Source organism: Hyaena hyaena, unplaced genomic scaffold, assembly GCF_003009895.1.
Source record: "Hyaena hyaena isolate Hyena2069 unplaced genomic scaffold, ASM300989v1 scaffold_2064, whole genome shotgun sequence".
Classification (NCBI taxonomy): domain Eukaryota; kingdom Metazoa; phylum Chordata; class Mammalia; order Carnivora; family Hyaenidae; genus Hyaena; species Hyaena hyaena.
In genome coordinates, this window is record NW_024082696.1 from 47,471 (window position 1) to 117,320 (window position 69,850).

At 35.8% G+C, this 69,850-nt stretch overlaps 1 protein-coding gene and 1 pseudogene across 1 annotated transcript; one reads left to right on the forward strand and one right to left on the reverse strand.

The window, feature by feature from the left end:
- Positions 1–19,925: 19,925 nt before the first annotated feature.
- Positions 19,926–20,517, reverse strand: LOC120227188 (annotated as a pseudogene).
- A 14,557-nt stretch (positions 20,518–35,074) lies between these two features.
- Positions 35,075–58,386, forward strand: CRISP1 (cysteine rich secretory protein 1). The gene is given in 7 exon segments (XM_039225348.1): positions 35,075–35,140; positions 41,376–41,504; positions 46,136–46,226; positions 46,853–47,001; positions 49,926–50,023; positions 52,776–52,864; positions 58,259–58,386. Coding segments are annotated over 7 exon segments (750 nt in total).
- Positions 58,387–69,850: the final 11,464 nt, after the last annotated feature.

The following is a 69,850-nucleotide window of genomic DNA, read 5'->3' on the forward strand; positions in this document are numbered from 1 at the left end:
CTGTGCCTACAGCTAGCTCAGAGCCTGGAGCCTATTTCAGATTCTGTATCTCCCTCTCTCTCTGACCCTCCTCTGTTCATGCTCTCTCTCTCTCAGAAATAAATAAAATATTTTTAAAAATTTAAAAAAAATTAAAGAATAAAGTAAAGAATATGACTTATTCTGTTTCATCTGTTTTTCTTTGTCAACATCCTGTTCCCTTAAAAATAAAAAATAAAGGCTTAAAATGATAATTTCTTTCGAATAAAGAGTTTTCTCTACCTGCATCAGCATTCAAAATATGCCCTGTACAAACTCTATATTTCAGAAAAACTGAAGCTTCTCTCTCTCTAAAATGTCCTGAGGTTTACAAACTGTGTTATATTATCAATGTTTTCACTGATCTAGAAACACCCTTTCTCCAAATTTTCCACGTGTTGCAGTTCTGCTATTCCTTTAAACCTACATCATGAAACAGATTCTGATTCTCCTCTGTTCTTGACCATTGCTCAGTAACACCATTTCGACTTGCCCTGAAACTCCGAGAATTTACTTTACATTTTAAATCAGATTTTAGTTGTTTCTATGTGTGTCTTCACTTCCTTCTAACAATCCTTTTTTTTTTTTTTCACCCAGAGGGAGAGAGAGAGAGAGAGAGAGAGAGTGGTGGAGGGGCAGAGAGACAAATTCTTAAGCAGGCTCCACTCTCAGCATGGAGCCCAAGGTGGGGCTTGTTCCCAAGACCCTGGGATCATGACCTGAGCTGAAATCAAGATTCAGATGTTCAATCAACTGAGCCACCCAGGTGCCCCAAATAGTTTTTAACTTAGAAGCTTATACCCTGTCAAGACTTACCACAACACCTCATAAAGAGTGGATACTTAAAAGCTGTAGAATAATCATATCCCTGTGTTCCATGATTTAACTGAGATTAATCTTACTGCAAAGAATGATTCAGCTATTCTTATAGGTACTATGATGTACCTGTTGATTGCAGAAAGAAATGGAGTACAATAGAATTTCGAGATTAAGGTCATAGAATCATGGATTTCAGGATGAGAAAGTTGTTTCTTTTACAATGACATCGTTTTGTAAATGGAAAACGAGGCTCAAAGAAAAATGAAAGATTACACAGAAGGTAAATGGCAAGCCCAGGGCTTAAGTCTTTATGTTTAATTCAGAAGCCTTTGACCATTCTCAAATTAAAAACAATTATATATTACTTTAAGAAGTGACAGGTTCTGGAGACAAAACATACGAACAAAAGTCATGGAATTCTGAAATTCAATGGGCATGTTCATGACAAAGTGTTATGCACCCACACACATTCACACACAGACTCATACAGACTTGACACACTTCCTGCACAGATGTGTCAAAACTGCTAGAACTTAGTATGAAAGACAGGTTTCTATCTGAATGAAGTGGGAAGAATTGCCAGTTGCTGCTTATAGTTTAAATGGGAATTTGCATTGTAATTTTTTTTTCCATATAAACTCTAAGAAACTTGCTAACTGCATTTTCTCCCCCATCCCTATTTGCTAAGGTCAGGGTAAACTATAATCTGTCATTTTTCGCTTGTTATTCAATATCCTCCTGGAATGAATCTCTTCTCTTTAGGGTCTGTTACGTCAACACGAGATACAGGTATCAAGCTCCCAGTTCCTCAGCCAGGTTTGTCTAAAGATAAGTAAGAGTAAATACAAGTTTTCAGACAGTTTAATAAACCATTTCTTCCCCATTTCATTCATTCTGCTATGCTTTAGTCATTTACATACCAAATTCATTGATGAGCTCTAGAAAAATAATGATTTTTGAGACTTACTATTCCAGTATATCATAAAAATTGATAACATCTGGACTCTCAGTGCTTTAAACAGCATCTCCATCACCTAAATATATAGGAAGATATATATAAAACCTTTTCACCCTAATATGTCCAGAAATACAGAAACAAAAAATGTTTCTAAGCTCACTTTTCCCTTATATTGGAAGAAACAATTATCTCAACAATCTAAGTTTTGAGCATCTAAATAGGCTAAAATTTTGCATCAGGCAATGCTAATGCTATGGGTAAATGGGCACCTTTTGAGCAGCAATGTTATAGGACTTGAGACCAGTGATTATATATGACAATGGTATATGCGAGCATTCCTCCAAAATCAGCCTTTCTTCCTCTGCAGGCCTTCATGTGACTTTTAGGGCACTCTCCTGACACTTGTCAGCACATTATACTTCTTTCTTTCTTTACTTTGAATGTTTCTCCTCTTTTTTTTTTTAATGTTTATTTATTTATTTTGAAAAAGAGAGAGGGGGAGAGAGAGCATGAGTAGGGGAGAGACAGAGAGAGAATTCCAAGCATGCTCTGCTCACTCAGCCCAGAGCCCAACATAGGGCTCCATCTCATGAACCCTGAGATCATGACCCTAGCTGAAATCAAGAGTTAGACACTCAACAGACTGAGTCAGTTACACTTTTATTCTTTTATAGATACTTAGATACTATAGGGAAGTAATTAATTTAGCTGTGTAGAGATGAATATGATGGGTATTTGTCATGATATTGTCTTTATTCATGTACTCAAAAAGACTTGTAAAGCTAAAGTCAAATAGAAAAAAAAAATCAAATGGTTGAAAATGGTTTTCACTGGGATCCACTCTATATAAAATTTCTTGCCTCATTGGAAGCCAGTCATTCTTCTTGGTCTAAGTTGTATACCACTGTGAGTAGTCTAGCTTCTTGATATTAGAATCTACTATCTAACACTTCTCATATAGGTGTATTTTTTTCTTAATTCCTTAGTGTATATATATTTGGGTGGGAATTTAATTGCTAACTGCTGCAATGATAATTGGCCTTTTGAGTCCTAATGTTGCATTTATGCCTCACATCTATTGAAAAAGTCAATCTCAATGTCCAGCTACATCTTAAAAATTTAATATTTTATAGAAAATTGATATATGAACCAAAAATATTCACTTAGTAGTAAAATATGTTATTAAATAAATTAATTTGTCTTGGTAACTTTATATCATTATCAGAACACTTTAGTTATATGTAGAATATATATGAATTAGACATACAAAAATATATATATATCAAATATTTGAGTATTTACATGTGTCAGAAACTGTCCTAAACATTTTTTTTTTGAGACAGAGACAGAGACAGAGACAGAGCGTGAGCAGAGGAGGGGCAGAGAGAGAGGAAGACACAGATCTGAAGCAGGGGCCAGGCTCTGAGCTGTCAGCACAGAGCCCCTGTGTGGGGCTCGAACTCATGAACCACGAGATCATGACCTTGACTGAAATTGGATACTTAACCAATTGAGCACTCAGGTGCCCCTGTCCTAAACTTTTTATATGTGTTTTCTTGCCAAGTATCACAGCCATCTATGAGTTAGGCAATTATATCCCAGTTTACAGATGGGAAAACTGAAGAGAGGCTAAAGACCTTGCCAGTAATCAAGCTAGTAGTGCTGTGGGTAAAACCAGGATTAGAATCCTAACAGCTTAATCCCAAATCCCATGTTCTACATTCCATAATATATCTCCAATCCCTTGGTTGTAACTTGACAAACTCAGGTGAATGCCAAATGCATTTTTGCCATCAGATATAGATCCTAAAGTTTCAGAATATGTTCAAGCCTGCATTATTAGAAATGAAGCCCTGACTAAAACAAATGCAGATTTTTAAAGATCCAATGGGACACAGAGATAGGACATAAGAATATGTATAAATAATACAAGACCGAATTGTCTATGTGTCCAGTGAGTAAATATGTAGATAATGATACAAAGAATTGTCTGAAAAAAATTATCAAAAGCTTTACTTAAATTCTTTATGTCAGGAATGAGTATACTGGAACTTTGGACAGACAGTCCAAACATGTTACGGGTGGCAGAGGGCAAGGTGAGAGTGTTGAGAAACATAAATCCCAAGAGTGAAATAGTAAGTCATGAGCAATTACAGTGTGTTTCCATGAAAGAAAAAAAAAAAAAGTTCTGCTGGTCAACTGGACTGTACAATTCTTAACAATGAAGATATTTGCTCTGTATTCTTCAAACTACCTCCAGAACACAGTAAGTTTTCAATAAATCATTATTAGTATGTGATTAACCTCATTGGGATGGCAAAGGGTTAAAAATATTCCCTCCAGACAATTCTTTATTTTTTAATACTCCTTACAATAAAAAAAAAAGAAAACAAATTGTACTGTGGTCATACTATATTGCCAGTTATTACTCAGTGTGCCAAATACTCCCCACAACAACCCAGAGGGCTGGTGCCTACATGAATTTATACTTCCACAGGTGATAAATAGAGCTGCTATTTTGTGCATATGTATATATACATGTATATTTTCATCTGCCTGGGACATATTAGCAGGTCACACAGTTACTGTAATAACACAGAAATTGCTTTGATGTTTAAAAAAAAATTTTCAGATCCTTATTAATTTCATGATTTGTGTTCTTTGTGATAGATTTTGTTGTTAACCCATAAGAAAATAAATGATATTTAATCTACACTCTTAATAAGGAAAACAAATTATGAAACATATCCTTATAATGCTACACAAACTATATCATAACAAATAAAGAATATCAATTATATTCAGTAATAATTTTTATAATTGATTGATTAGTGAATAATTATTTATAGTGTTTTTATTGATGAATGCCTACCTTGACAGAATATCGTCAATTCTAATAGAATGGGTCAGATTTGGTTGGCGCCTTAATTATCCTTGGAATTTTTTTTTCTCATCCATTGACAATAAACACTGAATACTTGCTTAAATCCCAAAGTTATCTGACCTTATACTTGTCCTGGGTATCTATGGGCATAATTTAATGGTAGAATTGGAAATATAATTTGGGAAACTAAGTACAAAGGTGAGTCTCTTCTCAAATCCCCATTAATCTCTTTTTCTATCAGAAAGAAATTTAGCTGCAGAAGATAAAGCATTGTATCTACCATGCTTTAGTCTGCCTCTGATCTTCCTCTGCCTCACACAAACTAAGAATGTTTCATATTTGGTTCCTAGAAGATGCTGAAAGGCTGTTTCGAATAGACCTACTTGTGATTTCTTGTTCTGACAAGGACCAGAACAACAGCAGTGATGTCCTTCCCATCATCGGTATCACTGTCAGGGAAAGAAGAGTGCCAGCACCGAGCAGTCTGCTCAGGCCTCTCTTGGCATCAGCAACCGTGGTGCTGACAGCTTCTTGGCTCACTGAACATTTCCAACATACCATGCAATCCAGACCCCGAGGGCCTAAATGGGCTGTACATAACATTTTTCTTATTTAGCATTAAGTAGAGTCATGTATGCATAAAATGATTTAACAAATGTTCTGTAACCATTTAAGCTATTGCAATAAATACATTCTTTAATGAGAAATAGTAATCCAATGGTCATCCTGTCAGCTGACTTTTTCTTCCTAGAAATATTTTCTAGATGAAATAGTAGTGGTCCAGTTAGCATGGAGGACCCTGCAAGTAATAATGGGTAGAATCAGGCAGAAGGCTAAGATTCATGGCTATTTCAAGTAGGTAACTGCTGGGATTTTAATTACTAGAAAAACAAAGTACATGGCTGTACTTGACTTTGAAATAAATGCATGAGATATATGCTGCTCTTCTTCCCTCCTAGCTCTGGTCTTCACAAAGCAGCTCATACCAATGCAGGCTTTCAAAGCATTGATACATTAAGGGCTATTAGCCTGGACCAGGTGGAGTTGCTTCACAGACTCAGGAAATCTTGACATCGAGTATTATTGCTTTATAATAATATAAACTTGCAGATTCTTGCAGAGTTGCAGATTCAAGTCTTTACTGGGTGTGATTCGAAACGAGGGCTGTTTAGTGTTTCATAATACTGTGAAGTTCCAGGGTCTTTCATAACAAAATCAATTCCATGCATTCAATCGCTAGTGAGCTGGTGATTCTCAAGCAAGTAAGGGATAATGCATTTGAGTGACTGTATTTTCTTAATTTTGAGATTACTAATGTGTTCTTTTTTAAATTTCTAACAGTTCTTGATACATATCCAACTGTTTTTGTTTCATAGCCTTCTGTTTATTTTTAGAATGGTAGTCATATTTTTTGAGAAGCTTATTTATTTTTATTTTAATCCTTTTTTATATTACTCTTTTATTTATGTTACCTCAGGAGTAATCTCTCATTGGGATCCTTTCCATTAAATTAATTTTTCTCATGACAGCCATATTTTGGGAAGGGATTTCTTGGCTGTCTGGCTGTTTTCTCTCCACACTTCCCCCTCCATGTTTGTTTGCTCTGCACTTGTTTTCCCAGGACCCCAGAGTTCTTATATGAAAATCAGCTTTTATATTTCTGATTGTGTGTTGTCTTATGGAGATACAACCAACCCATTTCCAGTGTTAATACGTCATTTGGCCCAGTTTTTGATTGAGGGATTGTCACTGCCCTTCCGTGACACTTCAGAAATGTCACTTCTCTGGGCGCCCGGGTGGCTCAGTCGGTTAAGCGTCCGACTTCGGCTCAGGTCATGATCTCGTGGTTTGTGGGTTCGGGTCCTGCATCGGGCTCTGTGCTAACGGCTCAGAGCCTGGAGCCTGCTTCAGATTCTGTGTCTCCCTCTCTGACCCTCCCTTGCTCACGCTGTCTCTCTCTCTCTCTCTCTGAAATAAATAAAACATAAAAAAAAAAATGTCGTTTGTCATAGGCTACCCATCCTAACCAGAGTCAAAGCTATTTCCGGTCTCCATTTGCAAACCCCTGCTCTGTTCCTTCACAATGGGTGGAACACTGTTCGAGTTGCTTCTTGTGGGAGTTGAACACAAAGATGCTACAAATTATTTATGATGTCCTGTAAGCTTGCCACTTTGAGTTGCTATTTTTTTTTCATTCCATTTCTTCCACTCAAATACAGATAACCTGCTTTTGAGCACAAGCAGGTCTTTTAAAATATGTACTGATCATGTTTCATTTTTATTCATTTTTGTGTGTGTTTTTAGTAAGGGGTTTCAGTGCATACTATCTCTAACGTATTTATCAGAAGACCTCCCCAAAGTATTTTTTAAATCTATTTTTGAGGTACCTGGGTGGCTCAGTTGGGTAAACGTACTACTCTTGATTCAGCTCAGGTCATGATCTTACGCATGAGTTTGAGCCCTGCAAATTAAGCCTGCTTGAGATTTTCTCTCCACCTCTCTCTCTGTCCTTCTCATACTCTCACTCTCATTCTCTCAAAATAAATAAATAAACTCTCTCATCTATATCTATATCTATATCTATATATATATATCTCTATCCATCCATCTGTAACCTTAGACACTTTTATAATAAATTATGTAGTGACAAAATCCAAATATCAGAAGAAATACAGAATATATTAGGTCTCAAATAAAAGTAGGATACTTATTTGAGCATGAGGTTCTAGATCCAAGTGTGCAGAGACCTAGAAGATCATTTTAAGATTGGTATAAAGAATGTTTTACAGTTTTGATATATTTATCCCATGGACACAAAATTTAAAATGTCAAAGCATACCAATTTGGATCTATCAATTGATCGACTGATAAATCAATAGATGATTTAAGAGAGTCTGAGACTTGAATATGTAATCCTGGCATATATAAGTCTTCAACAAAAGGCATGCTCAGAAGGCTATCAATAAAGTACAACTGGCTTTATCTTGTAAATATCTTACTCTTTAAAATATCTTATCCCATTAAATATCTTAAAGTATCATCAATTAGTATTAGTATTTGACACAAAAGGTTGTTTTAAAAATCTAATATCATATTAAATCACTTTATTGCTTCAGTACAAAAAGACTTAAATTGGTAATATGAATATTTAGAATAAACATAACATAAATCAAATTTCTTACTGGTTTATTTAAAATTTAAAATTGCAGAAGCCAGGGGCACCTGGGTGGCTCAGTCAGTTAAGCATCTGACTTCGGCTCAGGTCATGATTTTGTGGTCTGTGAGTTTGAGCCCCACGTCAGGCTCTGTGCTGACAGCTCAGAGCCTTGAGCCTGCTTCAGATTCTGTTTCTCCCTCTCTCTCTGCTCCTCCCCCACTCATGCTCTGTCTCTGTCTCTCTCAAAAATAAATAAACATTAAAAAAATTTTTTGATTGCAGAAGCCAAATGAAGAAATATAAATGCTCTTTAGAAATAGGCAGAATAAGGGGCCCCTGAGTGGCTCAGTTGGTTGAGCACCTAACTCTTGATTTAGGCTCAGATCATAGTCTCATACTTTCATGGGTTCAAGCCTTGCATGAAGCTCTGTGCTGATAGTGTGGAGCCTGCTTGGGATTTTCTCTCATTCTCTCTCTCTCTGCCCCTTTTCTGCTCATGTTATCTCTGTCTCTCTCAAAAAAAGTAAAAAAAAAAAAGAAACAGGTAGAATAAAGTTTTCCTCCATTGGAAAGAATTGACTTCTTACAAGTATTTACATACTAATCTTATCAATGCTGGTAATATTAACTCAAATCAAATTTCATTGTGCCCAAAATCAAAGTTTTCCATGCTAGTTTTTCAATAAAAATGTACCAATATGTAAAAGTAATAAATTTGAACCATCCATTTACTCAGCCAAAAGCTATTTGGAGGCATCTATCCTGTAAAGCACATAGCTAAGTTCTATGTGGAAACACAAAATAAGTCACACTTTTTACTATAGTAATCACAATTGTTATTTTTATTTACACAGCATCTTCTTCTTTGAGGGTTAGATATTCTATCCTAGAGAACCTGAACCTGGTATATCAACTTTCAGTGAGTAGAACTCTATCAAGATTTATGAAATTAAATAACGAAGATTCATTCTTACAGTATGATTTAAATGCGATGACAAATGTAAAGAACAAAGAATTTAAAACAGTAAAGAATAAATATATAGCTTTAAGTAAATAAGAAAGCCACAAAAATAACTACATTATATCTGATACTTAAAAAATAATTTCCTGGGGTGTCTAAGTGGCTCAGTTGGCTGAGCATCTAACTTTTGATTTTGGCTCATGGCCATGATCATCTACGTCGTGCTCACTGCTGAGCATAGAGCTTGCTTGAGATTCTCTCTCTCTCTCTCTCTCTCTCTCTCCTCCCCCACCCCATCCTCTGTCCCTCTCCCCAACTCATGCTGCCTCTTCCTCTCTCTCTAAAATAAAATAAAAAATAGTAATAACAATTTTCTTACTCAAAGTGAACGTAAGAAACAGGTTGTTTATAGGATTATGATTCTGCAATATTCCATTGTTGGGACTCACAGCATTCTATTTAGTACAATTCACCTGATCCTCACTTCTCCCACTTTTTCTCTCTTTAAATTTCTGTGCTCTGTCCTTAATAATGCCGTTGAAATAGGTATATAACTTAAAGAAATACACCTTTTAAAATCTGATCACATAGTATGCATCTGCCATCACTCCACATTTGTGTAAGGCAGTGTCCTCCCAAGATTGATTCTGGTAGAGACTTTTTTTTCAGGTAAGCTCTAGGCTCAACATGGGGCTTGAACTCAAAACCCTAAGATCAAGAGTAGCTTACTCTACCGACTGAGCCAGCTAGGCTCCCCCTGACAGGGATTTTTTATGTCAATATTTCTCCTAGTTGCTCCAAATTTTATCTTTTTATTATCTGTTTATTTGAAAATGAAATACATTTTGTACCGGGGGTTGTGTTGAGATTTCTAACCATATCTTTCTTAAAGGTTTATTTTCTTTAAAATACCAAGGTTTATACATCACCATTCAGTTAAACTCCTTGCTTTCATCATTCCAAATTTTACATATCAGGAAGGCTGGTTTTCATCCTAAGATGAAAGGTAAAGGTAGATGGGAAGAAATAAAAGAGACCATTGAGTTGCTCATAATATTTTATTGGCTACTGAAGGTATACTACTTTGTAGAGATGTTTTAAGGGAGTGGGGAGGACTCAGAGATTGAATTTATTTCCAATGAATTGCAAGGATATATCTTTTTATAAACATTTATCTTTCTAAAGCAGCACTTATAAATACTTTGTATTCCCAAACTGCTATTAATCCATTATCCTGCCATTTCTTTCTCTTTTAGTTACTATGCCAAAGAGTTAAAAATCACATTCCAATGTGTCACTGAGGTTACCAAATTTCAATAACTGTGTTGGGAAATAATGTGATTTGATGAATATACTAACAGTATAACCAAAATAAAAAAATAATGGAAGCTTTATGTGAAATGTGATGCACAAAATGATGTGCAAAATTGATGCTCACATAGTCAGTCTGTGCACTGAGAATAACCAATCTCACTACTTAGAGATTAAATATTTTAAGTATTAAGGTGCTTTATAAACTTTCTTTAAAATAAGTGAATAAATTTGACAATAAACTATTTGTAAAGAAAAAAAATTACCATAAGAAAAATATAAAAAAAATAAATAAAATAAAATAAGAGAATAAATCTCATTAGATGAAAGAAATTCAACATGTTTGCAATGAACAAAATTAATCATGCATTTCTAATATTACATATTTTGATTCTATGTCAATCCTTATTAACTGAAAACATAGCTCTTTGACTTTAATCAAAATATTGGTATATAGACTAAAAAACCTAATATTGAGAAAAATGTCCATAAGATAAGACCAATGTCATGCCCCAGAAAGATCATGAGCAGAGAAATACAAATTCTGGATTAGAATCCTACCTCATGAATCTAATACACCTATATGTCTTTGGGTAAGTACATAATCTCTTTGCCTTTTGTAAAGTGAACTCATTCCAGGGGTGTTGTTAGAGTTAGTGATAAAGAGGCTAGCTGAACATTTGGCAGTAAAGATACAAAATGATAGACTATATCAAATTCATTATCATTATCTGAAAAAATTACCCTGACAGTATATGTTTTTTCTTTATCCCTTCATTCAAAGTTCAGACACTGAGATACTCTGAATATATATCTATAGAATATACTCTATATCTGAACATGAATGTGTATATATATATATATAGCTTATATATATGAGATATATAGCTTATATATCTCATATATGATATGAGATATGAGATACTCTGAATATATATCTATAGAATATACTCTATATCTGAATATATATATATATATACAGCTTACAAAACATTTTGCAAAGCTATTACATGTTCAAGACTGGAGAGTAAAGCCTTTACATTGTAGGTATACTCATAAAAACAGGTTCTTAACACTAAATATAAAATAGTGAGTCTTCATCTTCCCACCTAAGTTCAGACATGGTAAACATATTTTTTGAGTTACCTATAATGAAGAAAAAATAACTAAGGAAATCCTTCTGAATAGATAGGAAAAGTTTATTTGATTACTACAAGAACAAATGTCACATAATTTTTTTCTTAGGACTTTCTTAAAAATAAATCAGCAATGTCATTTTTGGACCATCTACTCATTTATATGAGTATATTAGTTTCAATTCTTTTACTTTATTAAAAAACAAGTATCTATGGCAAATTAATAGATGTTTTTACATGGTGAATTGAGTCTATTTTGTTAACATAGAAAAATCTCATATTTTAGGAAAATGTCTTAGAATTAGTTCCCCTAAAATAAGTGAGCTTCTTATAACCATGCCCATATGTCTGTAAGTGGAAAATAAGTAGAAATAAGATCTAGGTTAACTCATTATGATAATGGCACAAATCCACTAGATGTAAAGGGAACAAGTAAAATTAAAAGTCTAATATTCTCCTATTTAGGATAAGCTTCACCGGGGCACCTGGGTGACTCAGTCGGTTGAGCATCCAACTTCACTCACGTCATGATCTCACATTTTGTGGGTTCTGTGCTGACAGCTCAGAGCCTGGAGCCTGTTTCAGTTTCTGTGTCTCTCCCTCTCTCTCTGCCCCTCCTCCACTCATGCCCTGTCTCTCTCTGTCTCAAAAATAAATAAAACAAAAAAATTTTAGTAAAAAAAAAAAAAAAGAATAAACTTCACCTTAATCGAGTCAGATGATTCTTCCTTGTCTATATATCCTCTGTATTTAACCAGTGTTAAGTACAGACTACCCCTATGGTTATTTATGTTTAGGATTAGATATATTCATTGGCCTAAGAAGACTTGACTCCTTATGGTTTAGTGAAGAAAAGAAATTCTAAGGGAATATTTTAGCCTAAGTCAAGGTTAACATGCCTTCGCTTCTATTTCTCAAAGGACTGGCAAGCCTAGTTGGGAATATGACCTGCCATTGTGTCATCATCACCTCACATCTGCTAGATGCTGACAATAACCCATTTTGAGGCTAATATCCTGACAAACGGCACTCTCTTATGATTTATTTTTGGCATATCTGCAAGTATTCATGAACACTGCCAGAAAAATAAGTTATTCCTGTAGGAATTCTCAGGGTGAAAATTAATTATTTTCTTAGTTATGGTGATCATCTACTGATAGAAAGTTACGAAGCAAGAAAATTTGTGGGCAAAATAAGCTCTTAATGAAATTCATTACGTTTGTAAAATGTTAACCATACTTTACTTTCATAACGTGCTCTTGAAATCATAAGAGCTCAGAATTATAAACACAAGGCAAGGAAAACATTCTCATGAATGACTGTGTATTATGTAGAGTGTTTATAATTAATATTACAAATAAAAAGTGATTCTTTGATATTCTTCCTTTAGACCCTGCATGAGAAAAGGTGAATTCTGTTAGCATTTTGCCAACTATGAGTCATGATATGACTAAAACCTGGTTCTTATAATCTAAGGAGGCAGACATCTCCCCCACCTAACTTGAATGGTTCAACTGTTCATATTTTAAAACAAAGAATATAAAATCTCACTATGTTATGTGAAAAACAGTAATTTACAGTTGTCTATAAAAATAAAGATATATAAATTCTTTTAAAAATTTGTGATTGGGAGACCATTTAGAAAGTGAGAATTCTTAAAAAAACTGAAATAGATCATAAAGGCTGGAATTATATAGTGTAAAGTGTCAGAAGATTAGGCCAAAATTTTGACTTCCATTTAAATACTCCCTGCAACGGTATGACAGTTGAAGTAGATTTAAGATGCATATCATGACAATCCTTTCTTGAAATCAAAACATGATTTTGTTGGCTGCATTTCATTGACAGTGGTGCTCACCAAATAGTCCATCTCCTTTCCCATACTTCTCAGCCTTCATACCTCTCCAGCCATTAAATTGTGAGCAAAGGTGAAATGAGTTACTTCTTTTTTTCTTAAGTTAACTTATTTATTTTGAGAGAGAGAGTGAGAGAGCAAAAGAGCATGAGGGGGGAGGGGCAGAGAGAGAGGGAGACAGAATGGCATGTAGGCTCTGCACTGTCAGCACAGAGCCTGACGCTGAACTCGAACTCTCCACCTGTGAGATCACTTCCTAAGCAGACAACCACCCAGGTACCCTTGAGTTACTTCTTATCCTAAATATATAAACATACTTGTAAGCAATGCTCCAACTGTTTTTCCAAAGCCACAGTGATTCAAGAGTTCACACATTGCAAATGAAAAGCCTATATTACTGTCTTAGTCACTTTACGTGCATGTATGTTTCATTTAATAGTCTCAGGTATAACACAATGGGTAGTGTTATATCCATTTTATAAATTAAGAAATTGAGAATAAAATCTGTTGCCACTGCCATGATGGGCATAGTGATTAAGAATATTATCTCTTGACAGGGAAACATCCACGTCTTTTCTTGGCCACTAACTTCTTACATGATCTTGGCTATGCTATTTAATATCTTATATTCTCAAATCCTTCATCTGAAAAATGTAAATTATTGTAGTATCTCCTTGTAGAATTACAGGGAGAATCCAGTGACATTATATGTTAAATTCTTAACATGTAAGCCCTTAATAATGGAGAAGTATTTTTCTTGTATCGTCACAAATCCACAAGCTCTTTGACAACTTTTAATATTTAGTTTTTTAAATGTTTAGGTCAGGACATAGAGAAAATCAAATTTTAGATGAGGCATTTCCATATCACAGAGAATCAGATGCAATCAAGTTTGCAAGCATGGCACAAAGATATCAATTCCTTACATGAATAGCGTTCTTTCTTGGGTTCTTTTTCTTTTCCTTTCTTTCTTTCATTTTTTTAAAATGTGGACAATACACTTTCCAACTCTTGTCCTAGGAGTAAAACATTGCAGAATTCTAAGTTCTGGGTCTCACAGTAAATTCTTTTAAAAATATTTGGTTTTTATCCTTTTGTAAATTTTAAAAGCACATTTTGAGGTAGGAAGATAGAGACTTGAGAGGAGATCCATTGTCAAGGTCCCTCTGTTAGGATTTCAGGGAGCCTTTGAATAATATACCTAAGAATTGAATGATAAAGGTGATCTTTCTTTTTTTTTTAATGTTTTATTTATTTTTGAGAAAGAGAGAGATGAAGCATGAGTGGGGGAGGGGCAGAGAGAGGGAGAGACACAGAAACTGAAGCAGGCTGCAGGCTCTGAGCTGCCAGCACAGAGCCCGATGTGGGGCTCAAACCCACAAACTGTGGGATCATGACCTGAGCTGAAGTCAGACACTTAACCACCTGAGCCACCCAGGCACCCCAAAGGTGATCTTTCTAAAATGATTATAGCTGCCAATTGCCTAAGTAAGTCTTTCAATGTTTTTAATGTCCTCAGTAATAAGATTCAAACTTTTTAGCATATGATTATTTTCACTTGCCCTCTGTTGATTTTTCAGGCCCATCCCCATTTTCGGCATAGTTGGAGTTCAATTAGACTACATTCAGTTTCTCAAAAGACCAAAAGCACTTATCTCCCCAGTCCTTCCATTTGGAAAGCTGGGGATGATTCTTTTCCAGGAGGAGAATATAACCCCATTAAGAACAGAGTCATCTTCAGGCATGAGTAAAGAAGTTGCTTGGAAGGTAAAACTTCTGACTTTCCAGAGAGAGAGGCCTAAAGGAGATAAGCTGACCTGAGAAATAGAGAAAGGGAAGGAGAAGAGCTTCTGGACCTAGCCGTACACTGTGTCAAAACTAACCCATCTGACTTCCAATATGCAGATGACAAATATATTTCTTGCATTTGCAGCTATACTATGTTTCACAGAGATTTTCAGTGTTTCTAATTTTCTCTCAAATATCCTTATGATGGGGACCCTAAATTTGGTAGGAATAAGAATCCCTGGAAATGCTTATTATTGACCGATTTACATCTTCACTCCTATAATTTCTGATGTAAATACTTCAGGAAAGAACTCAGGAGTTTGCATTTTTTAAGCCAATATCCTGTATGTCTCTTATACATCTGAGGGTTTTCATACCTTAAGGAAAACTAGCTGTAAGGATTAAAGACATAAATTATATGTCTTGGTAGCACTTGAAAAACTTCAACAATGATGCCTAGTGCACGCAGATATTACGCCTTCTTACTCCTGCAAGGAGATATGCAATGAGTAAAAGTTCCTTTACTCTCCCAGCTTACTGAAAATATGAAATCAATGACTATTCTTATAGAGGTATTCTCTGATCGATGACCATTAGTGGTCCTTACCTAACACTCTATACCAGTGATCATTGAAATCAATGACTTCATATTGTGCTAGGTGCAGGACAGCTGTTGCAAAGTCTTCCAATGTGAACTTGGACTTCTCATTGCTGATAGCTGCCGTGGCCCGTGTCAGTGCACCATCTGCTCCGCTCTCACGCACCAGCAGCTGCCATTCTTGCTTTGGCACCATCTGCCTGGCTATCTCGGCATCCCATCTGTACCACTCCTTGGCACTGCTAAAATTACAACACATTTCCCCTCTACTCCTAAACAGAGGAATTCCTGAGTCATTTCTCCTTTTAGATTCAGGGAAGCCCTTTGTGGAACATGTAGAGGGCTCGCTTTAAAAATCACTTTCTTCTCACACTTCAAAATTTCATACTAGTAATTAAAAAAAAAATTGGGGGGGGGAACTCAGTCTTGTTTGCCACAGCAGAAATGCAGGGTTTCACAGATGCAATTATAACAATACTTGAATGATAATGCCTGTCCTTAAAATAATAATAATATTATTATCATAAAATAATTTTAAAAACTCAAAATATTTTACTCTGTATAAAAGAAGAGAACAAACTCTTAAGGACATTTGCAATTTATAGATGCAAACAAATATGGTGACTATATGTTTATTTCATATTTGCTCAATACACAATTATGCCTACAAATATTGTACTACTGCAGTTAGTGGGAAATATGATATTTTTAGAACATGAATTTATAGCCCAGTCTGGAAAGCATAAATATATACAAGTGACTGATATATAAGAAATAGAATAATTGATTGAAGTCTTTATTTAGAAGAGCTAACCCCCTCTGACTCTTCAGTGCCCTTCTTTATTTCTAGAGCCAGATGCCCCCCACCTGCTCAAAATGGGAGTTTTATACATTGGAGAAATTGGACCAAAAAAAGCTTTGGATTTAGGGATGCAAAATGAAGCACAGAGCAAGGATAAATTATGAAAAATAAATGAAAAGAAGGCATGTTATATGGTAATCTCTATATGCTAAATCAGAATTCTAAATTCTAATCTTCCTCTTTGTTCCTAGAATGCCAGCAGCCAATTCTGTCCCTTACTTTTTAAATTAAAATATTATTTTTTCCCTTGGGGTCTGTGTGTGTGTGTGTGTGTGTGTGTGTGTGTGTGTTGGGGGTTCCACATTGTGATGTTTGAAGTGTTTAAATATTTTTTAAAGAGAAAATCATTGTTCCTACACAAATGTAATATGTCAAATAAAAAACCAACCCGGACTTAGTAAGGACAGATTTTCATTCAGAAAGATTGTTATCAGGGAGGGAAAGAGATTTTTGCAATGGGGGAGAGACCAGAACTATGTCAACTCAATTATATTGAAGCAGAGGGCTGTAGGATTTTTTTTTTTAAATATTTTTATTTATTTCTAGGAGAGAGAGAGAGAGCGAGCAGGGGAGGGTCAGAGAGATAGGGAGACACAGACTCTGAAATAGGCTCCAGGCTCTGAGCTGGCTGTCAGCACAGAGCCCGACGTGGGGCTCGAACCCACGAACCGCGAGACCGTGACCTAAGCGAAAGTCGGACGCTTAACCGACTAAGCCACCCAGGCGCCCCAGAGGGCTGTAGGATTTTTAAGGGCTGGGGTGAGTTAGAAGAATCTGCTTCTTCTCAGATTCAGGTGTGATAGAATAGTTTTGCCTTTCTTTGCATGTTACTTGCTCTGTATGCTTTCATATTCTGGAACCAACTGAAGCTTTAAGATAAAATTATTCTATTTCTCCTTGAAAAAAAAGAACATATACACATGTATTCCTGTCAGTGTTGCCCCTCATATAAACTTCATAAACAATACCACTTATAACCTCTAATCAAAATATCCTAACTTCTTTCATACAGAGAAAAACACGGACGGTACGTAAATGAGAATTGGGCATCACACACAAACATGTTAAGAGATTAACTGAATACATGTAACTGCCAATGTTGAATTTTACAATTCAACACCATGTTCCTGGAGCACCGTGTTCCTGGAAAACAATACAAGACCACCCTCCCCCCCACTCTGTGTTCCAAGAGAAGGCTAATCACAAAGGACCACCTGATGTCACATATTTAGAGATAAGACAGTTTTTCCCCCTTGCTCGCAACTCTCACACTTTTATGACTCCTTTGTTTACTTGCCTCTGTAAAACCCCAGATTCACCTTTTTCTTCAAGATGTTCCTCATCCTTCTCTCCTTATGCAATAGAGTGAATAAAATTAACTCTTGAAGTTCTCTGTGCATTTGTCTTTCACATAGCACACTTTGTATAGTCATATACAGCCCTTTTACAATAATTTATTCATGATTTTTGGAGGTAGGAAGACATTTCCTACTTACACAATGAAAGCAATGTTCTTCTTGATTATAGACACAGTCTTACATGTATAAATACACATCCAGAGCTTACAGCTGCAATTCTGTAACTTCAGCTTCAGGTCATGAGTAAACAAACATGAAAACTCGCACATTCCTTCACTAGAAGGCATGAAATTATTCATTGATCTGAGCTTGAAAATAGACATATAAATGCAAAGGACTAACAAACTCGAGCCCCCATCATGTCCCACCTAGTGGAGAACAGATTTCTATCCTCCATCAACCAAGAACACCAAATGGTCAGATGATAAAACTGAATTCTCAATTATTGCTACCACCCAACAATGGGGAATAATTTACTGGTTGTGCATGAATTAGAAACAAAAGCAAAAACAAAAAATCAGAAGAGGGGAGGGAAAAAGCAAGAGTGAAAAGAGAGTCACAAGCATTAAAATTTCTTTGCTGTTTGGAATTCACTTTGGAAACCAAGAGAAGCCATACTTGGACTTAAGCATCCCATGAGATCCTTTCTCCATCAACACAGTTTACGTAACTCTGTCAGGTAAACCCCTGGGTACCTCAGGGTGGTCTCTAAAAGAAGAGCCACTCTGATATGTGATTACTCTATGGTCAAGTTTACCAGTGGCTAAGCCCCGCCCTCGCATACTGGCTTACAGTTAGCGTCTGAAGGCTTCATTCTCAAATATGAGCTGACAGCCATAAATCAGCAAATATTTTGAGCATAAAAATAAAAGGTACCAACGCCAACAAACAGGGAAAGTAATTATAAAGTAAAAAGAGCCAATTCAGTTTACAGTTTTGTTTTTTTTTTAAATGGTGAAAAATGACTACATGTTATGTAAACATGCTCCTTGTGTTATCTCATCCACCCTTACCAGAAGCAGCTATGAAATGATTTACTCAACAAATGCAAAGGCAGAGATTTCCAAATGAGGTTTAAAAGGTTACAAAGACAAAGGCAAGAAAAGAGGGAGGCAGGTTCAAATTTTAAATAATGCTTAAAATAAGTCACAATTTGCCTCTAAGTATTTTTTTTAGAAGTTGGAGCCCATATTTTCTTTTTTATTTTCACTTTGAAAAGTTCAAATCACTGGGGCTCCTGGGTGGCTCAGTCGGTTAAGCGTCGGACTTCGGCTCAGGTCATGATCTCATGGTTGATAGGTTCGAGCCGTGCATTGGGCTCTGTGCTGACAGCTAGCTCAGAGCCTGGAGCCTGTTTCAGATTCTGTGTCTCCCTCTGTCTCTGACCCTCCCCTGCACACACTGTTTCTCTCTCTCTCTCTCTGAGAAATAAATTAAAAAAATTTTTTTTAATTAAAAAAAAAGTAAAGTTCAAATCATTTTAACATGGTTTTCTAGCAATGAAGAAATTAGGTAATTTAAGAAAAAAACAAAGAAATGTTAAAACTGTTCTTTTCTTCTCTAACTACATAAATACACTGGCTTTAATATAAAATCACGTGTTAGAAGAAAGGGCCCATTTGTAAGGGTACTGAATTTTTCTCATGGGAAAATAGGATAGTGTCTGTATATTAGTATTTTAAAAAGTCTTGAGAGAGAGAGAGGAGAGAGAAAGAGACTCAGGACTCCTTCTAGAGAAGTCTTCCAATTGTTCAAATATAATTATTTCTTCTAAGAAAACCAGGAGGCAAACAGGATGGCTTTGTCCAACAGGAATCTGAAACACAACCTCTCTTATTATATGTGTAAAAAATATATGTGTTAACCAATTTGGAAACAAAGCAAAGTCCTGGTTGTAGGATTTCTCAAATTATTATTATTGTTTTCAAACTGGATTTGATTATGGAAGGTTGAGTATCTCGGGATGCTGCTGACATCATTGATCCCTCTGGGGACTCGGCAGGGTGAGTTATGTCCCACTGGAAAGTAGGAGGCACCTGCTTCTCCAGCAGGAAACTAAGAGATGAAAAGCCATATTCACCACCTGAAGAATTTCTTAAAGTTTGAATATTTGGTTAACGTGAGCTAAGGCTGCCTCTGTATGTTCCATTTCTTGAAGTATTACTTTAAGTTAAAAGTGCTGCTCTACAAATCTCCATATACCAACAGATACTGTAGAATTTATATCATAGTGTAATGGTATGTTCTGAAAAAGAGGACAAAAACCCAGTTCTTTATAGGACAGGGGTTTTGCTGTTGTCTTGTTGATATATCAAATGTCAAGGACCACAAGACTTCTGGCTTCTCTTCATTCTAGACCTGTGTTGCTGAGTGGGTTATTACCTTGACTTCAGTTCCCTGAGGCTACATGGACAATGAAAATTCTTCTCCCCACCCGCTTGGCTGTAATTTGAAATGTCCAATCAATATGAAGTCCCTTGACTTCCCAGGGTAAGAAGAATTCATCAGCACCTAACTTATAAAGCCACTCATCCAAAAAGTGAAACAGAAGAGACTGTTAGATCATCTCCTTGGTTTTCTACTTCTAGTGTTTGGACAGGCTCCACAGTCCCAGTATCTGTCATATAACCAAACATCGCTATTGCACATGCTCAAATGCTTCCTCCAGAGTATCTCCCAATGCATATAACCGGACATCTGCTATATTATCCAAATACATGTACTTCCCAAGGACTGGAGGATACTTGGCCTTGATTGCCTTCTGTTCTTGGGTCAAATTGTAATCTCGAATATCTTCCTCTCCATGTACCATAACTGTAGCAATGTACACTCTCTAGAGCCCATTATTTTCATCTAGATTCTGGATTTTGAAGATCTAGAAGTACTGATACTTGTTCTGTGTAACCCATATGGAATAGTCGGTCCATTTGTCAGGCTTTGGTGAAGGCTGAGAGAAGAAGGGTATCTGGGGAAGTACTAAATAAATAATTATAAATAATTCTGTAAAGGTTGAACAGCAAGAAGTGAATTAAGAAAGGGCTCAGATCTGCTTCATTTAAAGGGCAGAAAAATGGGAATGCTTATTTTTCTTACATTTATATTCAAAATCAAAAGTCATTACTCTTTGAAGGTTATCATTTATGGTTTGAACTTTTCTGGCAGAACACAAAGAAAAAAATGCAATACTTCTGAGTGTTTCCCATGATCTGAAATGAATTGGGTTTATTAAAAAAATAATTTATATCACTTAGCAGTAGTATTTTCCTTAAGAAACTATATAATATTTTTAGCTCTTATATCATTTGGAGTTGCAGTGTTTATTTTTCAATAATTGCTAAAAATAATAAGATAATCTGTGGTTGGTAGTAAAATGTGTACATTAGTTTCTGGTTTGCTAAAGCTCTATCATTGACTAGAAGTGTCAATGACACTCATTCACTTATTTTTTTCCTAGCAAGACAACTTTGGGACTGGGGGGAAATGCTAAAAATTCAACATGGCATATTGTTCAAGTAGAAAAATTTGTGGATCATATCTTCCAATTTGTTTATTTTAAAAATAAGGAAACAAAAGTCTATCTGGGCTAATTCAGAGACAAGTCATAAATAGATATCTGCTGTGGCTCTCAGTCTAACGGTCTTTATGTTAGTGGCTCACATGAATGGTTTGGTTCACGGAAATGAAACTATTTAGAGAAATGAAGTCTGGAGATCAAGTGGGCTGCCAAATTTACATTTTGTCAACTGTGTCTACCAAGCTTGAAAAACAACTTTAAATCTTCCATCTACTATTACTACAATCATTAGAGATAAGAATTTTAACACTAACAGCATAAGCAAGACATGTTAGAAAAAAGAAAACTCTTTTGTATTTAACATAACTTGGTTCTATGAAGACCTCAGTACATTGTCCTTACTTATTTTCATTTTGCTGTTGAGGCCGGTAAACTTCATCCTGAAATATCATAAGTCAGAGCACACACATTTAGGAATCATTTTATGTGGTGTATTCCCTACAAAGAGAAAACAGCTTAACTAGAGTACATAGAAGAAGTTTCAAGTTCACTGTTTTAGGATGCTCTCAAATTTTCATGGTAATCTAAGTCCAGTTCATGTACATCAACATGGATAATCAACACTGTCTTATTGATCATTCTTTGTCCTCATTACTGTGTTTACCTCCTGAAGGCATGAAGTCATTGTAATGCAGTCTCCATCTTCAGAGGGCAACTGTTTTGTTCACACCATATCTTCATCGTTTCTACACCACCTGGCACAGAATTGGCATTCAATCAGTGTCCATTAAATGAATGATTGCATCATGTTGGAAGACACCAAATCCTGTTTGTATATGATAAATACACCTGTATCGTGTTTCCTTATTCATGGTATTTAATCATCATTTCAAACTAAGCTTTCCTGTGTTTTTCTTGATACCTTTCTTCTTTTAGGTTGTAGGCCTTCTAATAGATATTAGATTTATAGTAATGATGATGATGAAAATAACTAATAGTGCTTGAAACTCATCAAGATGCATCAGATGCATTAGAATAATTTAATCACTAGAGAAACCATGAGAGGTGGGTATTATGATTACATGTTTATAGAAATGAGAGAAATTGGAGCACAGTGGAGAAGTCAGGGAAATTGGATATTAAGTGGCAATGATCCTAGTGAGAAGCAGCCATAGGATTCAAACACGGCATCTTCATTTCACAGTTTACTTCACAGCCACTCTATCCTACAGGATTTCACACCTGTATCTGCTTCAGGAAACCCTTTAATTTCAGATTGAGCTACTGCCCTACTGCCTTTAACTCTTCTCCCCAAACTTTTGTTCTTTGGCAGAATTAGGCTCTTCTCCACATGGTTCTTAACATAACCCTACTGATTTCTGTCACTCACCTGGTAAGCTTTGCTACATCCTTCACCAACTCACCTGATAACCATATGCTTTATGTCCCATTTTAGTCCCCGTTGCATGTTGACAAGAGATACATCTGTATACAGTGTGAGGCACAGTAAAAGAATGGATGTTGACATATGTTTTAGGCAGTGATGATTTTGCTGTTCGGAACCCAAACGAAAGTTTACACAAACTACCTTAAGCACACATTGGAAATTGACTTGAAACAGAAAATAATTCCCTTTATAACCGAAGGACAGGAAATATGGCTGGGTATCAGAAAGAACTAAAATTGAGAAGTTAAAACACACACATATTTGTATAATTGTCTATACATTAAGAGTCTTTCTTGAACCTGGCTTCAGGTTAAGTTGCCCAAAGTCAGGGGTGTTTCTTTCCTCATCTCCATCTAAGAAGAGTTTTCATGAGCTGCCTGTGTTCCTAATACCCAAGGCCACAGCTCCCTGTAAAAAAGACCCTTTCCACATTGCTCTCTTTCTGACTTTCCAACTTCCTATATCTCTACTCGAGTAGAGATTCCTGAATCTCTACTTGATTCAGGCTAGGTGTGATCAGTTTACTTACTATCCTGGTTATTGCATTGTCTATAGTGGTCTCCTTATCCCTCTTCCCATACCTCCAGAAATTCTCTTTATTAAACTCTTTTCAAATTACCCTACTTGGGAATGCCTTCTATTTCCCGTTGGCCCCCTGGCTGATACAAATTAATGATATCTAAATCTCTATAGTAATTTTTAGAAAGATTCATATGATTTTGGCACTTTGCATTGCTTAGGAATTTGGGGGAGGGGGCATGGGTGCATTTTATTTATCTGTCCTTCCTCTGCCATTTAAGTTTCAGGCAAAATGTTTAAGCACTTTTACTTCTGAGAAAGAAGGGACAGATAAACTTTTATACCTCTTGCTTCCTCCAATTATCTTCCTGAAAACTGGAGGGAAATTACAAACCTTTCAGTTGGAGTTAGAAAAACTGGATATAGAGTTAAAAAGGGGATGGGGTTAGGGTTTTATAGCAGTTACTTCCAAGGTGGCTCCAACAATTCTTGCCTCCTGGTTTTTTTTGAGATTTATAAAAGATATATATATACCTACATATATATATATATATGTATATATGGATATATATATACATAGACATAGATAGATGATAGATAGATAGATAGATAGATAGATAATTTATAAAGAATTGACTCATGTGATTATGGAGGATGAGAAGTCTCATAATCTGTCGTCTGCAAGCCAGAAAGTTGAGAAAGCTGGTGGTGTAGTTCCAGTCTGTCTATAGACCTGAGAACCAGGCGTCCTGGTCATATATGTCCCAGATAGAATCCAGGAGAAGACTTATGTCCCAGCTTGCCATTCACTTGCCTCCTGCTATTTATGTTCTTGTTGTGTTCTTCTTAACTGGATTAGGGCTTGTCTCTGAGACCAATAGAACACCATAGTGTATGACTTCCAAATCTATGTCATATAAGTTATTGTAGCTTTTCCCTATACTTCTGGATCACTTGTCAGTAGAAAATAGCTGCTGTATTTTAAGGACTTTCAAGCATCCCTGTGGAGAGGCTAATCAGGAGAACAAATAAAGGTTCCCACCAACAGAACCAATCTGCAGTCTATGAATGACTCAACTTGGAAGCAGTTAAGTCATCAGAGAGATAAACGCCTGTAGCCTGCAGATAATTGCATCTGACTACAAACAATGAGAAACTCTAAATTAAAACTGCTCTGTTAATCTGTTCCCAAATTCCTAACCCCCAGAGACTGTGAAATGTAGTATTTATTGTTTTAAGCCTCTTACCTTTGGGATAATTCATTACAAAAAGTAAAGAACTAAAATGAAGCTAAATAGAATAATGTATACTGACTTCCATTCCAGATTATGGAAATCGGGGGACAGACTAAGTGACCCCAAAATGTGCCATTTTGTCCTGTGGTTTTGAAATGAAGACAATTAAGACCCATCAGACTCAGGAAAACCTTTTCTCTCTCTTAACTGCCTGAAAGAATTTAGATAAGGGATCTATAGCAGGAAGAGAGCTATTACCACAGATACATTTTAATATCAGAAAGACTTATTTGCAAGGGCAGGGAAAACATCTGTTTCTGAGACATTTGCTCTTGTCATCTTCCTGTGAATTGTCTTCTTCCCCTTTGAAGTCCCAGACTCCTACTCCCTGGTCCTTAGCTCAGAATGGTATATAAAACCTCAACTGCCCATGAGTCTCATATTTTTATGGGGCTCCAGTACATAAGAACTTTGTTTTCCTCTTGCTAATATGTCTTATTGTTATACCTCCCTTTCCAAAGGAGAATCACCGAGAACAAAGCCCACAAAACACAAAAGGGGTTGGTTATTCAGGTTTATTTTAGTCTGGCCGGACGGCCCCTCCAGAGCACCCAATAAGTCCTTGGAAGAGAGCCCCACCGAGCCATAGCTCAGGGTTTATATAGGGAGAGGGGTGATGCCGGTGTACAGAAGTGAGAATTTTGCAGTGAGAGGTGGGGGTTGCTTAACAGTTGCTTGAAGAATATGTTTGACCATTCTAATCACAATGTTCTTTAAGGATTTACATCTCAGGGACTTGCTGGAGCCAGGAGGAGCTAGGTTGCTCAACCTCTGACCTTTTACCCAAATAAAGTTTGAGATCAAACAGTGGTTGGTATTTCCTCATTTGCAAGCCCCTCACCTTTTGGCCCAAGGGAATTTTTACATCATGTCAACATAATTATTAGACCAAAGATACTAGAAGGGAAAAAGGGAAAAGTTTTCCACCTCCTACAAGAGCTATAAGTTATAGGACAAGATGGGGGGGCGGGGGGGATCAAGGGCTGTGACAATCAAGAAGTTTCTTAGAATTAAATTCAAAAAATTAGTTTGGCTTTATTCTCTGTGGCAAATGTTTGGATTTCACAGTGTCTAGAGAATTTCAAATGCGTGGGCCCAAGTTTCTAGGCAAGTCTAGAATTGTTGAGGCCTTGCAACATAAAAGACCGAAGCATAAATACAATATTTCTGAGTGATGTGAACAAATAATTTGCCTCAAATGGGTCTTTAGTAGGTAAAAGTTCAACTATGGGTAAAGAGAAGAGAGACAAGATCTGGGGCCAATAGAAAATGGGAGTGAAATCTTTAAATTGGAAATGCCGTGTGTATGTGTGTGTTTGGGGGGCGTTGTGGGTGTGGGTGTGTATTGTGCAGCACAAAAAGCATACAAGAGAGATACTATGAGGTTGACTCTTGCCCCTCAGGATGTTACATCCATAATGTATGTATCTGTTCTTGTACAATCATTTTAAAATCATGTTTAACACATAGATCCTTGTTTCTTCCTTTCTTGCGGTTATATGTTTATGCTTTTTAAATAAATAATTGATTTTTTAAAGTATTTTTAATGCATATATTTGAACAAACATCATGTGCTTACAAACACATTAGTCTTCATCTATCTCTTGAGGGTTTTCTGGGATAGTTCCAATTAAAAATATTCCATCATGTTGTTATATCATATGTTAGACCAATGTGTCTTGATTTTTTGTTTGAGGGAAAAAAAAGGCACTGCAGATCATTTCTTACTATGCTGAGAAGCTTAAACAGAAAAAGAACAATGTATGAAAATAGGAGAGATGTGAATGGAAGCAGCCAACTGGCATCCATGTTTGGGGCTCACATGCAAATCAAGTTATTCTTTGCTTTCCAACACTTCCCAAATTCCTTTAAAACCAGATTTGAAGCTGGATAGCAACTCTATATGAAGACATCCGTGATATAAATACGGACAGCATTGTGTTGGGTAGAGCAATGCCAGGAATTGACAGAACCAGCAGATAAAACTAAAGCAATTAAGTTTCCATAAACACTTGACTTGGATTGAATCAACACTCTTCTTTATAAACAACAGTGTAGCAAGACATAAATGACAAACCATACATTTCCAATATATAAACCATGCTGGTCTGATGAAGAAGCAGAATTCTTTTCCAGCTTTCTATTTTACGACGTGGGAGAAAAAAGAGTGGCTAAGTAATTTGCGACTTCTACTTCAGAAATCATGTGAAATTTTCTGGGTGCAAAATGTTCAAGGATTTATAGATGAGCCCTGATTGTGCTTCCAGTTTAATACCATCTCCCATCAACAACAACAATATTTGTATGGCTACAGTGAGTGATTTTTGAATGTTTAGTCCTCCTTCCCAACAGACTGTTTTCCAGGGATTCATTATGAACTCTTTGGCAAGACCAGAAAATTCGGTCACAATAGCCTCCAACCTCTATTACTTTTTTATTTCATATTCCTTCACCTCAAACATAATACAAAATAACTCATGACTATATACTTTTTACCTTATTTTGGCCCCTAGGATATTCCACTAATTTTCCTCCAGAAAGATCTGAAAAAACATTATTATTAAATAATAATACCTTCTTTCTTTCAGAGAACAAAGCAAAATCCAATGGGGGAGGTGGGGGAAACACAAAAGAAAAAGATACTATAATAGGAAAAGATAGGATAAAATTGGCAGAGAGGTAAAGATTAAGACTTGAAGTCTCTGGGTGGGGAAAAAGACATATTTTAAAACAATGCTGGGATTGTCTGACCACAGCAACCCCCCAACCTCCCATAAGGCATCCATTCCCTCTAAAGAATGTAACAGACACCACCTACTTCCCATCAGGTTTCCCCCAGGAATTTAACAAAAGACCTGACTAAAAGTAAGTAGACCATAAAATCTATGACCTACAAGGAAAGGTATGGCCATAGACCACCCCTCATTCAATGGAAAGAAGCCAATCAGGAATGGACAATCCAGCAAGAGTTGTCCAGTCAATAATGGTAGAACCTGGGAAGAAATAAGGGAGAAGGGACAGAGGAGCTGACCAGCACATTCTAAAACAAGGACCTGTGCCAAAGTCGTTGGGCATTCACTTTCAAATGTCCTCCCTCTCTCTAAAGAGAGCTTTCATACTATTCTTCTTTTCTGATCTTCTGCTCTAATAAACTTTTGCCTGCTGCTCATTTTATGTCTATGACTTCATTCCTCAAAGCAGCAAGACAGCGAATCTCAGGTATTGTGGTAAAAAAAAATCCTGCAACAATACCAGTATGTCATGAAGATAGAGACTTCAATATACATGGCCATACACTCATATATACACACATTTCTCAAGTTTTGAGTAATAAATCAAAACATCTGATTATGCTTAGTTTCAGAGTGCTTTTCCTCCTCTTATAGATGATTTCTGTCTGTGACATCCTTCTTTGCTATTAAAGTCCTATTTATTTATCATCCTCTAGCTCAAATAACAGCTGGAGTACTTAATATTTTACTATTTAGTATGTAGTATAATACAATTTAGCATATCCAGACTTTTCAGTTCATTGTTGCCACATAACTTCTGGGCAAATTTCTAATAGAATTCTCCCATATCGCAGGTGGATTTCCTATTGAACAAGAAATTCCTGAGGAAAGCGGACTATTTACCTTTTCATTCCCAGAATCTCAAAGTGCCTGACATTTATAGTGCAGCAGCCAAAATGCACTGAATATACTATATACTAGACCGCAGACTTCAGGAGGTGGTGCAGTTTATGTTTGGTCATTCTATGTATTCTCAGTGCCCAAAAGAGGACATGATTCCTAGTAATACCTCAATAAATATTAATTGAGTGATTGCATGTATGAATGTAACAAAGCTGATAAATTTCTTCCCTTATCTGGGCCATGGGGCTCCTTTCTATTTAAGTATCTGATTGTGGCTTTGTTATCTGTTTGTGGCTCCCCTGAATCATGAAGCTAATCTTCACAACTCCTGCAAGTTGGACCCTGGTAAGGTCCCCTGATGATGTCACTTGGACTCTAAACTAGAAGTGCCTCCACAATCATGATTTGCAATCTTCACAGTCTTTCACTTTGTTCTGATTATTATGCACTCATGCCCTTTGTCTGCTGTAAATTCTCAGATCTTTTGTAAGCATTTTCCTTGCACTGACTTCCTCATAGAACAAATCTTCCCTGCAGAGTATTATTTAAAGGCAAGAGCACACCATGTAACCAAATACCTGGTTCTCATCAGGACACTGAATTCTACAAACTGTGCAAACTCGGGTAAGTTATATAATGTCTTTAAGTGTCACTTTACTTATTTGAAAAGTGAGGTTAATGACAAATGTGTACCAAATTGGATTGTCATGATGTTACATAAGAGATTATATGCAGTCTTATCTTAACCCCATCTATTACAATCCAGAAGGAAATGTTTATTATTTCCATGCTTTTAATAAGGGGGTTAATACACTTAGACATACCATATAAATGTAAGGTTATATTACTTATTCAGTTCATTTTCATAAACTTCCTTTGGCAGTGCAACAAAGACACTATTTTTCATGGAGGGCCAATTACCATCTAGTTTCATAGATCTTAAAGAGCCAAGGTAGATATCTTCTTCTATTTCAGAAACTATATGAAACTACTGTCATATTCAAAAGGCAGTGGCCTCTGTCTCTTTTGTAATTGAAGGCAGGCTAGTTTCAAATTTTACCATAGAGAGTAACCAGGCATTTCATGGGTTGTCATAAATCAGATACGCATATACCTGAATCTGTTTTTGTGTTCCATTATACTACTTGGATTACTTTGGTCCATATGTATACTTGTACCTCTAGTTCTTTGTCTTCATTACTACAGCATTACAGTAAATCTTGATAACTGATAGGATAAGTCCTCCAGCTTTGTTCGTCTTCAATGTTTTCATCAGTGTTGAATCAAGCTTCTACAAGAAAATAGCTTCATGATTCATCACTTTGGGATGATTGAAATTTCTTAAATAGGATCTCTTTTTTCTTCTCTCTCTGCCTTTCTCTAACTTGTGCATGCATAGACGCACATGAACCATAAAGAAAAAAAATAAACTGGACATATTTAAATTAAGAACTTTTGTTTAACAAAAGATAATTCAAAAAATAATTCACAGACTAAGAGAAGATATTAGCAACACATATATTTGACCAATGCTTCATGTAGAGGCTGCTTTTAGGCAAATTGGCTTGAGCAATGGAATGTAGAAAGGGCCATGGTGACCACCTGGTTGAATACAAACAGGTCCATCAGGTGGCCACTTCAAAATATCTATAGACCCTAACTAACCAATGGGCTACTTACATCTAGGCACAAATAATAATAAAGGGAAGATATTTCCTCATCTTCCCCCTTTAAAAACAGTCCCCTCCCACTGCCTCCTTGCAGACAGCCTCTTCTCCACTGTCCTGCCTGCTGCTTTTTTGTGGTGTATTCAATAAGCTGTCTCCTTTGTTCTGCCTTGAGTGAATCCTTTAACAGCCAGCACCATTGGCTTCCACTCACACATTGCCCCACATTTGGGGGATCCCCATCAGATCCAGAGATTCCCCATTTAGACACCACATTTCATATAAAAAACATAGAATTCCTACAAATCATTAATAATAATAATAACAATAACAATAAAGATAATCAACCTAATTGTAACAGCAGGCAAAAGATTTGACAGAGACTTCATGAGAAATGGTATCAAAGTGCCTGATAAACATATAAAAATGTGTTCAGTATCATTAGCAATTAGACAAATACAAATTAAAAACTGTGGTAAATACCATTACAAAACATAATATTTTTTTCTTTAGAAACTGAGACTACCAAGTATGTGTGAGGATATAAAGTTGATGGAAGTATAAACTTCTAGAACTCCTTTGGAAAATTATTTGATAGTATCTACTAAAAGAAAGCATATGTATACCATATAACCCAATAATTTCACCCTTGGGTATATATCTGCCCCCCTAAAAGTGAATAATAACGTGCACCAAAAGACTCATATGGACAAAATGTTTATGTAAGTTTTATTCATAATAGATCTAAACTGAAAATAAATGAGATGTTCATTAATAATAGAATAAGTAAATAAATTATATTGTCTGCACACAGTAGAATACTCCATAGCTATTCACAAAAATAAACATTGCATGCAACATGAATGAATCTCATAGGCATATTAAGGGGAAGAGGTTAAATATTAAAAATATATTTTCTACCTATATGAACTTTCAAACTAACAAACTTAACCCACAGTTCTGGAAATCAGAATGTTTTTTATTCTTGGGACTTACTGACCTAAAGGGGGAATGAATGATCCTCCTGTGCTCCAGAACTATTATACTTGTTGGTTTTGGTAGTGGTTACACAGGTACATACATATTTACAAATTTATCAATCTGTATACTTAAAATTTATGTACTTTACTAAAAGTCATTTTTACCTTAGTAATTTTTTTTAATTGGCAAATTCAGAGGCAAAAAAGATAAAAAAAGATTGATGATATATTCCTTTACAGAGTTTATTCTTCTGATGTCTTTAGTTCAGGCAAGGAAGGGATTCTTTGTGTAAATGCTTTCTGGGAAGGTCATGGTCTAACCAAATTAATACGTGAGAATGTATTCCCAAGGATGTCCTAGAGAGCTATAATCAATTCTCCTCAGTCTTTTCCTTCTGCTAAATATTAACTTGCAAATATCCATGTTCTGCTCATTTTCCGCTAGGAAAACTGAAATATAAGGAAAATAATTTAGCTAATCAGTGTATCCGTCTTCTGGTATTATTATTTGAAAATATTTTAAGAGTTTTGGCTTAAAGCTGTCTATTGCATATGAAATAATTGTACTAAGTAGGTTCAGACACTGAAAACAGTGAGGTAATATTTCTGGAATATGATTCCTTGGTTAATACAACCTACTTGGTTCCTAGGTTTGCAGCTATCCAGGCAATGGGGAATCATTTAGACTATTCTGGAGGTTTAGCACTAATCCAGACCCAGGGATGAATCTAGTGAATATGACTCACTCTGGGTCCCCAGACTCTCTCACCCTGGATTCACTTACTTTTCCACCCCTACAACCTCTACTCTACCTCTGAGTTAGAACTGCTCTCCAATTCTAACCTCTAACCTTTATACGGGATTACTTCAGCAGGATTCCCTGTTTGCTCAAATCTCTGCCTATTGTCTGCTGTTTCCAGCCTTTAGCTTGACCCTTGAACCCTATCACTGAGGACTAACCCAGACCCCAAAATCTGTACTTCATAATAATCCTTGGATAACAGAGATACTTTCATAATTACCCGGATTCAATCCTTATTTGAAAATGCTTAATGTATTACCAATGCCTGAGGATTAACCTTTACCTTCATGTTTTGATTCAGTTGCTCCAAGTGTATGTTTGACTCTTAAATAAAGGTACCCTCCTATTTTCCTCGTTGCCTCTGTCCTCTGAAGAGTTGAGTGTGCACATTTTACCTATTCATAAACTTCAAGCCGACACCTGGGCTCAAGGATCTGACGGTTGTATTTTAGCACTTACCTCCAGCTCAGTTGCCTTTACTTTGTTTGCACTTAGTTTGCCCTTAACTATGCCAAATAAACTTAGTCAAAGAGGAACAAATACCACGTTATTTCACTTTTATGTAAAATCTAAAAACAGATACAGTTTTAGAGTCATAGATACAGAGAGCAGATAGGTGGTTGCCAGAAGGGAGGTGGTGAGGGGCAGGTTGGGAGGGTGAAATGAGTGAAAGGATTAAGAAGTAAAAATTTCCAGCTATAAAATGAATTCTTGGAAAATAAAGCATAGGGAATATATTTAAGAATATTGTGTTAAGTTTGTAAGATGACAGATGGTAACTAGACTATTGTAGTGATCATTTTACAATGTATACAAATGTCAAATCACTATGTTGTACACTTGAAACCAATATAATATTGTATGTCAGTTATACTTCAATAAATAAAAGATTTTCAACACCGGGCCACCAAGGAGCTTTAGCTAGTTATTAATAAATTACATGCTAAAGAAAAAAATCAAAGTTTTTTGGAGGAGCCAAAATGCTAAAATAACCATAATCCCCATTGACACTAATCGTGTTATAATCACTCTCAGGAGTCAGGACAGTTATCTTGTGATTGCTTTCAATTCTTGCATGAGGTACAAATCCTGGCATTAAATCATCATTGCACAGTATTGAATCAAGTTCCTGATGCATCTTACATCACATAACAATGATTTTTTTCACCTATCTATGACAGAAGAAATATATTATATTTGTATGTAAAATATCCAGGTGGTATTTACGCATTTACAATAATATGGGTAATACTGTATGTTTTCAAAGTCCTTCTATCAAAATTAATTAGAATCCATTTCTAAAATGTGATATGTTTTTAAACTTGGATTCTGAAGCCCATTAAGCAGATTGCAGCATTCTGGAAAAAAATTAGTAATTAAACTCTAAAGAGCTGGTTGTGTTATATAGCCCTGATATGCCATCTGCATCTCCAGCATATTGAATTTCATTCTAAACAAAAAAAAGTTGATTTGCAGAAAATTTGTATATTTGCCAGCATCATAGATAATAGGAGAACCTAGGATAAAATGCTAGTATTTTAACTCCAGGATCTGTATGAGTTTTATTGTATCTCACTATAGTGAATTGACAGATTGTGTGTGTGTGTGTGTGTGTGTATGTACGGGCATGTGTGTGTGAATTAGCCAATTACTTCAACTATACAAAAATTTATTTATTTATTAAATATTTATTAAACACAATTATATATCAGGTACACTTAGAAATAAAATTAGATTTATGTCCTCTTAAAATATAATCCCAAAGATTTCAATTGATTTCAATTTTGGAGCACAAATCCTATGGTTACTCATGAACAAAAATCCTAAAAGTAGCTTGGTGCTTATGTTAAAATATACGTAAGTAATAATAATAGTAACAATAATAATAAAATACAGTATATGAATTGAAATTCTGGGGAAAATAGGATACAATATTTTATATAAATTATTTGTTTATGAGGAAATCTAAGTACTAAATTTGTATATAAGGAAAAAATATTTGAAAGACAAAATGTAAATTGTTAATCACAGTTGTTTGATTGGTATGAATCAGGTAATTTTTTAAAATTTCCTAAACCTTTTATAATAGTGTTTTTGTGGTATAATTAGGGTACATCTTAGTGTATACTCAAGACAACATCATAGCAATTAAGATCACAAGCATACACACCAACACCCCAAAATCCCCCTCAGAAAATGCAACAACAGAAGTTATAGACAGCTTCACAATGGGGAGCAACTTGAATAATACCACTTCAGTGTGGGTGTGTACAAATATTAATGCATATAATGTATATATATTAATGTATACATATAATGTATAAATAGCAACCTATTATATTGCAGAAGCTGTTTATTTTTTTCTTCAGTTGACTCAAGGGGAATATGTCTTACTGGATTTTCTAAAGATTATATAAAAGGTTATTTACAGAATTCCCCTCATATCATGTTTGGCAATGGGGGGTAGAAGGTTGAAAGCAATGGCCAATCAAATCAGGTGCATAATTCTGCCCAACTCATTTAATCTGTTCTTTGAAAGTTTTCTTTGAAATGAGAACTAAACTCCTAGCCTTTTCTGCTTTCAACCCAGCAAGATAGATTCAGAAATAAGGCTGGAAGATTATTAAAAGAAGGTGCTAACCAAATTTAATAACCTATATTTAATAAATTTAACAACCCAGAGTCAGCTACCTTATCAAATAGAAACAAAGGAAAGGGTATATTAGCTCTGATTTGCCTGACCATTCTCAGCAGAGTGATCATATACACAGAATATTTTTAAGTCATATATATAAATTGCTAGCATTATGATCACATCTCTTCTCTATGGGCAATAGAGAATTCAAATATAATCTTGTTGTATTTTTATATTATATTCCTATTGCTACTGTAACAAATTATTATCAATTTAATGTCTCAAAACAATGGAAATTTATTATCTTATAGTTCTGGAAGTCAAAAGTCCAAATGGGTCTCATCGGGCAGGCTAAATGAAGATTCGATGAAGAAGCACCAAGGGAGAATCCATTTCCGTGCCTCTTCTTACATCCAGAAGTTGCCCACATTCTTTAGTTCATGGTCTCTTCTGTAGTCAAAGTTAGTAATGGGTGGGTCCAGTCTTTCTCATGATCCATCACTGACATGGATACCCTCTTCCACATTTAAGTTCCCTAATAAGCTCACAAAGATAGTCCAGGATAATCTCCTTACTTTAAAGTCAGCTGATTAGCAATTTGAATTCCATCTGCTACCTTAATTCACTTTTGTCATATAATGGAATATATTCAAAGGTTCAGGGGATTAAGACATCAAATCTATCATGCTTCAAATCACAATTCTGTTCTCCTCTGTTGGGTCCAGTGACTAACATATTCAACTCTTTCTGATCCTACAGGTCTCTTTCTGCAGAAAATGCAAATATATTGCATAAGTGGTTTGAAAAAAAAGGCTTATTATAACACATTATTCCAGGAGTTGACAATAACCTAAATTTATGTTTTCTTTTCAGGGATGACAATGAAACACTTCTTGTATTTGGCTGCCGCTGCTGGTTTCCTGCCTATTTTCATTATAAGAGTATGTGAGGATTATCTGTTTCATAATTACTTTCCAGTAATAAGAGCTCCTCCTGAAGAACTCATTTTGTAATAGACTTTGATGTGAGGATGCTACGCCCATTACTCACCTCTGTCTCACCATAGGCTCTAATGGGCAAGTACCATTCTTAATTTCATATTGCAGGGAAAAGAACAAAAGCATAAGGAGGTGAAATCATGTGACCAGGGAAGTGGCAGAGACTGAAAGTAAACCTAAGCAGTTTGGTTCCATGGGCTCATGCCAATTTCATTTAGAACCCCTCTGAGAATGTAGAGCATATAACTTACCCATGCATTTCTATGACTAAATGGGAAAAAATATTGTTTGGAGTTTTTTAACCCAGGAAAAGTATTTCAATATCCAATTGAACTATCTGATTTGTGACTACAACAGAAATTAAACACATCAAAATTAAACATAAAATGAAAAGTGTGAACATCAAGGAGAGAAGTGTGAGGGACTATAAGCAATGGAGTCAATATATAAGGTATGCATCTTACTAGTTATTAAAGACAATAACTTCAACAATTACAAAATCAAAACAAAACATTCAACGGTATAAAGAATAAGACCTTGGTATTTTATGATCACCCAATAATATGTATCTCTAGCCTCAATGATATTTTAAAAATTACATTTTGTAACATACCCAAAATATTTTTATGATGAGCACACATATGAGTGATTTTTATCATTTCATGTACTAGATAGAAGTCAAGAGTGGAAAGCATTTAATTTTATAAATGAAAAAACGTATAAACATCATACTATTGGGGTGCTGATTTGGGTCTTATTATTTACACCTCCTCCACAAAGAGAAACCAGGCAGAGTTCTTGTCTAATACTCAGTAATGCTCCAGTAAGTTGGAAGTAGAATTTAAAGAAGAGTTCTCCTTCCTTCTCTTTGATTATCTTCTCATTTTACCTTCCCAGTGTGGAGGGGGGATCTTCACACTTCAAAGTATGGAAAACCTAAGCACAGCCTCCATCAGAGGGAAGAAAGAAAGGCAGCAAGAAAGCTACCTTTGCCTTTAAAACATAGTTATCCTAGGTTGGTCTAGTCTAGGTCACGAGGTCATTTAGGTCATGTTCTAGGAGACCACCTGGCCCAGGCTGCCATGTGAAAGAAGGAATCAGCATCACAGTTAAAAGCCCAGATCAAAAAGTAGGTAAGTAGAACCCCTTACCGCCAAGGGAACCAGGACCTAGTCCATTTAGTGACCAAGAATACAAAGGAAAAATATGAAAGGATTGAAAGCATTGATAAAACAACATGTATACATTTGATAGATAATTATTAGAATATTTGCATGTAATTTTACAGAAAATTTGCTCAGAAAATTAAGGCTTAAGAAACTTTTTAGGTTTATTTATTTATTTTGAGAGACAGAGTGACAGAGAGAGAGCATAGGGGAGGGACAGGAGACAAGGAGAGAGAGAATCCCAAGCAAGTTCTACCCTGACAGTGCAGAGCCTGACTCAAACTCACCAACAGTGAGATCATGACCTGAGTCAAAATCAAGACTAAGATGCTTAATTGACTGAGCAACCCAGGTGCTCCAAGGCTTAAGAATTTTAAATGAAAACAACAACATAAAACAAATTAAGCCCCAAACACAAATTCATTACATAAAAATTAAACATTAAGCCTAGTTGAAGTAAATAACAAATTGTTCTCTGCCAGCACAAATAAACAGTATGATATATTCTCTTTTTAGATTCTAAGTAGAGACCAAATAGACTAACTACCAGGCTTGAATCTTACTTTAAACTCCCCTTCACTGTTAGAGTTTATTGAGATAGTAGACATCTACTTGGGCAGAAATGATTTTTTACTGAGATATAAAGTTTTCTGTGAGAATCTATTAGATGTTACACAAAAAGATCTTTTAAGGAAAAGTACAGGGAATTGTGATCAGGTAAGAAGGAGATTTGATCTGGCCTGAGGTAATTAGAGACTTCTTTTATAATGAGGCCATGGTAGACCTGAGATCTGAAGAGTAAACTGGCATCACTTAGTAGAGCAAGCCAAAAGGGAATACGAACAACAAGACAGGTTTGGACAAATATTCTGAAGCAGAACAGAACCTGACACATTACAATAATTGAAAGAAAATCACTGAGAACAAAGCAGATAAAATGTAGGGAATTATGTCTTAAATAGAGGCTGAGAAGTCAGCAAGATCTTCAAAAGCTTTGTAAAAGATTTTGTTTTTCATTCTAAAAAATTGTTGAATGACTTAACAAGAAAGAGATTCCATTGTGTTAGTGTTATGAAATATTTACTCTGGTGGATGCCTGGGGAATGGATTGTGAAAGACTGGATAGAGGAGTTGGAAGGAGAGTGTAGAGGTGATGGGGTGTATTTGGAGGCTGGGAGCCCAGTACGAGGCCAGGCTGTAGCCATAATCAGTCCGGGTGAGGAAAGGGAAGTCTGAGAGGTAGGAGATAAATGAAGAGAATGTGCCATCCCTTATAGGGAGCAAAAGACTATTTCTACACTGAGAGCTTAGTCAGAGGAGTTAGCCGCCAATAGATCAAGTAGAATGAAGACATTAAAAGAATATTGAACTTACAAATTAAGCTTGTTGGTGACCTTAATAGGAGTTGTTTCAAAACAAATTATCTCGACTTCAGAATTACTGGCATTTTGTATGGAATAATTCTTTGTTAGGGAAGTCTGTCCTGAGCCTTTCAGGAAAATCAGCAATATCACTGACCTCTACCTACAAAATGGCAGAGTACTCACCCCAACCCAGTCATGACAACCAGAAATTTCTCCAGACATTGTTTAATGCCTGGGAAAGGAAGAGGGGCTTGAGACAGGGTATATTACTTCTAGTATAGAGCCTTTGTTTTAGTGGAATAAATAGGGGAAGGGTGAATGCATACTATATTACTGGAGGGTGGGAAATTACAGACAGCCAGTATAGGCAACATTTTCAGAAATTGTGATAAGGAAGGAAGGAAAGCAAAAAGTACAGCAGTTGAGTGGATAAGTGGAATAAATGTAAAGTTTATTTGTTTAAGTTACAAGCAACATGATCATGAGTAAATGCCAGTGGGAAGGACCAAGACAAAAGAATGGTTGAAAGATAATGAGTAATGTGAGATTTGAAGAATGATCTTTATATCTCCGATGATTAATGAGATTAAGTACATTTTCATATACCCCATTGGCTATTTATAAGTCTTTTTTGGGAAAAAAATGTTTAGGTCCTTTGTGTATTTTTAAATCAGGTTATTGGTTTTAGTTTTGCTATTGGGTATATGAGTTTCTTATATATTTTGGATATTAACCCCTTGTCAGGTATATAGCTTAAATATTTTCTCCCACTCATTAAGTTTCCTTTTCATTTTGTTTATTGTTTCCTTTGCTGTGCAGAAGCTTTTTAACTTGATATAATCTCACTTGTTTATTTTTTTTCTTTTATTGTCTCTGCTTGCCAAGACCAATGTCAAAGAAATTTATACTATGTTTTGTTCCAGGAGTTTTATGATATCAGGTCTCACTTAAATCTTTAATCCATCTTGAGTTGATTTTTATGTATGGTATAACATAAGGATCTAATTTCATTCTTTTGCATGTGGATATCCAGTTTTAAATTTGCCAGGAGGGTAAGTCTTACATTACATGTTTTTACAATAGATACAAAATGATGATAATAGTTATAATAAAGTGGGCAGGCAGAAACCTTGAGAGGTGATTGTTATGTACGGTCTTTGTTTTTTTGTTTATTTATGGTCTTGATGGTTTCACAATGGTATACTTAACCAAACTCTTTTGAGTTGCATACATTAAACGTGTACAAGCTGTTACATGTCATTTATACCTCAATAAAATAGTTAAAAAACAACAAGAAGAAGAAAGAATGACCTATTCAGTAGTACCACAAAGTATAAGGGGGAAGGATGAGAGCAGATCCAGGCAGGTAGACTGCCCAAGAGAAGCTAAAATAGCTGTCATTAGATACCATCTCTTTACTGCGGAAACTAGGATGTATCACAATCTACTGAGATAAGTAAATGTCATTGAGGGGTTGGGCACAAGTTCTACAATAACATTATGGAACAAGACAAAGTGAGTTAACCAGGTAACTTAGTAGAATTGATGAGAAAAATTAACGAACAATTTGAGATTAGACATCCTGGTTTGCGATGATACCAATATCTGTCATTTTGTGGGATATTTTTCTGCCATTGCTCATCTGACTCCATGCAGGCAGAGAAATTTTTGGTCCTATCCAAAGTGGGGGGTGTTCCTAAATGGTGATAGGCAGGCAGAGGATTTGATATTTTAGCAAGAGAGTTGTTGAAATAGGACTACATGAATAGAAAAGAAAGAAAATTCAAGAGAGGAGAAATAGAGAAAATGAAGAATGAGCTAGATGACTAGGGTATGTTGAAAACAGAGTGATTGACCTTAGCACCTGGAAGACCAGGCCCTCCTTATCAGGCAGGGTAAAGTTTGACCAGGTGATTTGGGAGTGATTATGAGATATAGATTGTGATCATCATGGTGAAGATTAAAGACACTTGGAGGAGAAGTTCAAGAGGAGGAAGAATTCAAGGGGCCTGAGATATCAGGTGGTTGAAGTCATCCATGTGAATGCTGAAGTCCCTTGAGCTGACTGCGGAAATTGGGGTGGACAGGATGAATTTGTTTTGGGAGACCCAATTTCTGCAAATGAGAGGAAGTAACAGGAAAACTGTCACAGGAGAGCAAATGTCCAGTGTTGAGGTGGTGGAGCATTATGTCATGAGTTTCAGTGGAGCAGAGTTCAGAGGAGCAAGGAAAGTTTTGTCCTGGAAATGGTAAAGGGATTCAGGGGGGTTCCCCACCTCTCCTGCAGTGTAGACCAGAGCCACCTGTAGTATAAAGGAAAATAGCACCACACGAATGTGTTTTTGAGCAAAGGATGTCCACAGGGGACAGTCTCTAGAGGCGCCTTCCAGATTCCATATCTTTGCCTTTTCCCAACACCCATTTTATGTTGGCATAAAGCACATGACAATAACTACTCTATTAGAGTATGGTATGGTGTTGGGTCTCATCCATTGAGAGACTCTGTTGATAGCCCTGTGGTAGCTGAGGAATAAATAGATATTATCCAAATTATAGTACATAGATTTTGCCACTTTTTTAAACAAAAGATATGAGTGCATGTGATACATAACACACTTTATAGTGTTTATAGTATCGTGTTTATAGTATAGCATAGTATAGTATAGCATAACACACTTTATATATTCTTTATAGCAGTTAATACTCACCTAAAATATTATTTTAATTTAAAAAACAAGTTTATTTATTTATTTTGAGAGAGAGAGAAAGAGAGAGTGCATGAGTGGGGTAGAGTGGTAGAGAGAGGGGAAGAGAGAGAATCCCAAACAGGCCCCATGCTGTCAGCACAGAGCCAGACACCATCCTCAATCCCAAAAACCGTGAGATCAGTCATGACCTGAGCTACATCAGGAGCTAAAGGCTTAACTGACTAAGCCTCCCTGGTGCCCTAATGCTAACACAAAATACTAAGTCCATTTAGTTTTCTTCTTAGCCGAAGGATAAAAGGTAAACAGATTAAAAGAACAGTCAGGAATTCTAAATTGTAGCTCATTTGCATTCTATTTTATATGTACACATACAGATGTAAATATTAATGCTTTTTTCATATGCATTAGATAAAAATGTAGAATCTGAGTTGAAGACACTGGAGGATTTGTATTCAATAATGAAACTCTTAGATTAGACACATCCTTAAGATTATATTCAAGTGCAAGTGGCTTATTTGGGAAACAAAGAATACATTTACAGTAAACGGGGTGGGGAAGGAGCCAAGGAAGGGAAGTCAGTCAGTAAAGGTGTGATGTCAAGATACCTTTCACTGTGGTTCATATTGCTTGATAAAAGGTGATTAAACATGGCCCGAAGTACCAATCATAAAATGGAAAAAAAAAAAAGGAATCACAGAACATTCAGAGCATTATGCTATAGATTTATATAATGTCAGATGACATTCAGAAACCCACAGAACCAGAAATGGAAACTAATCTCCTGAGCTAGTGTACGTTTTTAAATGCTGTAGATCGTGCTTTATTTATATTGAATAAACCACAAATTCGTATTGGTATAGGTCTGCCAGTGATATACTGGCATGGTATACAAGACGATTACACATAGAAGTGACACTAACTAATAGCTTTCTGGTAACAGGCAAAACCTGCTCCAGTTCCGTACAACACACTCCTCACTGAATTGGCAACTGTCCAAGAAGAAATCGTTACTGTACATAACAGCCTCAGGAGAGGGGTAATTCCATCAGCCAGCAACATGCTGAAGATGGTAAGATTAATTAAACAGCAGCTACAGTGTTGTCAGTCATAGTAATAGTGTTTACTTGGTTTTTATTTAAGTTCTATTCATCTTCAATATACTAAAAGTTTGGTCTTTCCATGCAAAACTTTGACCTAGCAGCAAAAGAAACAGAGGCACAGAGGAGGTAAGTAACTTTCCTCAAATCAGTTATTTTTTGTTTGTTTCTTTTTTATTTAAAAATTTTTAATGTTTATTTATTTTTAACAGATAAAGACAGAGCATGAGTAGGGGAAGGGCAGAAGGAGAGGAAGACACGATTGGAAGCAGGCTACAGATTCTGAGCTGTCAGCCCAGAGCCCAACCAGGGGCTTAAACTCAGGAACCATGAGATCGTGACCTGAACCTAAGTCAGACGCTTAATCCACTGAGCCATACAGGCATCCCTGTTTGTTTTTCAATGTTTAGTTATTTATTTTGAGAAAGAGAGCATGTGTGGGTAGGGCAGAGAGAGAAAGAGAGAGAGAGAGAGAGACAGAGAGAGAGAGAGAGAGAATCCCAAGCAGGCTCCACATTGTCAGCATGGAGCCTCATGGGGAGCTCGAACTCACAAACCATGAGATCATTATCTGAGCCAAGATCAAGAGTCAGACACTTAACCAACTGAAGTTGGGCACCCAGGTGCCCTTTCCCACAATCATACAGTTATTAAATGACAGAGCATCTATTCCAACTTAGACAGTCTAGCTCTATTCATAATATACCCAGGAATAGTGCTTCATAAACTTGGGTGTTCTAAGAATTACTTGAAGACCTCGGTAAAGCACAGATTCCTGGGCTCTGCTGTCTGAGATCCTGGTGTGGGGAAGCCTGGGGTAGAGACAACTACAAGCTCCCAGCTGAAGCTGACGCTGCCAGCCAGGATCATCTGCATAGTGAGCTGTAAGGGAGAGAGGCGTTTCCTAACTCTTCCTTGGGCAGCAGCTCAGAGGCTAGACCCTCACCTGAGACTCAAGATGTCCAGGTTCTAAGTCAGGGGGTGCTGCCAGATAAACAAATACAGACAAATCGATTTCCCAGTTCCCTTGCATCCCTTAAAAGAGAAGACAAATTGTCTTTGCACTATAAACCTGCTGTGTGAGCAGATTAGGTGCTATAAAACAAATCAAATTGGGAGCAGTCTCAGATGTACCAGGTGATTCGCCTTGTGTTCGTTATCTCCTAGAGATGTCCCTCTGGCTTTTGGGCAATCTTATCCTGGTTCCTTTAGCCCTGGACAGGCCTAAAGTACAAGGGTTAGAAACAGTGCAGGCCCTGGAGGGTGATTCTTTTTTCTTTTTAATTTTTTTTAAATCGTTTATTTATTTTTGAGACAGAGAGAGACAAAGCACAAGTGGGGGAGGGGCAGAGAGAGAGGGAGACAAGGGAGACACAGGCTCCAGGCTCTGAGCCCGAGACAGGGCTCGAACCCACGAACTGTGAGATCATAACCTGAGCCAAGGTTGGATGCTCAACTGACCAAGCCCCCCATGAGCCCCTGGAGGGTGATTCTAAAGGAAAACTTTCTCATGCAAAAGACAAAGGTTGGAAAATAAGTGAATTAAAAAATGAGTTTGAAATTCATCTCTTGGTCATTTTATAATCGAGAGTGTTATTCAAACAAAACAGTAAGAACCAGTAGCTACCATAGGCAGTCATGCATTGTGAGTGTTGTAGCTGACATGTCTATTGGGCTTACTGTTGACAGGCACTCTTTTAGAGGCTTATTACATTAACTCATTTTTTCAAGTTTATTTATTTTGTGAGAGAGGGAGAGCACAGGGGAAGGTCAGAGAGAGAGGGAGAGAGAAAATCTCAAGTAGGCTCCACACTGCCAGCATAGATCCCAATACAGGGCTCGAACATAAGAACTGCAAGATCATGACCCGAGCCAAAATCTAGAGTTGGACACATAATGGACTGAATCACCTGGGTGCCCCAAACTGAATCATATTTTAAAGGGAATATGGGAGTTGATTTGTTCCATAAACAATGCATAGGGCATGGATGGAAAGGAACTGATAGAGTTATAGCAGGGCTGAAGAGCCAGTCACAACTGCCAGGCAAAGGTTTTCCTAAAAGGAAAAGCTTTCATACATAAGGTTAGAAACTAATTAAATGGAATCAGGTATTAAGGACATAGCTTTGGTGCAACAACCATAACTACTTGTGATTTTAAGTCATAGATCTATCACCCAAAAAGGAGTAACTTTTTTTAAGTTTATTTTGAGAAAGAGAGAATGAGAGAGAGAGAGGGAGAGAGAGAGAGAGAGAGAGAGCGAGTATGAGCAGGGAGACGCAGACAGAGAAGAGAGAGAATTCCAAGCAGGTTCTGTGCTATCAGCAGAGAGCCCAATGCAGGGCTCAAACCCATGAACTGTGAGATCATGACCTCAGGTGAAATCAAGAGTCAGACACTTGACCAACTGAGCCACCCAGGTGCCTCCGTCCAAAAGGAGTATCTTACTGACATTAATCATAGGTAATATCCTAGAGAGATTCTGCAAAGAGGTCTGAACCACACACTGTATGTAATGAATGTTTCAGATAGATATACGACAAGATAAGCATACTCAGAGGAATATTAGCATGCTGGAGGTTTGTTGGAGAACAATCTCCAGAATGGCACCTACCTAAGGAGGTAGAGAGAGAAACAGCATTGGGCATATAGGAGAGCTGGGTTGTGACAATGTCATGACAGAGGTTTCAGCTAATTCTTCAGGAAGCTGTACAGCTAGGACAGCCCTTCTGAGTTGTCCTGAGTTGGAGGGAGGTGGCCTGGTATTTACAAGTGCCCCCATCTACCAGTTGTTGGGTATGAACTACTTCAGGGAAGTGGTTTTGCTCCTGGATGAGGACAATTTTTCGAAAGGACAGCCAAGAGAGCTGTCAGTGGACGGGACTCCCAGCTTACAAAGAAATAAGTACTTTAGTACAGAAAACGACCTGCTAGTGCATCACAGCATGCACAGCAAGTGACTCATTGTAAATTAGCCAGATAAGTTCTAGTCCTAACCACTTGGTAACCTGATCATAGTAGGCAAGATTACTAGTTCATGCAATGATGATATTCCCTCTGCCAGGAGATCCTGTGACTTAATGGGATGTGTTGTGCCATCTCTGCTCCCTCAGTTAAAATGTATCCACTACTAAAATACAACTTTTGTTGCATGAAACAATCAAAGCCTACAAAACTGTGTTTTTACTTGGAGCCTAATGAGTTACTTAATTCATCTCAGGATGTAGTAAATTCCCTCAACCTGAAAGGCAATTCTATGAAACTAACACAGATGGAAGCACACACAGTTAAACTTCTTTGCCACCAGGAAAAATATTGAAATTCTGTCAGGTGTCGCCCAAAATTGCTTCTAAAGAGTAAGTGAATGATTTATGTCAAAGCCTATATTACAAAATAAAGTCTACAACTTTGCTTGATAATGTGTTGCATGAAGATATTGACACAGTCTTTAAAGTGAATGTACACTGTGTGAGGATCAAAGAGTGTGAGGGAAAATGTTTGTCACAGAGTCCTATTACTTACTGGTGATATAGACTTTCTGCCTTTCCACTTACATGGAGATGCACCTGACAAAATGCTTCAACTCAGCACAGTGGACACACATTAAGAGTTAAGAGCACACACTCTGAATATAGATAACCTGTATCCTACTTCTTTTGTTGGTTCCTTATTGATTGTGTCATCCTGAGAAATTATGCAACATCTCTATGCCTCATTTTCCCCATTTGTAAAACAGAGATAATAATAGTGCTTCCTTTGTAGAGTTGCCATGAGCCAAAAGAAGAGAATATACATACAGAATTGGTAACAGATCCTGGCATGTAGTATTAGCTACTATTTTTATTATCTTTTGTCATTTTAGATGGAAATGTGTGACAGTGTACATAGCCATCATTTATTTACTGAGCACATAACACAAGATTTGTCATATCACAATTGTATTGCATGAATTATTATAATAAACCTTTAGAACAAGCTATTAGGCAAGAATGAGAGTCACAAGAATGAGAGGAAGAAGCAGGTTCAAAGAGTTAAATAATGTTTCTGAGACAAAACTACTAATAAATAACAGAATGGAGGGGCGCCTGGGTGGCTCAGCTAGTTAGGTGTCTGACTTCAGCTCAGGTCATGAACTCTTGGTTCATGGGTTTGAGTACTGTGTCAGGCTCTGCGCTGACAGCTCAGAATCTGAAGCCTGTTTCAGATTCCGTGTCTCCCTCTTTCTCCCTGCTCCTCCTTTGCTTGCATTCTCTCTCTTTTTCTCTCTCTCTCAAAAATAAATAAACTTAAAAAGAAGAGAATGGAATTCTAAACCTGATCTGTTTTACCGAAAGCATTTACTTAAACTCTCATACTTCTGAGAGAGAAATGCTACATCTGAGCATTACTACCAAATTTTGATTTTGTAAATTCAAGGACTAAAGTAGTAAGCTGAAAGTTTTGTTGTCCTTTACTAACCAGAACATTTAATAACATTGTCTAAATTGTTAGCTTGCACAGTTGAGGATATTGCTAGCCTTGAATTTCTAGAAACAATAAACTAAAATATTATCATGGAAATGCCAATAAGGTCAAGCACTCATATTTTACTCTTCCACTGTAGGATTGGAGTGAGGAAGCAGCACAAAATGCCAGAATGTTGTCAACGCAGTGTGAATTAAGAAAGAGCAATGCACTTATGAGGCGAATTACAAGTAGGTACATGTCTCCATGTCCCTGCTCGAGCTTGAATAAAGACCCTTGTGTGCTTGCATTGGAGGCTCCTTGGTGGTCTTTGGGGTTCTTGCGATCTGGGCATAACAGAAACTTTCATATTTACAGATTATTGGCATCTTTGCCTAATATTGTTGACCTGTGAATTAACAATATGAGTCTCAGAGAAAGATAGATAACTCCTGAATACCATGTTTGATCAAGAACCCACATCACAAGTAGATGACTAAATGAGCAAATGTTTATTCCATGGTCCTTGCATAATGAATACCTGTGGGTAGCTGTTTGCAAGTCATTGGCCCTGTTCCAACCCATAGGCTTCTTGGATTGGTTTCACCCCTCTCCATCAGCTTGGAGACTGAAATGTCGAGCTGATCTCCAAGCTTACACATCATCGCCTACTGTCAACTTCTCACCAAACCTAAGTACCACAAATTCACTCATCGGTGGGAAAGATGATTGCCAGCAGTGATACAGCTGAGTCTGCTTTCTTTTATAAGACCTTGCTTGGATGATAAGAGAAACATTTGTAAAATGGAAGTAAGGAAAGTGTTCTTAGATTTCTGAGTTTCAAAGAGTATGACACAGACTTTTTTCTCCCTTTCAGATACTTTTTGTGGAGAAAATATGCATTTGACACCTTATCCTATCTCATGGTCAAATGTAATTGAAACCTGGTACAATGAATCTAAATATTTTAACTATTGAGAATGGACTTCAACGGATGATGTCATAACGGTTGAGCATTATACTCAGGTAACCTACAGACTTGCAAATATACACATTGCTTAAATGACTATAAACATGTATGGAATACAGGTGACTGAGAAAATCATTCTACCCTTTTCTTCAAACTTACATTTGACCCACTGAGTTCCTGTTGTCATTTGGAACACAAGGAAACGTGATTCCCTCAATAGCTAGGTGGCTTGGAGAAGCTGCTTAACTGCTTAGTCTCCATTTTAATACAATTGATTTTCTGGAAATTAACAAAATCATAAAATGTCAATGTAACTTATAAATTACATTTCTAATATTTGTAGGAAACAAAAATAATAGTACCTTACAATAAGAGAATCCTCTTCTTTCTTGTTTATTTTTATTGTGGAAAAATTATATGTATATATACATATATAATATTATTTTATACACACTTATCATTATGTATACATACATATATAACATATAATAATTATTTATATTGCATATATCTGTATACATTTATAAAATTTTCCATTTTAGTCACTTTTAAATTAGAAACATTAATGTTCAGCAGCATCAACTGCATTCAAATTGTTAGGCAGCAATCACCACCATACAATTTCAGAACTTTTCATCTTCCCAAACTAAAACTCTGCACCCTCTAAACAGCAACTTCCCACTTCCCCCCTCCCCAGCCTCTGGCAATCTCCATTCTACTTTATGTACCTATGGATTTGATTACTCAAGGTACCTCATATGACTAGATTCATACAAATTTTGTCCTTTTGTGTCTGCCTTATTTCACTGAGCATTATCTCCTCATTTGATGTTCATCCATGTTGTAGCATGTCTCAAAATCTTATTCCTTTTTAAGGCTGAATAATATTTCATCATCTCTGCTTACTTCCTGTTTTTTATCCATTCATCCGCTGATGGGTATTGAGGTTGTTTCCACATTTTGGTTGTTGAAAATAATACTACTATGAACATTGGAGTGGCAAGTATCTGTCCATATATCAATTCTTTTGAGTATGTACTCAGAAGTGGAGTTGCTGGATAATATGGTAATTCTATGATTGTTTGAGGAACTGGCCTACTGTCTTCCATAACAACTGCATTATTTCACATGCCCAGCAACAATGAAATTTCTGGTTTCTCACATCCACACTGTATTGGTCTGCTTGGGCTGCCCTTACAAAATATGACAGGCTGGATGGATTAAATAACAGAAACTATTTTCTCAGAGTTCTGGAGGCTGGAAGTCTGTCAACTTCTGCAGCCTAGTACGTTTCTGTGAGAGCTCTCTTCCCGTCTTCACTATGTCCTTGCATGGATTTCCTTTCCTTTCTTCTGCTTATGCTGAGAGAGAGAGAGAGAGAGAGAGAGAGAGAGAGAACAATAAACAAAGCTAGCACTCTAGTGCCTTTTCTTGTAAGGACACAAATCCTATCAGATCATGGTTCCACACTTACAACTTGTAAATTAATTCCTTAAAAATTTCGTCTCTAATTAAAGGTGCTGGGTTAAATCTGGTTGTTTGGGCTTTTGTTGCTGAGCTGTAAGAGTTCTTTATATATTCTAGGTATCTATCCTTTATCAGGTATATGATTTGCAAATATTAATTCCTAATACACTGACTGCCTTTTCACTATGATGATAGTGTCCTATAATGCACAAAGGTTTTTAATTTTGGTAAAGTCTGATTTATCTATTCTTTCCTCTTCTGTCTGTGCTCTTAGTGTCACAGCTGAGAAATCACTGCCAAATTCAATATCATGAGGTTTTGTCTTTATGTTTCCTTCTAAGAGTTTTTTGTGATTTTGGCTCTTACATCTTGATCCATTTTGAGTTAGTTTTTTATATGGTGTAAGGTATAGTCTAACTTCATTTGTTTGTGAGTGTATATCCAGCTTTTCCCACTTTATTTGTCCTCCTTGAATGGTCTTGGCACCCTTGTTGAAAATCCTAGAACAGAAGATCTATATCTGGAGGCTCTATTTTATTTCATAGGTTTATCTGTCTATTGTTATGCCAGTATCACTATTTGTAGTGGTATTGGCAAGTATAAGACTTCCAGATTTGTTCTGCTTTTTCAAGACTATCTGCCTATTTAAAATCATGGACTTAGTCACTTATGGGTAGCAATGCAGAGATTCTAAATAAAAGGTTAGCAAGTAGCATTCTTATATTAAGATTGATACCCTTGGACAGAAAGGGTATGTGTTAGAAATCCAAGAATGTGATAACATTAGACTACTTATTCACATAGTTTACGTTATCCATCAGAGGATAATAATAAAATGGTCATTCAGAGAGCTAAAACTCTGACAAATTTGTAACATCAATTCCTAACTTCTATTTCCTTCAGATAAAGGTAGACTAGACCCACTATTTATATCACAAGACCAATAGTTTCATCATATTCAGATACTAACTTAATATTTCCTATTCCAAACACTTAAAAATTTTATTGTTCAATTCCCACTATACACCTATTATGTAGAATATAGTATTATTATATCTCATATTACAAATTTAAAAATTTCAAGATAAAATTCAAACTGGTAAACTTCCATAAAACCAGGAAGTGGTAGAGATAGAATTTGAACTTGAGTCATTTTGCTTCAAAGGTTAATTCATAACTTTACACCATTCCTTTTTCCTGATAATTAAGTAAATTTCGTCCCATGCTTTTATTTTTATATAACTACCAAGCAGACTTCATCATGTTATCTGATTTTCCATACAGATTTGATTAGGGAATGAGCCAGGATTGGAGATGGTCACTAAGTGAGCATGTATATGTATGTTATCCAGATACATGGAAATGTTTCCATTTCTATGACTTCCTAATAAGTCATGTTCAAAGCTTCCTTAAAGCAAGCATGTTTATTTTAAACTATCAATAACAATATTCATATTGTAATATTTAGCAAAACATCAAATTATTAATTAAAAACCTCTCTTTATCTTTACAGGTTGTTTGGGCCACTTCTTACCTCATTGGCTGTGGAATATCATCATGCCACCAAAGAAAGACAACTCAATACCTCTATGTTTGTCACTATTGTCATGAGTATGTATTATACAGCTTTGTTTCACATAGCCTTTAGAAATATATCCTCCTTACATAATCCATTTTCTCAAACATCACAAAAGAAAACTAAAATATTCATTTCAGTTAAGCAGAACTTTAGGGATAAAATGTCATTTAGCCAATACTTAAACCATCACACACATACATCACAACCCACACATGTATTTTTATTTATATCATATTTATTTTATCTTATTTTTTAATTTTTTTAAATGTTTTATTTATTTCTGAGAGAGAGGCAGTGTGAGCAGGGGAGGATCAGAGAGAGAGGGAGATACAGAATCCAAGCCAGGCTCCAGGCTCTGAGCTGTCAGCACAGAGCCCGACACGGGGCTCGAACCCAGGAACTATGAGATCATGACCTGATCTGAAGTCTGACGCTTAACTGACTGAGCCACCCAGGCGCCCCAATCATATTTATTTTAAAGTTTATTTACTTATTTTGAGAGAGACTAGGGGTGGGGGGAGGGATTAGAGAGAGAGAGCACAAGTGGGAGGGGGCAAAAGGAAAGGGAGTGAGAAAGAATCCCAAATAGGCCCCTCACTGTCAGTGCAGAGACTGATACCAGGCTCAGACTCACAAAATGTGCGATCATGGACCTGAGCTGAAATCAAGAGTCAGATCCTTAACTGACTGAATCCCCTAGGTGCCCTGATATCATATTTTTAAAATGAATTTATATCTCATTAATAGAACATCCAAATTCAAAGCTATTACCAATAGTCTTGCTATGTGTTGTTGATTAGCATAAGCAAAGAAACAATATTACTTCAGCAATTCAAGAGTGTATTTAGAATGCAAGGGCAGAATCATAGTCGAATATCAAGAGTGAACAAACAAAAATTGAAGTGTTCTCATGGTTAGCTTCTTAGTCTAACTATTGGTATATGTCTTTTCTTAAGAAATTAAATTTACATGTTGTCATAGTGCAACAATTCCTACAAGAGATAAACTGATTGTTTCAGTGAGGGGCAGGTGGACTCCTTTGCCCTATCAACTGTGGTAATAGAGCAAGATCAGTTTAAGACAATGATTGCAGAAGCCCACAGGGACAAACTGTATGGTTACAGTGGTAATAATGAGAAATTAGAGATTGTTCAAAACTAGATATATTCCCCCAATAGTTTACCATAAATATTGTTTACATGATGTTTAACTGGTATCCCCCATTTGTATTGTAAAATAAAAGATATTCAATATGAGTCAGCAAAAATTATTTATCTGATAATATGCTACCATATTCATAGTCTAACTGAGGTATCCAATATCAATATAGATTTAATAGAGATATTCATATGATAGCTCTATAGGAGTTATTTTATGGTCTTATCATTTCTTGATTTCAGTAGGTAATATTTGTTATGATTTTATCTATGTAATTAGTATTGAAGACAGTAAGATCTCTTTACATCTACAACACATTAATTGTACTAAATCTTTGCTGGGGCTGGTGGTCTCTAGGGAACTTCTGACAATGCACAGAAGTAAAACATACGGAGCTAAGGTAGGAGAACTTTCTATGGCAAATATTAGTCCAAACTGTCTGACAAAATCCCTTCCTGAATTGAATAATAAGTTTCTTTTATAAAGTGAAATTTAGGGCGCCTGGGTGGCTTAGTCGGTTAAGCGTCCGACTTTCGCTTAGGTCATGATCTCGCGGTTAGTGGGTTCGAGCCCCGCGTCGGGCTCTGTGCTGACTGCCAGCTCAGAGCCTGGAGCCTGTTTCAGTCTGTGACTCCTCTCTCTCTGACCCTCCCCCTGCTCATGCTGTCTTTCTCTCTCTCTCCTGGAAATAAATAAAAATCTTTAAAAAAATAAATAAATGAATAAATAAATAAATAAATAAATAAATAAATAAAAATAAAGTGAAATTTAGGGGTACTTGGCTGGCTCAGTTGGTAGAGCATGAGACTCTTGACCTCAGGGTCATAAGTTCAAGCACCACATTGGGAATAAAGCTTACTTAAAAGGCGAGGGGGGAGGATAAAGTGAAATTCTCACAATTCAGATATCAAATGGAATATCAAATAGAATGCTGAGCAGTTACTTTATTTTTCAAGCATATTAAGTAAGAATCGGCTATCATCCACGTTATTTTCTTAGATATCTGCAAGTAAGACAGTCTTCTCTGAATTTCATATTAGCTTAGACCTAGAAATTCTCATCTACACTGCTTCCCCCAACTCTGCCACTTTAGATTTAGCCGTTTTAAGGGACTTTCATCTTTTCCAAAGCTCCCTGTGTTTCTACACAAGACAATAACATGTATCAACTTTCTCATGACATTGTGCAAGTTGAAGTTAGAACATCTCCAATTAGACTCACTTAAAATTTTCTTAACATCCCCTTGTACATGACTATTTACCAAGTCCTTATAGTATAAATAAAGAAAAATGACCAATTATAAGTGATTCTAAAGCTCTTCTGCTTTTTAAGACTTGACTGTTCATAAATCCCAATCCTGTCAGAACTTGACTGCCCAAATAGGTGCAAGTTGTCTCAAAAACATTATTGGGACCCCACAGCCTCCTGTTATACATTCAAAAAGATAAATTGTCATCATTGTAAATCTAGAAATCTTAAACCAATCTTAAATATTATCATCATTAGCTAATAGTGGTTTTCAAAAATTGTTTTCAAAGTGTATTATAAAAATTAAGTAAACTTTTCTATGCATTGTTCAAACATCAGTTTTATTGCATCAGCTTTTTTCTTTATTCTGTTTTTAAGGGGAAATGATCTTAACAAAAATGATGAACCTTATAACGAGGGAACTCCATGTGCAGACTGTCCAAATGACTGTGAAAATAAACTTTGCAGTAAGTTTTACATTCAGTTTGCTTAATGTAGACTGTTGACCCAGGAGCTATGTTTCCTTAAAATTAAGCATTTGACAATATTGCACTTACTATCACTTTTTTCTGAACCATCCCACAGGAAAGGTCAATATTCCCAAAGATCACTCTCCCAGAGTGATCAAGAAGATGATTGATTACATCTATCAGAATGGAAATTAGAATGTCTAGGCCTAAACTCAAGTTTCTACCCTAAAGTTAATGACCCTAATAGGGGAACCCTGGATAAAATGTAAATAGAAGTATAAATTTTTCTGTGTTCTATAAAAAAGATTTGGGTTCTCTCATTGCAGCCTTGGAATTAGAGATACTCTTTCAGGATACCAACTTTCTCAGTTTTCTTGCCACTCCATAACTCCCCTACCTACTGGCCACTTATTAGGGCAGGTAATTTCATACTGGGTGATCCTTATTCTTTCATGTTTCTACTGACACATCAGAAGATATTAGAAGATGGTCACACTATCCCCTTAAAATACTTCCTTTTCTTTTTTTAAAAATTTTAAGTGCCTATTTATCTTTTTTTGAGACAGAGAGACAGAGTGTGAGCAAGGGGAGGCGCAGAGAGAGAGAGAGAGTAAGACAGAGAATCTGAAACAGGATCCAGGCTCTAGCTGTTAGCACAGAGCCTGATGTGGGCTTGAACTCTTGAATCATGAGATCATGACCAGAGACTAAGTAGGCCACTTAACCAACTGAGCCACCCAGGTGCCCTATTTCCTTTTATTTCTTAAATAAACCATACCTATAATGTGGTATTAACTAAATGGTGTCCAATTAGATGACAAAAGTTCCTTTAGATGCTAAATTCCTTTTTCTAGAGCCTCCTGGAAACAGTTCCTTAATCCCTGAGGATAATGTTGATAAAATAATCTTCAATAAGTTTGTAGAGAAATAACTAACCTAGAAAAAAAAACCTTTTAACTTCATACTTGGAAGGCCAGAAGACTTATTTTCCTACACCTGCCCAAGTTATTCTGTTCACTTTTATTTTTTTTGGTTAATTTATATAAAGAGAGAGAGTGTGTGAGAAGGGGAGGGACAGAGAGAGGGAGAGAATCCCAAGCAGGCTCTGCACTGTCAGCAGAGTCTGACATGGGGCTCGAACTCACAAACCATGAGATCATGACCTAAGCTGAAACCAAGAGTCAGATGCTTAACTAACTGAGCCACACAGGTGCCCCTGTTCACTTTTAAATTAAGAAAAATGGATTCTCTTTCTCTTTCTCAAATTCCCTCTCTCTCAATATAGATAGATAGATGATAGATAGATAGATAGATAGATAGATAGACAGATAGATATTCTTTTTCTCATTTTCCTTTATTCTTTCTCTTTCTTCCTTTTTCTCTCACTTTCAACTTGACTTTTTACACCACATTTCTGAAAAGTAATGTTGTTTGAGAAAGATAAAATATCTACTAATTATCTATGTTGGGTGAATGGGTACATTTTTTAAATCCAAAATATAAAAGCAATGTCTATAATGGTATAGAAAGTATAATAGAAGTAAAATGAGAATAAGAGAAAGAAAGTATTACTCAAGAAGATTAAATCTATGACATAGAAGATGCATATCTTAAACCCTTTGCTCACCTACAAATGCAGGAGAAGATGAGAAATATTGAAGAAAGATACATATCTAAGATTGGGCCACACTGAGATGAAAATAAGCCTAAAAATATAAAGACCTAGGTATGTAGGTATAATCAGCTTAGTGTAATTCAAAAAATTTTATAAAAGCAAAATTCACAGTTATAAAATAAGGAAGTTATATAAATTAATATAATGTATATTATATAATAGCAGTAAAAGCAGTTGGTTCTAAGAGGGAAATTCATAACAATAAATACCTATATTAACAACAGCTAAAAAATAGCTCAAAACAACTTCACTTTATTCCTCAGCCACAGAAAGAACAAACTAAGCTCAAAGTTAGTAGAAGGAAGAAAATAATAAAAATCAGGGTGGAAATAAATAAAATAGAGACTAAAAAGACAATGGAAAGTATCAACAAAAGAGTTGTTTTATTAAAGATAACACAGAAACATCTGTAGCGTTGTCACACTTACAAAGAGGAGAAGGAGAAGGAGGAGGAGGAGCAGAAGAAGAAGAAGAAGAAGAAGAAGAAGAAGAAGAAGAAGAAGAAGGAGTAGGAGGAGGAGGAGGAGGAGGAGGGGGAGCGGGAGGGGGAGGGAGAGAAGAAGAAGGGGGAGGAGGAGAAAGAAAAGAAAATAGAGGACTCAAGTAATTAAAATTAGAAATTAAAGAAGAGACATTACAACTGATACCACACAAAAAGCCATAAGAATGCTATGAACAACTGTATGGCAATAAACTGAACAACTAATTTGAAGAAATGGATAAATTCCTAGAAGCATGCAATGTACAAAGACTAAATTATGAATAAATAAACATGATCTCACCAAGGTTGAATAATAGAATAATTGTATTCTATGAACATAATTATATTCTACGAATAAGTAGAAACTCTGAACACAGTACTAGAAAAGAGATTGAATCAATAATAAAAAACTTCCCAACTAAGAAAAGCCAGAGACCAGATGTCTTTACCAGTGAATTCTACCAAACATTTAAAGAATTAATACCAATACTTCTGAAACTCTTCCAAAAAATAAAAAATAAAGGAACACTTTCAAACTCATTTTATGAGGCCACCATTACCATGATACTACTATCAGACAAGGACACTGTAGTAAAAAAATAAAAATAGGACAATATATCTGATGAACATACATGCAAATATCTCAACAAAAGTTAGCAAAGCAATTGCAACAATACACTGAAAATATCATACACCAATTAAGTAGAGTTTATTCTATGGATACAAGAATGGCTCACCATCCACAAATCAAACAAAGTGATATACCACACCAAAAAATGAAGAATAAAAATCATATAGCCATCTCATAGAGGTACCAAAAGTATTTGACAAAATTTGACATTCTTTTGTGATAAAAACTCTCAAGTTGGATATACAGGATATACCTCAACATTATAAAGGCCAGATATGACAAGCCCACAAAAACTATCTTGCTCAGTGGTGAAAAGTAGAAAGTTTTTCCTATAAGACCATGAATAAGAGAAGAATGATTACTCTTACCACTTTAATTCAACATAGTACTGGAAGTCCTAACCAGAGTAATTAGGCAAGAAAAGAAATGCAAATAATTAAAATCAGAAAGGAGGAAGTTAAACCGTCTCTATTTGCAGATGACGTGACAGTATATATAGAAAACCGGAAAGACTCCACCAGAAAACTGTTGGGGTTAATAAATGAATTCAGTAAAATTGCAGAATAAAAAATCAATATACAAAAATCAGTTGTTTTAAGTACATTACCAACAAACTATCAGAAAAAGAGATTTAAGAAAACAATACTAGTTTTAATTGCATCAAAAAGAATAAAACACCTAAGAATAAATACAATCAAGGAGATGAAAGATCTACATGTTAAAAATTTTAAGACATTGATGAAAAATATTGAGGAAGGTACAAATAAGTGGAAATATATTCCATGTTCATGGATTAGAAGAATTAATATTTTTAAATTTTTTTCATACTACCCAAAGCTACCTACAAATTCAGTGCAATCCCTATCAAAATCCCAATGGTATTTTTTTTAAGTTTATTTATTTATTTTGAGAGAGAGAATGAGAGAGAGAGAGAGAGAGAAAGAGAGAGAGAGAGAACACACATAAGCACAGGGCAGGGTGGGGAAGGGGCACAGAGAGGAAGAGAGAGAATCCCAAGCAGGCTCCTCAACACTGTCAGCACAGAGCTGGATGTGGGGCTCGAACTCACAAACTATGAGATCATGACCTGAGCCAAAATGTATCACATAACCAACTAAGCCACATAACCCTCCAATGGTATTTTTCATAGAATTGGAACAAATAATCCTAAAACTTGTATGGAACCACAAAAGACTCCAACTAGCCAAAGCAATCTTGAGAAAGAAGAATAAAGCTAGTGGTATCACACTCCCTGATTTTAAACTATATTACAAAGCTACATATAGTAATCAGAACAGTATAGTATTAGTATAAAAACTGACACAGAGATGAATACAACAAAATGGAAAACCCAGAAATAAACCAACCCATATATGGTCAATGACCAAAAAAGCCAAATACTACAAAGGGAAAAGATAGACTTTTCAGTAAATGGTGCTGGGAATAGTAAGAAAAGAATGAAACAAGACCCATGTACTACACTGCACACAAAAATCAAGTCAAATGGATTAAAGATTTGAATAAGACCTGAAACCATAAAGCTCCTAGAAGAAAACATGAAGGCAAACTCCTTAACATCAATCTTGGTGATGATTGTTTGGACTTGACACTGAAAGCAAAAGTAACAAAAGCAAAAATAAAGAGGTGGGACTGCATCAAACTAAAAAGCTTCTGCACAGCAAGGAAAACCATCAATAAAATGAAAAGACAACCTACTGAATGGGAGAAAAGACTTGCAAATTGTATGTTTGATAAGAAGTTAACCTCCAAAATATATAAAGAACTTAGAAAGCTGAATTTAAAAAATCCAATTAAAACATTGATAGAGGAACTAAATTGACATTTTTCAAAAGATATCCATATGGCCAACAAATACATGGGAAAAAGTGTTTAACATCACTGATCATCAGGGAAATGCAGGAATATACCGCATACCTGTTAAAATGGCTCTCAGCAAAAAGACAAGAGATAATAACTGTTGGCAAGGGTGTGGCAAAAAATAAAACCCATAAACCCTTGTGTGATGTTAAAAGGAATGTAAATGGGTGCAGTCACTATGGGAAATGGCATGGAGGCTCCTGAAAATATTAAAAAGTATACTTATCATATGATCTAGCAATTCTATTTCTGGATATTTATCTGAAAGAAAACAAAAACATTAACTCAAAAAGATATTTACACTTCTTTGTTCATTGAAGTATTACTTACAATAGCTAAGGCATGGAAGCAACCTAAGTGTCCATTGACAGATGAATGGATAGAGAAAAAAATGGTGTGTGTGTGTGTGTGTGTGTGTGTGTACTATGTATACTGCTCAGCTGTAAAATAAATGGAAATCTTATCATTTATGACAACATGGACAGATCTTGAAGGCAAATTCTAAGCAAATTAAGTCAGATATAAAAAGACATTACTATATGATCTCACTTATATGTGGAATCTAGTAAAACTAAACTCAGATACAGAGAAAGGTTGGTGATTTTCAGGGATATTGGGGGTGTGGGATGTGGAGAACTACATTTATGTCTTTGAGAAGTTTATCTCTTTCTTCAGCGATGGTGAATTTTTGAGATAATATTGTATAAACATGCTTTGTCCTTCCAGCCAACCCCTGCATCTACTATGATGAATACAATAATTGTGAGGCATATATATATGGTTCTGGATGCAGTCACCAGGCGGTTCAATATTTCTGCAAAGCTAGTTGTCTGTGTGACACGGAGATAAAATAATATTTGTTATTTGCAACTATAATGTGCGGTTGGAGAAATCATCAATGCTACCGACTCCTGTCCTGATCCAACACTGTTTTAAACTTCCTTACTGCAGAAATGAAGTGTCTAGCTCAACATTTGCCCCACATTTAAATCCTGTGACTTGTAGTTCCCATGTTGACAACATTCCACTAATGGTATAACTGACCCCCTTGACAATAACCTTTGACAGACGAGGGTCTATCAACTCCTTCCCCTCCTTTCCCATGTCCCCAGCCTCCTTGATGTCTGTCTTTCCTGCCCAACTAACATGCACTGTAATTCCTTATATCTTAACTTCCATTGTAAATTGATGATTAAAATAATCCACAAAGCAATCAAAGAGTCCAGTCTTATTACTTGCAAGGCAAATTGCTTAATTGGAGGTGATTTAAATGTGTCATTACTTCATATCTACATGCATTTGCGAAGCTGGGGATGAATTGTTTTCCTTAATTTAACAAAATATATATTAGGCACTGGTTACATATATAACACATGTATAGAGGATATTGTCTCCCTTATATCAAATGAAGACATAAATATTAGTGAATCTGAACACTAAAGAAATCTAGTGAAGTGTGTGACCACACAGAGATCCCAATACATGGTATTTTGTTTTCAGGGTTTTTTCCCATAGGTATGCTCTTTCTTGCTAGAAGCTGATATAAAAAGCAGATTCCCTAGGTTTTTATCATTGGTCATATCATGTATAAGAAAGAGGCAGTAGAAACCAAGTTTTACTTTGAGGATGAGAATCATTGGTGTGACCCCAGATTAACTCCATATGCTCTAAGGTAATGTGACACGAATTATAATGCAACTTTTTGAATGCTTCCCAACATCACTCCCATAACCAGAGCTTATCAGGAGTTTTGTGCACATGGCAACACACACATGGAAAGAAATCTCATGGTCAGTTCAGAGTCACTCTCAGGAAGCATCATGATTGGACTCAAGGGCTGGAACACACTGTTCCCTAAAAATATGTGTGTGTGCACACGTGTGTTGTGTGTGTGTCTGTGAGTATGTGTATGTATTACTAATGCATGTCCACAAGACCTGTGAAGCAAAGACCGTAAAGAACAGCATTAAGGACAAGTCTGATTAGGTTGTCAGGTTCACAGTGGAGAGCAATTGGGCACAAAAATGGTTCCAGATTACAGGGAAACCTAAAGAAAAGTCAGACAGAAGGCTTTTATTTGATGCCATGAGCAAAGATAACACACCCCTGATTCTCAATTATAAGAACTCTACGACAAAAATTAGGCTCTATGTAGTTTTGTATAGGGACTTGTATAATAGAATGATCCAAGATGTGCAGAATGACAACTGGTTCAAATTAGGGATCATTGTGAATTTTCAAAATGTTCTCAAGGCTTAAGCAGTTGAAACAGCATTGTCATAATCATGTTTTCTCTAACAGGCAAGGGGATCAATGATCCCTCACCGGTGAGAGCACAGAGATCCCTAGACAGTTCAGGGATCATATATCCTGAACCGCTGAATAATAGCGGGGATGTGGTATGTCTCCTATTCTTGTAACTCTCTCAATTTTCCCAGTATATTATGCTTGAAAACTTTCCAAAGGAAAAAAAAATCCATTAAGTGTGGATGAAAGTAGAATGAACCTTAGAAAACATATTTAACCCACTTCCTGTTTCTGAGGTTAATGGTAACTACTATCTTCTCATCAATTTCTCTTTAAATCTTACATACAAAATTTTAAACTGGGATTAAGTATACCTACAGAATACTATGTACTTGTATGTGCAAACACTACTGTTTTTAAATTTTTAAAAGCAATCTCAACTAGTGCCTTGATATGCAGGGTGCTTTTTTTTTTTCACATTATTCCTTATAGTTCCATTCTTCACCATTTAACTAATACATTTAGCAAACAAACAAACAAACAAAAAACCCTTATTACTCAAATAAGAAACATTGATTAAGTGATTATTTTACACTTTTAATGGAAAATTTTGTTATATAAAGCAAGGGGATGGGCATCTGGTTGGCTCAGTCTGTTAAACGACCAACTCTTGATTTCAGCTAAGTCATGATCTCACAGTCAGGAGATAGAGCCCTACGTCTGGCTCAGCACTGGGGCCTGGAGCCCGTGTGAGATTCTCTCTCTCCTTCTCTTTACCCCTTTCCCCCTCTCTCTCAAAATAAACAAATAAATTTTAAAATGAGTTAAAGCAAGGGGAAACAAAAAAAAAAATCCACAAATATAGTTAGAGAACTCATCACCCCTCTCTCAAAAATTGCTACAACATAAAGACAAATGATCAGAGTTGATATGCAGGACTTAATACTATCAACTACTAGACTCATTTGGCATTTATTGAACATCTAACCAAATCAGCAGAAAACATGAAGCCACTTTGATATGCAGGAACTTAAGAAGACTGAGCTACACTCCCCATAATGGTCATTCTTATGAATTTCTGGTTATTTGGGGCCATGAAAGAGATTCTTGTAGCAGATTTGTAGGTGGAAATGAAGTGGAAGCCATTTTGTAGCTTTTGGATGTTGCTGATAATCTGTTAAGTCAATTTGTTAGTCAGAATCAGCAGGTGGATGTCCACCACTCCATCTTCCCCTGGATCTTCCTTCAACTTCTATAATATCTGGGGTGGGTTTGCATAATTAACTCCAAGATGAAGAGCCTCAGTTCTGCCAGGCATCTGTATAACCCACTCTCCATCCTGGTGGGTTTTCAGATCTTGAAGTTGGCTCCAGTTTGTCCTCGATATTTCTCTCTCCCTCTCTCTCTCTCTCTCTCATCTGTCCTTCCCAACTGCCTCTCCAGTGGCCTTAATCTCCAGCAGGAGATGCGAAGAATAAACTTTACATACGGCTTAGTCAGCTCACACATTTGGGTAAGATCAAATTTCTATAATAAATCCATGTGGTGTTCTTTGAATAAACTTTCTTGGGCACAATACGCTTTTCAGTACATGCCAGTATTTATCAAGATAGAAGATATTTTGGTCCTGTAAGAAAGGTCAATGTTTTAAAAGTAATCCAAAGCATACAAAGAGCACTGATCTCTGACTACAATAGAAAAGCTTTATAAATCTGTTACAGATATATCTGGAACATGCTCAAAATTTTGGATACTAAATAATACACATTTAAATAGCTTATGAGCTGAGAAGAAATCTAATAGAAAATTAAGAAGCATTTTTAATAAAATTTTAGAAAGCATTAAATTCAAATATGTGTGAGATGAATTTAAAGGAGTGTTGAGGGGGAATTTAAATTGCTAAATACCTATGTTCAAGAAGTGGGTTCTTATTATTAGTCAAGACAGTATAGCAGTTGGACCAAGATAATCAGTGAAACAGAATAGAATCCCAAAATAGATGTGGGCATAAATTACCAATTTATTTTAAAAGCTGAATATTTAGTGGAGGAAGGAACACTGGGTATTAATAGGCATAAATTTTGAACTTTGTTTCATAAGTTGAAAATTATGCAATTAATTCAAAATGGATTCTTAACATGAGTAATGTGTAAAACTGTCAATTGTATAGAACCAAACAAGCAAAATATGTGACAATAACAAGGAAAATTTCTCAGAATCAAAGCCAAACATAGGATTCATAAATGAAAAATTTGATAATTTGACCTTTTTCAAAATTAGAGTTCTTGATTTTGGAAAGGCACTGTTAGGTAACAAAGTGCCATTAAAAGATGGATAGAAATTTAATTCACAATTACTTACATGAAACAGGAGTTGTATTAATTGTATATAAAATTCTGACAACAATCTGAAGACAAAAAGAATCATAATCTACAAATTTTGAACAGACAATTCATATAAGAGGATATACAATTGGCAGAAATCCAGAAGAAAAGATGTTCCACATCATGCACCAGTAGGGAAATCCAAATTAATATCACAATGAGATACAACTACACACCCATTAGAATGACAAAAATTAAGAGAAGCAAGTGTCAGTGAAACTGTGGGCCAACTCAATTCATGTTTTGCTGATGTGAATGTTTAATGGCACAACCACTGTCAAAAACAGTTTGGCAGCTGACCATTCCACTGTTACGTATTTAACAGAGAGAACTGAAATCATAGCGCATGCAAAGATTTGCACACAAATATTCATAAATTTTTTTCTATTAGCCCCAAACTAGTAAGTCTTCTACTGTCTATCAAGAAATAAATAAGAGCAAGCAGATGTTCTAGAGATGTGAGTTTCTTTCCATTCAATTGGAGAAAGATTTGAGAAATTACTAGGTCCACAGTACTGTAATTTAAAAGCTCAGATAAGGAGAATATATCAGCTTGTCAAAAATCATTACAGAACTACTGTTTGTGATTAAAATTAGAAGTAAAATAGAGATGTAGATAAGGCCAGGATATCCATGGTTCTCTCAAAGATTTCAGCATAGAAAGTGAATAACAAATAGTAATATTATCCATATTCAGAATACTGACTGGAATAAAAATTAACTTATTTACCACTGCAAAATTATGAGATTGCAAGATGAAAGAGTGGCTTAAATAATTTCTTGTTAGAATATCAACAGAAGCAAACAATGACTATGAAGAGATTTGAAAGCAAAATGCAGTTTTCTTAAATTCATGTAGGACTAATTTTCATAAATATGTAGACATTTTACAATAAAAAAATACAATTCTCTCACTTCATGTTGTGACTATATGAAACGCATGGAAAGAGTATTCAATCCATAATTATTACCTTTACTACTGCCTTTCACTTTTTAAGTAGTGATCTCATCAGTTATAAATAAAGATTTTGTGAGTGGCTCAGTCAGTTAATTAACCGACTCTTGGTTTTGGCTCAGGTCATGATCTCACAGTTGGTGAGATCGGATCCTACAATTCTCTCTCTCCATTTCTCTCTGCCCCTTCCATGCTTGCACATTCTCTCCCCTTCAAAAATAAACATAATTAGTTAATTAATTAATTATTTTGCTACAGTTGAATCATTCAGGAGTAACTCCAAAGGACAATAATACTGCTCTGATCAGAAATTTACTCAACTAAAATTTTTCTGAAGATGTTGGGAAAAAAAGATGATGATCCATTTTCTAGTGTCTGCTTTCAAGTCTTTGTGCAGGATTTCATAGAACTACATAAACAATGCTCAGTAATGTTATCTAATTCTCCATGCATATTCTTATCCTTAAAAAATGTTTCCTTAAAAAATATTTGAGACAGAAGAAAAAATTATTTATTTATGTGTAACTTTCAGATCACCACATTTTTCTTGTCAAAAATACAGAAAATATATGTTCTCAAAGGAATTCTTTCTGAAATTATTAGAGCCCCTTTATAAAATGAGGTTTATTTTGAGTTACCTGTGGATACTGAAGTCCGTTATGCAAATTGCAAATTCTGAAGAATAACAGTAGCTGTCTTTAGACAGTTAAACGAGATTTCTACTCTTCTGACATTGAACCTGATATCGAAAAAATTCCAATTAACATGCCCACAAATTTTCAATCCGGGAATGAAAATGAGGGAAAACACCACAAAAAGGTAAAGCAGATTCCTTCATTTCATGAAGAATGAAAGAAGTTGAAGGACAATTTTTCAGACTGACTCTTGCTTGCTGTATTTTCAAGGGGGAAATATTTTTAATATAGATCTTTCTTAGCTTACGGTGAGGTTATTTATGTTCCGTGCTAAATTGAAAATACTGTGAGTTGATGATACATTTAATACACCTACTGAGTATCACAGCTTAGCTTTGTTAGCCTTAAACATGCTGAGAACACTTACATTAGTCTGCAGTTGGGCAAAATCATTTAACACTAGCCCTGTTTCATAATAAATGTTGTGTTGACTATTTCATGTAGCTTACTGAATACTGCGCTGAAAGTGAAACACAGAATCCTTGGGTACAAAATGGTAGTAAATGTATTATTTGTTTAAACCTTGTGATCCTGTGGCTGACTGGGAGCTGTGTCTGCCCAGCATTAAGAGAGGGGTCACAATGTCATTAGTCCCAGAAAGGTCAAAATTCAGAACTGAGAGTGTGGTAGTGTCCCCTTCCTAAGGAAATTAGAAACAAACAAACAAACAAACCTCAAGGCAACCTGGTTATGCGCATGTGACAACATCCCTCACGACCTTGTAACATGAGACCACTTCACTTAATCAGAGTACATGTTTGTGTGTTACCATATATGGGAGACAAAGGAGTAAAAAAATGTGTAAAAAACTATGCCACATGGAGTTGGGGACTCAGTTCTTCGGTAGGAACCCAACTGAGTTGTGCTGGTACAAATAAAGCCGCTTCCAGGAAAAAAAAGCTTCAATGTCACGACTCTCTGTGTGAGAATCCTGGTACAAAAGTACAGTTTCCAATGCATGCGTTTCAGTTTTGTACCATCTTAAAGTCAAAAAATTGTAAGTTGAGCCATTGTAAATTGGGGACTATCTGTAGTTTCTCTTTAAATTTTTCCTGTCCTCCGGTGGAAATGATGAGCAGAAACATAATGTGAACACAAGTAGTCAAAATAGTCCTTTCTAATTAGATTGAAAGCAAATATTTCCTAACTCCTTTCCAAATTTCTTTTCCCATGTGTTTTGCTTGGCTCCAATCTCATCAAACAGCAACTTGTGTAATGATATTGACAGAAAAGTGGTTTCCCCATATGTACCTATTCAGTGTGGCAGAGACAAAGCCTTCTCACTCAAGAATTACCCGTGTGCAGGTAAAGAGAACTCCTGGATTTTAATCTCAGAGAGACCCTAGAATGGCATAGGGCAGTGCTTATAGGGACCACATCATTATCTGCTGGTTGGAAATTTCTATATTGAGAGAATTTTAGAATGGAAATTTGAGAAAATGGAACAAAAAGAGCTAGCTGACCTTGGGGGAATCTGGGAATGAAAAGATGCTCTGAATGGGGGATGAGCTCTGATGACATCAATCACATAAGGCGCGCTTTGCAAGGGGCAGGAGTTGTCTGACCCTGGGAATCCCTTCACCTTAACCAGGTGTCTTCAGCTTCAAGGTCATTTGTTCCCTGGAAACAGAAAAGGTTATATGAAGCATATTTATATATTTTCTATGTTAAAAATGAACTTTCTTCTGCCTCTTTCAGTGCTTGATTTGTTTGGTGTTTGATTTCTGAGCATTGGTTTCTGAAAGAATAGAATGTACAAATTAATAACAATAAAACAAGCAGAAATAGGGGCGCCTGGGTGGCTTAGTCGGTTAAGGGTCCGACTTTCGCTTAGGTCATGATCTCGCAGTTCATGGGTTCGAGCCCCTCGTCGGGCTCTGTGCTGACTGCCTGGAGCCTATTTCAGAGTCTGTATCTCCCTCTCTCTGACCCTCCCCTGTTCACACTGTCTCTATCTCTCTCTCTTAGAAATAAATAAAAATATTTAAAAAAAAAAACAAGCAGAAATAATTTCAATTTCTTTTAAAAATTTTTTCCTTGGTAAATGATAGTCTGTAAGTTACGTTTTGTGCTTTAGTAGTGTAACAGACAAACAAGTAGAAAGTGAATTGATTTTGAACCATTTTGTGATTTATTCTAAACATGAGAAAGTGGATATCTAGAAAATTTGTTTACTTACCAATATCACAAATAAGAGAACTTAAGTTCAGACCTCCAGTTTTTTAATATTTGTACTTTTTAAAAATGTTTTATTTTATTTTTAAAAGAGACACAGACACAGACACAGACACAGACACAGACACAGACACAGACACAGACACAGTTTGAGTGGCCAAGAGGCAGAGAGAGAGGGAGATGCAGAATCCGAAGCAGCTCCAGGCTCTGAGCTGACAGCTCAGAAACCGATGCAGGACTCAAACTCATGAACTGAGAGATCACGACCTGAGGTAATTTGGATGCTTAACTGATTGAGCCACCCAGGCACCCCAGACTTTCAGTTTGTAAATCCACTCAGAATTAGTATTATTTTTATTATATCACACTGCATTGAATTAATAGGTTATTTGAGTTGTTATTAACTACATTGAATTATTATATAAATATATACTCATATATACCATATATAATCACTTTGTCTTCTGCATAATGAATAAATAATAATAAGGAATTGCTAGTGGTTTGAAAAAAACATAATAAAATATTCTATATGCGTTGTATTTTCACTGAGTAAATAAACAAACTATTGAACATATACATAACAAATATAGACTTGAAGGATATGAATTAACTGTCAATATCAATTATGTTGGATGCTGAAAATACTAGTGGTCATTATTTACATTTTATACCTTTTATTAACACCTTTTTTTGAGTTTTAATTTACATATAATAAACTTCACATATTAAAAAGGACATTTTTGACATATGTGTATATCATAAAAACATCAAGATAATCAACATGTTTATCACTTTAAATGTTTTCTTTGTCTTTTTTTAAATCAATTTCTTCCCTTCTGCCATGCCTGAAAAATCACAGATCTGCTTTCTGTCACTATTCATTTATCAATATTTTCTGGATTTATGTAAAAGGAATTATATGTGCTTTTATTTATCCTACGTTTTTAAAGACAAACAAACCAGTATTTATTTCTTGTTGCACACATCAGTAGTTGGATTTTATCATTCCTGATTAACATTCCATGTACAGATATACTGTAGATTTGTTTTTCTTTTTTTTAGTCATATATCTATGGATATTTTATCTCTGTCCAGTTTTTAAATATTAAAAATGATGCTACTGTGAATATTCATGCACAAGAGTTGGGGGAGATACATGCTTTTATTTCTCATGTGTAAATACAAAGTATGGATGTGTGGAACATACGGTAGGGATAATTTTAACTTTTAATACATTGCCAAACTTAAAGAGATTGCACTGTTTAAATTCCCATTAACAATAGATGAGAATTCCAGTTGTTCCTTACCCACACCAACACTTGTAATTGTCAGTCTTTTCGATCTTAGCCTTCTAGTGTTTGTGGAGCAGTTTCTCCATGTGTTTTTAACTTGCAAGTTTATGATGTCTAATTATGTTAAACATGTCGCATTTACTGATTAGCTATCCTATATCTTCTTTGGTGAACTGTCTCTTTCAAATATTTTTTGATTTGATTTGGTTTTGGTTTTCTTCTTATCATTAAAAGTTTGTTGCATATTCTAGAAACTAGTAATTGTTGTATATTATGTAACGCATTTTATATTGTTTGCAATAGTTTCTTCCAGTCTGATTCATTGTTTTATGTGACTATATTTATTCCAGTAGCACAGTTTCTTGCTTATATAACTTTATAGTAAGTCTAGTAATCAGGTAGTATAAGTTCCCCAACATTGTTCTTTGTGTCAAAATTGTTTTGGCCTTATTCAGTCCTTGGGATTTTAATAAAAATTTTAGAATCAGATTGTCAGTCTGTAAAAGGAAAAAACAGCTGGAACTTGAGATTTTTGTTGGCATTGCATTGAAAATATATCATATATACATTTCAGTTTGTGTAAATAACCTCTTAGAAATGTTTTTTACCATCCATGAAATCTCCCCTTTATTTAGGTTTCCTTACTGTCTTAGTAATGTTTTATTGTCACTGCTATTGTTAGAAGGGCCATGAGCCAAGAAATATAGACAGCCTGTAGAAACTAAAAAAGACAAAGAGTGTATGGTCTCCTAGACTCTGCAAAAACATTTAATTTAGGCCCTTAAGTCCCATCTGAACTTCTGACCTCAGACTGTACTTTGATAAACATTTAAGCAATTTTTAAACTTCTAATTTTGTAGCAATTTATTATAGCAGCATTAAGAAAAAAATGCATATGATGATTTCATTGATTAATTTTTGTATATTGACATAAAGTTGCATTTTGGGGTTACACAACATATATCATGACGTTTTAACCATTATGTATTATTGTATTTGACATGCTTAAATTATGTTAAAGATATTAGTCTATGTTTCTGAGAGACATCGAACTACAAAAATTTTTATTTTATTTTATTTTATTTTATTTTATTTTATTTTATTTTATTTTATTTTTTAATTTAATTTAATTTAATTTTTTTATGAAAACACCTTGGGAGGTTTTAGTATTAGGGCAAATTTGACCTCATAGGATATGTAGAATATGTACCAAAGTCTAGCTCTGCTTCAGTTATCAAGAAGTTTATATAAAATAAATATCACTTCTTTGGGAGCCTGGGTGGCTCAGTCAGTTAAGAATCCAACTCTTGATTTCAACTCAGGTCATAATCTCACAGGTGATGGGTTTGAGACCTGAATCAGGCTCTGTACTGACAGTGTAGAGTCCGCTTGAACTCTCCTATCTCTCTTTCTCTCCCTCTCTCTCTGCCCCTCCCTTGCTTGTGTTTCTTGCTCTCTTCCTCTCTCTCTCTAAATATTTAAAAACTTAAAAAAAATACAAAAATAAATATTGCTTTTTCACTAAATGCTAGATTAAATATTAGCATAACTAGTAAAGTCATCTAAGCAGAGGTGCTTATTTGGAATGTTTAAAATTCAAATAAAGTGGTTTTCTGGGGCAGCTGGGTGGCTTTATAAAGAAATGCATATACGCTGAAAGCAAATATTCATTTCATCTCCATAGAGGAATATTTCAACGATAGACCAGAAACCTTGAATGGCTTAGGTAGGAATTATTATCCTTCAAGATTTCATTATGGTTCCTACCATATTTTTCATTTTTAATTTCTTAAACAGGAAGTTTTTTAAAAGAAAGAAAGTGATGCCAACAAATTTAACTAGATGATTAAAGAGAAAATTAGAAATAATAAATGATTTTTCAGGTGAAAAATACAACTTAAAAAGCATTTCCCTAAATACCACTATTATTTTAAAGAATCTGCCAAAGGTTTTCAATATATTTTTTTGAAATCCAGGCTTTTTATATTTACTTCATTATTATTTATTAAGATATTTCAAAACTTTCCCTATTTCCTGTTGATATGTAATATGCATAGAATCACATTATATACAATAATATAATACATTTAGAAGTGAAGTTCTGGGGCGCCTGGGTGGCTTAGTTGGTTGAGCGTCCGACTTTCGCTTAGGTCATGATCTCACGGTTAGTGGGTTCGAGCCCCGCGTCGGGCTCTGTGCTGAGTGCCAGCTCAGATCCTGGAGCCTGTTTCAGAGTCTGTGACTCCCTCTCTCTCTGACCCTCCCCTGCTCATGCTGTCTCTCTCCTAGAAATAAATAAAAAACATTTTTTAAAAAAAAAAAGAAGTGAAGTTCTATGAGAAGAATCAGTGTATAAGGTGATGAGCAATTTCAGAGGCTCCGGGGCAAGATGGCGGAGAAGTAAGGCGCTCCGTACTTGCACTCGGGCCCATACGTCACACAGAAAGATCTGAAGCCATTGGAAACCTTACAAAACCTGAGAGATTGGGAGAAAAAAAGACGCAGAATCCACTGAGAGAGCCTTCTAACGTGAGTGCGAACCGGGGAAGATAAAATCGGGCCGGGAT